Source organism: Antedon mediterranea, chromosome 9 (assembly GCF_964355755.1).
Source record: "Antedon mediterranea chromosome 9, ecAntMedi1.1, whole genome shotgun sequence".
In the NCBI taxonomy this organism is placed as follows: Eukaryota; Metazoa; Echinodermata; class Crinoidea; order Comatulida; family Antedonidae; genus Antedon; species Antedon mediterranea.
This window is the reverse complement of record NC_092678.1, coordinates 5,383,963-5,456,051: the sequence shown is the minus strand read 5'-3', so window position 1 is coordinate 5,456,051 and position 72,089 is coordinate 5,383,963. Positions and strand designations below refer to the sequence as shown.

At 33.7% G+C, this 72,089-nt stretch overlaps 6 protein-coding genes and 1 long non-coding RNA gene across 8 annotated transcripts in view; 2 read left to right on the top strand and 5 right to left on the bottom strand.

Moving 5' to 3' along the window:
- LOC140059387 (uncharacterized) overlaps nt 1-1,755 on the top strand; it is a 3,261-nt gene extending 1,506 nt beyond the window's left edge. The window contains exons 4-8 of the mRNA XM_072105274.1: nt 1-104; nt 299-596; nt 788-1,273; nt 1,417-1,484; nt 1,705-1,755. The exon at nt 1-104 is cut by the window's left edge and continues 166 nt beyond it. Coding sequence (XP_071961375.1) covers nt 1-104; nt 299-596; nt 788-1,273; nt 1,417-1,484; nt 1,705-1,755 — 1,007 coding nt within the window. The remainder of the gene's footprint in view (nt 105-298; nt 597-787; nt 1,274-1,416; nt 1,485-1,704) is intronic.
- Nucleotides 1,756-1,936: 181 nt separating this feature from the next.
- On the top strand, nt 1,937-4,947 carry LOC140059261 (uncharacterized). Its single transcript, XM_072105128.1, has 5 exons — nt 1,937-2,028; nt 3,054-3,274; nt 3,404-3,542; nt 3,734-3,865; nt 4,047-4,947. Exons 1-5 carry the CDS (start codon nt 2,018-2,020, stop codon nt 4,210-4,212), a joined length of 669 nt encoding a protein of 222 aa, XP_071961229.1. The 5' UTR covers nt 1,937-2,017; the 3' UTR covers nt 4,213-4,947.
- A 2,882-nt stretch (nt 4,948-7,829) lies between these two features.
- LOC140059385 (uncharacterized) lies at nt 7,830-9,069 on the bottom strand. The gene is made up of 3 exons (XM_072105270.1): nt 8,841-9,069; nt 8,318-8,635; nt 7,830-8,089 (listed from the first exon to the last, which is right to left on the bottom strand). Exons 1-3 carry the CDS (start codon nt 9,067-9,069, stop codon nt 7,965-7,967), a joined length of 672 nt encoding a protein of 223 aa, XP_071961371.1. The 3' UTR covers nt 7,830-7,964.
- A 31,087-nt stretch (nt 9,070-40,156) lies between these two features.
- On the bottom strand, nt 40,157-41,023 carry LOC140059384 (probable peptidyl-alpha-hydroxyglycine alpha-amidating lyase pgal-1). The gene has a single exon (XM_072105269.1). It carries the CDS (start codon nt 41,021-41,023, stop codon nt 40,157-40,159), a length of 867 nt encoding a protein of 288 aa, XP_071961370.1.
- A 7,184-nt stretch (nt 41,024-48,207) lies between these two features.
- On the bottom strand, nt 48,208-49,128 carry LOC140059222 (uncharacterized). The gene is made up of 4 exons (XR_011847149.1): nt 49,027-49,128; nt 48,845-48,879; nt 48,425-48,471; nt 48,208-48,246 (listed from the first exon to the last, which is right to left on the bottom strand). It is a non-coding gene; the product is annotated as an uncharacterized lncRNA (long non-coding RNA).
- A 6,671-nt stretch (nt 49,129-55,799) lies between these two features.
- On the bottom strand, nt 55,800-58,079 carry LOC140058987 (uncharacterized). Of its 2 annotated transcripts, XM_072104779.1 has the most exons (5): nt 58,011-58,079; nt 57,161-57,698; nt 56,967-57,015; nt 56,527-56,573; nt 55,800-56,354 (listed from the first exon to the last, which is right to left on the bottom strand). In XM_072104779.1, the coding sequence occupies exons 1-5, from the start codon at nt 58,041-58,043 to the stop codon at nt 56,092-56,094; spliced, it is 930 nt and encodes a 309-aa protein (XP_071960880.1). In that variant the 5' UTR covers nt 58,044-58,079; the 3' UTR covers nt 55,800-56,091. The 2 variants fall into 2 exon arrangements, with proteins under 2 accessions (XP_071960880.1, XP_071960881.1); XM_072104780.1 differs by lacking the exon at nt 55,800-56,354 and having other exon boundaries at nt 56,535-56,573; nt 56,981-57,015.
- Nucleotides 58,080-61,873: 3,794 nt separating this feature from the next.
- On the bottom strand, nt 61,874-66,501 carry LOC140059272 (uncharacterized). The gene is made up of 7 exons (XM_072105139.1): nt 66,264-66,501; nt 65,900-66,091; nt 65,680-65,751; nt 65,323-65,460; nt 65,085-65,210; nt 64,876-64,964; nt 61,874-64,644 (listed from the first exon to the last, which is right to left on the bottom strand). The coding sequence occupies exons 1-7, from the start codon at nt 66,499-66,501 to the stop codon at nt 63,079-63,081; spliced, it is 2,421 nt and encodes an 806-aa protein (XP_071961240.1). The 3' UTR covers nt 61,874-63,078.
- Between the last annotated feature and the right edge of the window lie 5,588 nt (nt 66,502-72,089).

The window sequence follows — 72,089 nt, the reverse complement described above, 5'->3', positions numbered from 1 at the left end:
AGGGAGTTGGGGCTGCGCTTGTATTGGACAGTAGCAGAGAAGCTGAGAGTGATGCTACTACTGATGTGTGGAAACTGAAACCTTCATCTGCTAGTGGTACTGAGGTAAATATTTGATTTTCTGTCTAGTGGCGATTTAAGCTCTGTCTCAACTATCAAACTAGTTTGACAAAAAAGGTGTGATGTGCCCAAATATTGTATTGATATGCCCAAATATGATATTACATTTTTTTTCACATAAACTTTGATAGTGTAGACAGAGGTTAAAGTCTTGATGTTGTTTTTATTTCCCTTTTAAGGGAAAGGAATCTGATGTCATCTCAGTGATAAGCATTCCTGATGGGAAATTAAAAGTAGGACATCCTTCAAGTGCAAAGAGTAACGATAGGTTACCATATGGAGAGAAGATGGAGAAAGGGAAGAAATCAAAAATGACAGAGAAACAAATAAACCAGGAGGATTCAACAGAGAGAAAAGGATTAAAACAAAAGAGGAATTTAAATGATAAAAGAAAATCAAAAGATAAGTTACTGAAAGATGGAAGATTTGAAGGAAAGCAGAAAGAAGAAGCAGACACAAAGAAATCAAAAGATACAGGTATGGAACTTGGAATTTGAAGATGCACTGTGTATCTCCTTAAATAAAGACAGTGAATTGACTAGCTTAGGTTTAGAGAACATATACAAGTTTTACAGCTAAAAGAGACAGTGGATCATTTTAACAAATATTCATCGTGCATACAGTATATATAGCTATAAATATATTATATTTTATACTTTCAATTGTAGGAAGTATGTCATTTTTAAAAGCAGCCTCAAGACTTTCCATCACTGAGAAGTACAGTCTTCATAAAGCATCAAGGAAGTCAATTAGTAAAGAAGAAAGCAGGCCTAGCTCAGCCTCTGTCACAACAAGCACTGAGTACCATACAAGCTCTGCCATCTCGAGTAGAGCAACCCCTGCAGGGTATAAGCCTAGCTGTATAGATACAGATGATCCAAACTTAGATGAAGAAGAGTATTTAATAGAAGAATCTAGGGATGAGAAAAAGAACACTTCTAGAAGACTTAAGGAGTCTAAAGGCTTAAAATCATTAATAAGATTGCAACAACAGAGTACAGATGAGCAATCGTATTTTGAAGAAGAAAGTGGGGTCAGAGGAAGGTCAAAAGAAAGTCTTATTCATCCATTGTTCTCTGACATGAACATGTGTTTGAAATCTACCGTAGATGACGGGACAATTGCGAGACCAAACACAGCGGAATATGGAAACAGTAACCCTTTAAATACTTTATTTTTTAAATGAAAGATAATATGAAACATTTTGTGTAGTTAACAAAATCATGAAACAAGTTATAAAATATTCTTATAAGTATGTTTTTAATTAATCATCATAAATTATTTTTCTTTATTAAAGGAAGACGATATTCTTTAGAGCGCCCTCATACAGTTGCGACAGGAGATCTTTATGCCTTACAGGATGATGTAAGATTTATATCTGTTAATAATAATAGTAATTAATAATAATTTACTGGATTACACTATGCTGTGGGAAAAACAAAAAGGTTAAATAAACAGTCAGAGAGAAATACTAATTTGCCTGAGAGAAACATTCAAGATTAGTAAATATATATGTATAATAAAATAAAATATGTTTTTTCTTTAAAAAAAAAAAAATATGATTTTGTCTTTTTTTGTCTTCAAGATGTCATTTGATTCGCATTACTTACAACGAAATATCAGTTTGCCAGGGTGAGTTGATGACACTAGTAAAGTAAGGTTTTTTGTACACATGTAATTCCTAAAAAAGCAGTATGCAGTTAACATAATCTATATTGGTTTTACTTTTTGTAAAGTAATGAGGATAAATACAAATAGTACCCATATGCTATGAAAAGATTTCCAGACGGATTGATATTAAAATATGAAATAAATGAGCTTTTTGTTATTTATACAGAAGTCCTGTTGATTTATTAAGAAACGATGGAACAAGGTTTGATGACAACTGGCAAGATAGGATGATAGAGAGGTAGGTACATTTACTTTTTCTAATAAAAACGTTTACGCCCGTATTCTTAAACCGGACTTTAGTCGTAGTTCGAAGTTCGACTTGAAAAAGTCGTAGTTCGAGCTATTACTTCAAATTCGATTAAAAAACGAAGTAGTCGAAGTTTGCAGTTCGACTTAATGAAGTCGAGCTTTTAGTCGAGTTGCACACGTCTGGGTAACAAAGGCTATTCATTGGCCAATGACAAGAGAGTATTTGAGGAGCAGACGAAATTTTGCGCATTGATATCACTTTCCATTTTCTTACAACACTTTTTACGCATCAGGACTATATACATGAAAAGTAATTTTAATCATTAATTATTAGAACAAGATCAGTATCAATTTAACAGTGAAGTACTTTTGATTAACAACAAACAAAATATTCAAAATATATTCAGGAACCATGGCGGTACGGTAACTTTTATATTTTCTAGGCCACCAATAAAGTATGATCGCGATGAACCACGCACTTCATCGCGTGACAAGAAAACGCTAGGCCCCTTAAACATTCCATCGCGTGGTGAATTTCCGCATCTGCCATTGTCGCTATGGCGTGACGTAGTTCAAGTCGGACTTGCGCGAAGAAAATAATGTAATTTGTATACGGTTGTAAATAAAGATTATTTTCATTATTACAACTTATACCAATGTATACTTAATTAAGCTAATATAAAAATAGATATTTCATTTTTCAATATATGGCCAATATAACAACTCAATGACTGTTACGGTTTTCATAAACATCGTTTAATAACTATTTAGTCGACCATTTAGCCTGCCCCCTCCAGGACTAAAAAAATCAATCAAAATTCGTCTCGATTTAGTCGAGGTTGGCGTGAACTAGTCGGCGATTTAGTTGAAGTTCGGTTTATGAATTAAAATGATGTCATTTTTATAGTTTTAGCTCGAACTACGACTAAAGTCCGGTTTAAGAATACGGCGTTAGTTTATTTAAATTTTACTTATGTAAGCTAAGTTTTAAAATGTTTTTCTTTTAAAATTTAGGAATCAACTACTTCGTTTAAAAAAAGCAGAACGTGCTCGTTTTGCATTTGAAAAACGTCAAATAATGGAGGAGCATCTTAGGCAACGACGAAAGTCACTTCTGGGCCATCATAATTGCGCAGGTGACATCTCTGAGCAGGAGGCTCATCTAATACAGCGTCAGAAGGCACTTAAGGGCCATCGTAGTGGCTCATCTGATATCCCTGACCAAACTAATACGTGTGAGTTTTTTTTTTACTCTAGAATTTTACAGTTTATTTGAAATTTATTTGGAATTTTATAATAGTGTATTTTGTTTCAATGTCATATTAATCTAAGCAATAATACAAGTTTTTTACACTATTCTACAGATTGCCTAACACGTTCAGATAGTTCACTTGATCTATTTAAGAAATATCAGTCACCAGCAATGAAAGCACGTCCTGGTACACCACCACAACCTAAACACTATAAAGAAACAAATGATCTGAGTCAAGAAATGGCATACAGGTATGGATGTGTTTTCTACTTTTGAGCATGCTCAGTACAAACTATTTATTACTGTGTGTAATATGATGTCATCATTCACACAATACTGTATTTCCTGTCTTATGTCATTTATCCTATATGCTTTGAAATTTCATCTCTTCATCCTCGTTTGTGTTCCAGTTTACTGAGTAAAATTGTAAATTGTTTTTCAGGTTTCGTCTAAATAAACACCCAAAAATATTGAGAAGCTCAAACAAAGAGATGTTTGAGAAGGCTGATGGGACATCAGGACCAATGCTTGTACGGCGCCCTCACACACCTCAATCCATCCCAAACAAGGCCAAGTATGACTTGTATCAATTAGTTACTATTCATATTTTTATCTTTATGAGAAGGATCATCATCACTATGGCTACCATCAACATTATCATCATCATCATCAACATATTATCATCATCACTCACAACAAAACTGAATTTATGTGGTGAAACTTCATTGCTTTTTGTTTGTTTTATGCACTTCTAGATTTGTTTTGCTCAAGCCATTTCATCCAACAGCCAGACTGACGCCTTCACCACTGGAAGAACATTTACTGATGGAAAGATTTCCAGAGATGAGAAGAAGAATCATCCATCATGATGAGCTTGAAAGGAATATTCCAACACCAAACGTTTTGGTATCCTACTTGTAAAAATGTTTATTTTTGTATAATTCTCCTGAATGACATGCACCGCAATTTTTAAGTGTGTTTGCCAAAAAACCATATCATACAAAAGAATTGTTTTTCTTGTCAAGAATTAATTAGTGTATTTGTACATATATTTATAATTTTCCATGTTCCATGTGCAGTGCAATAAAAAGACAAACTTTTTTATTTTGAATGAAAATTATAACTACTGCTTTCATAACAATCAGAATACTAAATACCATATTCTGAGGTTGTATAATCTATTTAACTTTATGTAATTGTTTTTATTTGTTTCTTTATACTGGGGGACATCTTCAGTAAAAGACTGTCCTCCCAGAGACCCCAGTGCACATGACCATGATCAGCATACCGCCAGATGATTCCTACTCTTTTCCAATAGTGTACTGTACATACTGTATTTCTTTATACCGAATTGTGTAAATGAGCAATTTACACACAACCACTTGGTATGCTATTACTTAAGTTGATTATAAAATGCATATTTTGCATTCATAACAATTAATTCATGATACACTTAATACTGTTTTTGTTTATTAATATTTGTAATAAGTATATAATTATAAAGGAAAATGGACCTAAAATTGTAGTTTTGTTGTGTGTAAAGTGACCTGATACCAGTGTTCTCTGAAGCAGTTTTTGCCATCAAGATTTACAGGAATAACTTGACTCATAACAGGAATTAAATAAACACTTTGAGTTTAAAACATTGACCAAGAGTGATTGAACAATTGGATCAATAAAGAGAACACTGCATATTGTAATTGTATATTTTAGTTAATTAGCCTAATGCTTGTTGCAGCACATTGTTGATCAAGCTCATCTTTAAAGAATAATTATATGGTGAGTAGATGTTTGCCTTTTTTTCAGAAATAGTAATGATGAATTTATTTTACGCGACCAATCAATTATTTTGTAATTCAAGTAAATTGTATAGCCTAAAAAATTAATATCATAATTGATTGATCTACTGACAGAAAATGTATTGACCATTTACTTTCAGATGTGAAGTCATTGATTGATATTCAGCCACTAAAATTGTTACCAGTAGAAACAGCACCTGGTGAACCAGTCCTGCAGCAACTGGCAAGCTACAGTCTTGTTAATGTTAAAATAGAAGTGAAATCACCGATGAAACAGTCTGTCATTGTCAACCCTACCAGCAAAAAGAAGGTAAGGACACTAACTAACTAAAGTAGAGTGAAGTAATCCAACAACTGTATGTAGCGGTGTCAGTTATTTGTTTGTCTTAACATGTATAGGAGTGTGCCTATCTGTTCACAAGGTAGTATTTATGCTGTTTCGTATGCTCATCTATTACTGTAGACCTTACTAATTGCTCACTAAAGACGCACAACTAAAAGATCACATATCAGTTCACAAAGCATATTTTGTACCTTATGGCTTTATTTTATATTACTTTTTCCAACTAATTACTGGTTTCATTATAAACTTTTCGCTACATTCCCTATGACTAAAATATAAATAACATATAAATAGTCGTGTCATTTTTAGATAAAACAGAAAAATATGAATTTAATATTTGATTATACATTATATTACATGTAGAGTAGTACAAATATTGCATATTGCATTATTAAAGTTTCTTGGTTATTATCAGTGAATGTTTAAAATATTATATATTATTCTAAGATTACAGCAATTGCAGCAGGATAAATAATGTTTCATATTTACATATGATTCAAGGTGAAGTGATTTTTTAAAATAGTTTGGTTGTTTAGTAATTAAATATTTTCACATTATTCTTTCCACCATTTGCAATGGCTACTCTCCTTGGTCTATCGGATATTACACTGATTCCACATGGACTATTAATGCCATCATCTATGCCATCTATTCGTTTTATGAAAACACCATTTTTATCAAATAATTGTACTTTATTCATACTGGTTATTATTATGTTTTCATCCATGTCCATTACTATTGCACAAGGGTACATAACTTTCCCATCTTCTTCACCTTTGCACACAAGTATTTTAACAGAAGTGCCATTTGCGTCAAACAGTTGTATTCTATGATTACCACAGTCCGTAACCATCAAATAGCCTTCCTTGGTAAAAGTGACATCACTCGGGTAACACAGTTGACCCTCTTCTGTACCCTTTGAACCTATCTTACCCAGTGGCAGGCCATCATCAACATCAAACTTAAATACACAATGAGAAAACATATCGGCAACATACAGAACTTCATTTTTCACTGCCAAACCACATGGAAATTCCATTATTTCTTTGCCAAATTGAGTGATTTCCTTAAATTTGTCATTGCACATTACAACCCTCTTTCCTTCTGTGTCGCTATACATGATATAACTGTTACACATTTCATGCATTTTACTGACGTTAACATTGTTTGCCAATTGAATATTTTCAACAAATTCACCTGAATGATTAAACTTCATAATCTCATTACAACAGCTAGACACTAATATGCAACCGTCTGAGTGTAATACTACATCTGATACTTTGTATTCCATATTAACTTTGTGTTCTTTTATGCTGTCAATCGTATGTACAAGTCCTAGTGGTTCCACTTTGATTTTCACAGGTGTTCCTTTGATTTTCCCTTTTTCAGAAGTGATCTCCATCTTCCAATCACCTTCCTTATCACATCTTCCTTTTATTCTGTACTCTCCACGTCCCATGTGTTTTACTTCAGTGGCAATCTTTTCACCAGATGGCTTTATCAGAGTAGCTGTTACTTTACGTGCATCATTTTTATCCATATTTGTTATCGTTACTGTAAATGGCTGTCCCTTTGTAACAGTCAAAGATGTATCTTTTCTATCAATGGTAAATTTATCATCAACAATTTTAAAGATCTTTCTTACTTGTTTTATTATCTTGATTTGAGTATTCTGTTGATTATATTGATATCTTTCAACCTTTTGATTATTTTCATTGGTATTTGATGTGCAATAGTCTTGTGTTTTTGTATTTACTGGTTCTGTAACTGATTCCTTTACCGGTTCTGTAGCGGATGTCTTTACCGGTTCTGTAGCTGATGCCTTTACCAGTCCTGTGGCTGATGCCTTTACCGGTTCTGTAACTGATGTTCTTACTGGTTCTGTAACTGATGTTCTTACTGGTTCTGTAACTGATGTTCTTACTCGTTCTGTAACTGATGTTCTTACTGGTTCTGTAACTGATGTTCTTACTGGTTCTGTAACTGATGTTCTTACTCGTTCTGTAACTGATGTTTTTACTGGTTCTGTAACTGATGTTCTTACTGGTCCTGTAACTGATGCCCTTACCGGTAATAATTGACCCTGTTTATCAATAACTGGTGGAAGGACTTCTTTATTCTTTACAATATTGTGGATTATATTGGTGATGAAGTTTTGTGAACCACTCTGAGGATTAAAGTGACATCCTGCATACATGGTATTTCCAATGATAGTTGGAATGTAGAGTATTTGCACTTGGTAGTGTTCATTCCTATTCTCTTGTGTTTCAATGAATTTTTCATTTTCCAACGTTCCAGATGTCTTTAAGAAAGAACAAGATATACATCATTGGATATAAAAGATATAAAAATAATAATGCAGTTTTGTTTTTTAAAGTGATTTACATAATGCTCAACTGTATGAACTGACAAATATTGTAGTTAATATATACTCTTTGTATTTTGAAGAAATTGAATTACGATACAACCCTCTTCCCCCAAAAAATCTCAACCGTAATTGGTGTGATGAGGTGTGGGGCGGTTGTTGCACTTTACAGAGGACAGGTAATAAATGTTTTGAAGAATTTGAAACTTACTGCAACAGCCATTTCACGTTCATCTAACCTTACAGTACTGGTTAATGCAATGACACCTTCAGTTTGTCTGCTTTGTGCATCTAAAAAGTTGCATTAAAGATTATTTATTAATTAATATCAATATTAAATATTAAGATTGTGCATTGTTAAAATCGCAAATTTTAATATAACTAATTGTTTTAATTTACTTTTAAAACTGACAAAAAAATTAAATAAAAGAATTTGATACTAACTAACAATAACATGGACAAACTACAACATTTTAATGATCGAAAACATAAATCTTTGTACTATAAAATCAACTATACCTTTTGCCATTAGTTTTCTGAGCACAATCTTGTATTCATTCTCATCTATGTCTGTATCGAATTCATTCATAGAATAATCTAATATCACCGTCAGATATTTCTTTAATTTTTTCTGGACATGACTTTCCCATAACCTATTCAAACTGCTGGCATCATTTACAGCAAGGTGAAGGATTATAGATCCCTTTCCAATACATCTTAAGATGACTCTGAATCTTCTTTCGAAGAACTTGCTCATATTTGGAAATTTCTTGACACTTGAATTATAAACAGGTTTTTCTTTTTCTGAATTCTGGGGTTTTACTATCACTCCAATAACTATAAATATACAAATAATAAGTTATTACATATTTTTTATTAAACACACAATGTATATGAAAAACATCATAATATCAATTGTGATAGAATCATACTCTTGTTTAAACATAACCACAAGATGAACATGTGTATATTATTAAATATGACTTTGAAGTCTACTATGGCGAATTAAAAAGAATTGTTATTAGATATGGAATAACTTTACCTTCTTCACGTAATGTGTTGAGGATCTTTCTATAGAAATCCTTTTCCCAACCTTTGCTAACAGATACTACTTCCAGGAATTCTGGTATGAATGCATCCCTGTTTATTTTTGCTATAATCAGTTTTAGTTTTTCGATACTTGAACAATTAGTCCATCGTTGAACCATTAGTCTAGCAGTATACTTTGAAAAATTTGTCATAGGGTTTGATGTAAAGCCCACTAATACCATTTTACATATTTTAGAAAGTTTTGACATGTTTTCTGCCTCACTAAGTGAAGGGTTCCAGTCTGCTTGACTGAGGCATTGAATATCCTGTTTTCTTTCTTTCAGCTCCTTTATTACTCTTTTTTCCCATTCAACATCATCACTTACAACAAAGAAATCATGTAGATCTAGAAATGTAACAATATTATACAGATATAAACAAAGCATAATAAAAGCAATGTATGATGTGGAATACTAATTGACATCAAAATGTAAAAGATTACCATCTGTGTTGAGACCTTTAGACTGTGATGTGGATGTGTCTTGTATTTCTGTATGAGAGATCTCAACTGTAAAACAGAGCAAATTATATTGTTAGCAACCTTTAGCATGACAAAAAATGCATAAAGAGCAGAGCACCATTATTATGGGATAAAAGTTGTTAATGTGTAATAATAAAGTTATAGTTGTTGGTTGCCATGCATTGTGTATGACGGGTTGCAACTGTGAAACAGAGTCATTTTGTTGTTGTTATTGTAGCTTGTCTACATATTATGAGAGATGCCAGCCACAAATGTTTTTCTTTCTTGTGTTATCCTCAGTTCATTCAAGTATAATATGCAATTGTGGCTTATTACATTCTGAAAGAAATTAAATACCTCTTTCCATTGTTTCATCAGACAGCGATGTGGATGCCTTGGGCTGTTCTTGTTCATCAACACCTGAAGATTTACCTGTGAAAAAGTAGTTTTGTTCCAATTGCTAGTCATACTTCAATAAAATGAAAACCAGGTTATCTTATTATCACAATATTATTGTTTTTATTTTTTATATATGATTACTACCAAGTATTAATATTAAAAATTATACAGTGGCTAAGAATGTATTCTGCTGTCGGCAGTATCTGATCATATCATTATCGTTATTGATTTTTAATTTTTTGTGTAATTACCAAGCAAGATATCTGCTGCATCTTTATTGAGTTGTCTTGCAAACCTTTCCTTTGATTCCTGTACATCCTCCAGAAGTTTGTTCTTTTCCAGCTTTAATACAAAGTCCCAAATATTCTTATATTCTTCATGTCCCAGTTTGTAGGCAGGAGCAATGTCTGTTACTTTCTTTGAATTTTTTCTTAAAGCATTATAAAGATTTTTGCGAAATGGTGTTATTGGTTCGCCCTTGGTGAAGTTGTCGACTTTCTTGTTGACTTGATCATTTTTAAACTTCTCTAATACATCTAAAGCCTCTTTCTGCTTTGTTACTTTAGCAATGTCCTCTAGAATGTCTACATCCAATGGTTTGTAAGAAATGTAACCTCTTTCCTCAAGCTCATTAAAGAGCTCAAGTGCCGGGATGTCATCTTTGCCTAACAATGCTCCTGAACAGTGGTTAAATAGCAACAGTTTCAGCCAAAAGATTCTGTCACCTTTATACACATTACCTAATTCTGAAAGGAAGTCTGCAAATGTTAGGTTGTCTGGTGACATTTTCTGGAAGAGGAATAACAAAAGACTTAAAAATATTTAAAATAATTCAATTATAGAATAATAATAACAACTACATGGTAAAATATAAATTCAAACATACTTTTAGAGACTAAATTCTCTTTGAAGTTTAAATGATAACACAATGTACAATCCATAAAAAAAATAAATGAAAAGACTAAAGGAACTTAAGAATGTTAATGGTACAGTAGTTGTAAATTTCTCAAGTGACAGAACTATGTTGTGCAGGTTAAATAAACACAAATAAATTAGTGCAAAATAATTCTTATAGGTTTTGAATTCACAATTTTAATATCATGTTCCATACTATTTTAAATAAGATGATCCTTGTAATGTACCTGTATGGTACATGACAGAGTATTTTTTGTTATTTATACTGAAAATATTTACTTTATTTACTTTCCCACTTCCTCCAATGCCTATACTAGTTTGTGAATGATTAGGTTAATTCCACACTAGTCTATTTTTTAAGGTTATTTTTTTTTTATTATAATACCATGTTGGTATATTTTTACTTTCCTTTACTCTGAATTTTCAAATGTCATGTAGTATTGAATGCTGTAGAGATTATATTAATTCCTACACTAGTTATTGAATTTCATGATTACTTACGGTTTGTCAGCTTCTGGAATCTTCCAAATTGAGTATTGTTATTATTTTTTATGATGAAGTAATATTGGTTGCAATACATCTACAGTACCTTTCTTGGCCTTAATAGGCCTAATTACATTTTCAAGATAATGTACGCCTTCATAGCCTTTACAAGCTGGAAATTCCCTCCTATTTATATTATGCATAATAATTGCTATTGATTATTGAATCATACCAACTAGTTGGTGTCAAGGGTCAGCTATTATTATTATTCAGTACAGTACCAAACCTTTGTGTTTATTATCGTATTACAGAACAATGATAAGATATATCTACTGTAGTATTTCTAGTCTGGAATATTTACACTTAATATGCCATTTACATAGTACCATTTTGTATGCTACATTTTTATTTAAAGCAGCTTACTTAATTTACTTAATGTAATGTACCAATAAGTACAGTTCACGACGTATTGTAAAATTTCAACAAGGTGCAGAGTACAACATTGTATTTATCAAAACAAACATCCATATAATGGGACTATAAACTTTGATAATTTATATACAGATGCCCACCATTTTGTTTGTCTTTTGTCAATACATGTCACACTTCTTAGAAGAAAAATTATTAGAATATTTCAAGATAAATATTCACTGTGTGAAATATGTTTTATTTTACTATGTGTTTTATTTTAATACATGTAAATGATATACTAGTAAAGCTAATAAATTTAACCAAGTTTTATTTTTTCTTACTATTTCCATGAGTTTTGTTATGTGTCTGGCAAGATGCAACTTGCAGCTCTCTTTTAGTACTAATCTGATATACTGTAATCATATATTAATCTCCTTGACATTTTATTATTTTTGTTTTGTTTACATAGGCTGTTATCAAGTGATACAGAAATCAAGATAAATGAAGTAAGACTTATTTTGTATATACACAAACACCATCCAAAATTATTATTATATTCATATAATATTCTACTCAAGTATTAGCTGCCCCTCCTTAGTTGCCCCTCCTTAGTTGCCCCTTCTTAGCTGCCCCTCCTTACCTTCCCCCTCCTTAGTTGCCCCTCCTTAGTTGCCCTTCTTAGTTGCTCCTCCTTAGTTGCCTCTTCTTAGTTGCCCCTCCTTAGTTGCCTCTTCTTAGTTGCCCCTCCTTAGTTGCCCCTCCTTAGTTGCCTCTTCTTAGTTGCCCCTCCTTAGTCGCCCCTCCTTAGTTGCCCCTCCTTAGTTGCCCCTCCTTAGTTGCCTCTTCTTAGTTGCCCCTCCTTAGTTGCCTCTTCTTAGTTGCCCCTCCTTAGTTGCCCCTCCTTAGTTGCCTCTTCTTAGTTGCCCCTCCTTAGTCGCCCCTTCTTAGTTGCCCCTCCTTAGTTGCCCTTCTTAGTTGCTCCTCCTTAGTTGCCTCTTCTTAGTTGCCCCTCCTTAGTTGCCCCTCCTTAGTTGCTCCTCCTTAGTTGCCTCTTCTTAGTTGCCCCTCCTTAGTTGGTCCTCCTTAGTTGCCTCTTCTTAGTTGCCCTTCTTCTTTCAATTGACTTGACACATTATATTACATTTTTCCTGTATTTCTGTTATAATGTGCTGTACACTTTCAGAAACTCAGTTTAGCCTCCAAACGTGTTATTTAGAAGAAGACACAAAAAGGGACTAGGACGCTAGCAAAGAACAAAACAAGATCCAAACAGATAGTATCTACAGTGCCAGGTGATCTACAGCATTCACAATCAACTAACCCAAATAAAGTATGTCATTTTTATATTATTTTAGATATATATATCTGTACTTGCAGAAACAGATTACTACAAATGACATTAATAATACAACGACCGCCAACTTGGTAATAATATAGACAATACTCACACAGATAATACAACTGAATAACCGATACTTGAGGTATAACAATAATGTAACTTTATTAACAAAGCAAACAGTAAACATTCGTATGTAAAACAACAACAACGAGGGCTCATATGGAGCGCCGTACGTGACATAACAGCCAAACTGGCGTGACTACCTTTTTTTTTTTTTTTCTTTTCTCAAAAAAAACAAAGTCAACAACAAAAACGGCAAATCGGGACAAACTGTGAATCATATATAAAAAATTGAAAAACGAGCTTTCATCGGGTAGACTGCCCTCCAGCTTGGGGATTATTCTGCCCCACAATACTTATCAGGAATCACTTGTCAAGTACAAAATCGTTAAGATGAGTGGGTAAGCGATGACTGCGAGTAGATCGTCTGGGTTCTATCACTGGTGGTGGAATAACGACTTTATGAAGGTCGGTGAGAGGGCGGACATCATCAGAAGCAGCAGGAGTTAAGAACTCTGAGTCGGTACCAGCAGGCAATGGATCAACCTGGTAAGCGTGATCGGCTGGGGTTGACAGCTCAATAGGTATTTCTGTACGCGGTGGCTCAGGAATTTGATAATCATCATCGCTGTTCGAGTCCTCTTGGTAATAATGTTGCGATCGAGGAGATGGTGACGAGGGAACCTTGTAGCATTCCGTACGCTTGACTTTGTACGCCGTACTACGTAACTGAGAACCGATAAATTTGCGGATATTGCACCAAGTGTTATCAACCGACGTTACGAGATAGCGATGACGGGCCTTTGACTTGTTGCGATCGGCTAAGACGTACACAAGATCACCAACATCAATATCGGAGCTTGCTGGAAAACGGCCCGTTGGAGCCTTTGATCTTTCACTATGTGCATGATTGGCTAAACGACGTTTGTGCTGTGAGATAATTAATTGACTGTCAGACAGAGGAATTTGGTCGTTAGTAAACTGGTCGCGTTGTGTCCACATCTCCCTAGAAGAGAGACCACATGAGCGTAGTCGAGAGTTTAAGCAAGCCATAGTAATTTTGAGCATAGTTGGGGTGACTAATCCACCAGTGGGTTCTTGTGTAAGAAGTTCGTTTTCTACTTCACGTACGGCCTTTTCGGCGATTGGATTCTTATTTGGGTTTTTGGTTCTTCCTAGCTCAATCATTATTCTGTGGTGCGCTAACAACTTATCGCTGACCAACGAAGCAAATCCAGGAGCAGGGTCGGTGCGAATTACAGCGTGTGGGCCGTCAAGAGGCCTGAGCTCAATACAAAGGCGGATTAAACCGTCTCGTAGACTGTCGTGACGTTCGCTGTCGATAATGCACGCGACTGTAAATGATGTTACACACTCTCGCATCACTAGAATAAGTTGTCGTTCACGCTTAATTACATCAGCAGCGAAGGTGGTACCAACTGCATCGGGTGGGTCTCCGGTGGACTGCGGGATAACGGTATGTGGAATAGAGCGAAGGGCAGCGCAGTGGTGACATCTTGCTGAGATACGCTCCACAGAGGCATCCATGTCGAGAGCGAAGAAATATCTACGAACGATCGTTTTAAGCTGATGGCACGAAGGGTGGTCAAAACGCAGATGAAGTGCTGTGAGAAGGCCCTCGAGGACATCACGAGGAACAACAATACATTCGCGTACGGGTGCGAGTGGCTCATCCCTACGAACGACCAAAAGACCATCCTTGGCTATGGTAGAAAATCGTAGAAGGCGCTTGACATCTTTAATGTTTGTGATTTTTTTGTGGGGGCGAGTACCCTGAGAAAGGTGAGCGTGAGTGCGTCGTAGGACCGGACATTCAGACTGGATGGCCAGCCAGGCAGGACGACTAGTGAAAGGTAGCTTTGTGGAGCCAGATATAACGTCTTTAATGTTCACTTGGAAAACAACAGAGTCTTCGGTTTGTTGGACAAAAGAGCAGATTTGGCAAGAAGGAGCGTCACAAGGTTGTGCGTTCCTGCTCCCGAAGTCGGACGGCATATTTGCGGAACCTGCGAGGTGGTGAACAGATGCGTGATAGCGGCTAACAGTGGATAAGAAGGTTGAAACCCGAGGACTCACAGAGAATTCACCTCTGCACAACTTTTCGTAGGCTTGGACACATGGCTTACTGTCTGTCAAAATGTGTGCCTGATGTGCGGATTGTATGATAAATGGACTAAAGTGTTTTGTGGATGCGGCAATTGAAAGAGCTTCGACTTCACATGGTAACCAGGTCATTTGTCGTCCGCGTAGTTTAGCGCTATAAAAACCAGCGAGTAATGGTTTGCTGTCACGGGAGACATACAAGGTGGAAGCTATGCCATATTTCTTGACGGCGCCATCAGTTACAATCCACAATTGGTCACTTGCTCGTGGGATGGCAATCGTGTGTGGTGAGTTGAGGATAGATTGCGCACTTGCGAAACTAGCGAGCAATTCGTCAGACCAGTCTATCTTCTCTTGGGATTGTCGTCCAGCGACAGCAGCTTCAAGAGGTGACAAAATAGGTGCACATCGCGGGAGAACGCGAGATAGCATCTTAAATGCGCCAATGAACGATCGTAATCCGGTCACGGTGACTGGTCTCGGGCAGCTAGATAATGTTGAGATGCGATGAGAGCTAGCTCGGAGTGTCCCATGGCTCCATATCCACCCAAGAATGTTAGTAGTCTTAGGACAGATAACGGTTTTGGTAGCGGATAAATGTAGTCCTGAGTTGGATAGTGCATGAAGGATTCTTCTCCATACGTTCAAGACCTCTTCAACTGTATTACCGCCGCAGTAAAGATCATCAGCGAGTTTTGTAGCTGAACCTTCTTCTAAAAAATCACCCACTACTCTGCTTAGAAGTTCTTCCAATGCGGTTTCTGACCCCGGCATGCCCATTGCGCAACGGGTATATACCCTGACACCGTGAAATGGAGTGACGATTCCGCAATATTTCATAGACGGTTTTGAAAGTGGAATTTGGTAGAAAGCGTTGGTAAGATCCGTTGTTATAATGTATTTCCACTGTCCGATTTTAAGAAGAGTGGAGTCGACGTCAGGCATGAGTGACGGTTGTGGTTTGCTGTACCTGCCGACATCGGCAAAGGATGTCACTAACCTGGAACCGCCGTTGGGTTTCTTCACGAGGAATGACGGATTGAGATATTCTACAGCAACTCCAACATCTTCTGGACGGGCAAAAACTCCAAGTGTTTCGAGTTCGTCGAACTTGTGTTGTAGTTCGAGGAGCTTGTCTCTTGCATACTGAGGAAGGCGACCTTTGCGTTGTGGGGGTTGGACTGGTCCCATATTTACGGTGGCAACAAACGGGCCTACAGCACCATTATAACCTTTAAAGGAAGGGTTGAAAATGTCATCATACTCCTTGTGGAGGCTAGTAAATTGTTCGAGTATGTTGCGAGGTAGAATGCTATCCGGATCCAGCTTAATGCTATCAGAGAAGCAAGTGTGAACTGTTGTAGTGCTAAGCTTTGGTGGTTTAATCGGGGATGATGAAGTGTCAGGTAGGTTAGGTGTAAACACAGGGCTAGCTTGGCAAAACTGTTCATTGCGTGAAAGCACTTTGGGTTCGTCTGACAGGTTAGGAATGCGAATTCGTCCGGCAACGCACGATATGATACGTGGTTCAGGCCAAACATGAGATGGCAAAGATGTTTTCGAGATTGGTGCATCAACGCGAGGTTCAATAGCAACAGTGTCTATGTCGGTGAGGTCATTTGGGAGTGAAAGTTCAATGTAACTACCTGGCCATATCACAGTGCGTGTTGAGGGAGCACGGAGAACATGAGCGCGTCTGATCGAGTGGCATTCGGACAAAGTGGTAGGCAAGGAGCCATAGATGTATGTTGTACCATCGGCCATAACTACTTGACGCTTAGCGGGGCGGATAGAAATATCATTCTGTTCCATAAACGGTGTACCAGCGAGTAGCTCAACGTCGAGGTCCTTAACGACGAGGCCATTGAAAGTCAAGTCTTTATTGTCACGTGTAAAGGTGACGTTTGTCTCGCCCATAACCTGTAACTGCGAAGATCCATCGGCTTGGTGTGCTGATTGACTACTGGGCTTAATCTGAACGCCAAGTAAACGTGCAGTTGATTCACGGATCATGTTGCCAGTAGCACCGCTGTCTATAGTAATATGTACGGTATTATAGCCGTGAAAGGCTTCGAGATATGGCGACTGACGTACCTGTATTCGAAGAGCTGAGGATGAACCAGATGGTGGGTCGTTGGGATCCTCGACACGGGTGGAATCCTGTTCATAGCAGTAACTGTCGTCATCGTCGAAGATGTTTGCGGCCCGGGCACGTGCCATGTAGCGGCGGTCGCGTTCCGGAAGGAACTTGCACTCACTGAGAAAGTGGCGGTCTGGTCGTCCACCTTGTTTACAAAATGGGCAGCATTTATTTGGTTTGTTATTGTATGTCTGAGTATTGAATGTCTTAGGTGGGTAGCGGGAACGCGGTGGTTGAGAAGGAAGAGAAGCTGGTCTTTGAAACGGTAAAATCGCTGAACGCATGACTCTTGTGTCATCGGAAGTTTTGATTTCTTCTAATAGGGAAGTCATAGCTTGTGAAATTTCAGGCTTGATGGACGCCAGTGTACGTGAGCGAAGCTCTGTGCCATACCTCTGTTTGACGAGTTGGGGAAGTGAAGGGTGAACTAAGCGTAGCCATGTCAGTGTGAGTAGGTTTTCAAGTGAAGGGGTGAGTTCTTCGTCTTCCGTAATAGGTTGATTGTGGTGAGTTATAACACTGTCTGCTTGAAGAAGATTGTCATCAATGAAAGCTAGCAAACGTTGGTATAGATCCTCTGGGCGTTCATCTGGGCCCAGACTAATGTTAGCAAACTCTAAGAAATGAGCCCCACTAGATTGGAACCCGTAATGTAATCGTATGCATTGCCAGATGCAAGGTAGTGATGTGGATGATTTTACGATAGTGTTTCTTGAGATTACAGGGCAATAGTTAGCAATTTGACCTAACATTAGTTCCAACATGGTTACTTTCTGTTGTGCAGATAAAGCATTAGCTACGTTGTCTTCAAAACCATTGTCATCAGTGAACCCTCGGAGTGGGGAAGCTCTGGTTTTCTTTCCCCACGAGAAACCTTCCACCAGGAAATTGGCGAATTTAGTGTCTAATGTTAACGTGTACATGAGGTTTTGACGCCAATTCTCAAATGTGTTTATTGTTTCGTTTTTACCTAAGCACCATTGCTTGGGGGCACGATTGGATGCAGCCATTGTTGTGGTGTTTATACAAAGTGTACTGAATGAAACGTTATTCCTCTATTGACGAACGGAGAATTACAGCGACTGCAGTATGCGCCGGTCAGTTGCTCGCCTGTGGATGTGCGATAACGGCAGTATAAGTACTATAGTTATAGGGCTAGGCCTAGGTCTGCCTCCTGTGTAGACGGTAAGTCGATATTCTTGTGGGCAGTAAAATGTGTTGCGTAGGATTTTCGTCTCCCGACGCTGCCACCACGCCAACTTGGTAATAATATAGACAATACTCACACAGATAATACAACTGAATAACCGATACTTGAGGTATAACAATAATGTAACTTTATTAACAAAGCAAACAGTAAACATTCGTATGTAAAACAACAACAACGAGGGCTCATATGGAGCGCCGTACGTGACATAACAGCCAAACTGGCGGACAGCAAAAAGGCCAACAATATCGGCATATGGGTTAAAGGCCGATAGCTCATAGTTCTGGTGGTGGTACAAGTCTTCTTGGTTAAGGACTATAAACTGTAGGTCAAGTATACAGTTCATCAATCCATACGAGTAGGGGGTTACCCTGGTGAACTGGTTCACAGAATAGCCTAGCTTGAAAGGACTATTCCAACACCAAGCCTCTTGGTGTCTAATCTATCCTATTTTTAAAAGTAAAGTTTCTTTATATTTGTATGATTTTTTGTATTTATTTTATCCCATGAACATGAACCATAAAAATGTTCTTTTTTTGTGTTAACAATGATGACTTCAAAATGTATTGCTTATTTTCACATAGAAGTTTTGTTTGTATATACATACATTCATTTCATTGCGCATTATTTTCCACCAATAAAGCTACTTCTAGATTCCATCATATTTTTAGTTGCGTGCAAACGCGACTTTTAACTCCCTATGTCGGTCGGTAGTCGGTCGGTCCGTAGTCGGTCGGTCCGTAGTCGGTCGGTCGGTAGTCGGTCGGTAATCACTAACTCAAATTTGCGCACGCGACTGCAGCCATGTATATGGCATGTTGTTCTATAATGTGCAATAACAAGTTTTTTAGTGAAATGTATAGGCCTACTTGTGTGAAATCCGTATTCTGAAGACTTCTTTAACATGAGTTGGAAGTTTGCTCTTAGAAAAATTAGTTTAAATACTATTCACCTGACAAATGAATGAAGGAACAAGACGATAGGATAATCTAATAACTTTTTTATTAACTGATATACCATATAAGCTCTTAAAATATTTTTATATTTTTGTATTACAGTATTTACTACTAGCATAATAATAATAAAAGCATTTCTAATGCGACATATATCCAATCAATGATTGCTCATAAGCGCAGTACACACATGTATACAATCATTATAAGAATTAAAACAACTTTAAAAAACAAGTTAAAATTACCATAAAGGTCTCCGACAATTAACACTAGTGATACTACAGTAATTAATTAATAATGACTGTGAAACATATATACAAAACAAAGAGAACACCAAGTTACCCTGCTACTAATGTGAATGTTTAAAACAAAATACTATGTACATTTAGTAGAAGTGTATATAAAAACAAAATAAAAAAAATTTAATATTAACAAATTTTGAATAGCCTCGTCCACCCAAAAGATAAAATCGAGAAGATGGATACATGTGGAGTAATCTACGAAGTCACCTGCCGCAACTGTCCACAAGTTTACATTGGGGAAACAGGGAGGGCATTACAAACACGAATTAATGATCACAAAAAAGATGTTACAACAAACACGGGGGGAGTAATGACTAGGGCCTCCAGAACATCCACATCTTCGATCATACACAAATCTGCCATTACAGAACATGTCATAAAACACAATCATGTACCGAACTGGGAGGCTACCATCTTAACCAAAGAGCCTAAACGCAAAGACAGACAGATTAGAGAATCATTACATATAAGGAGAAATAAAGAGAAGACCATGAACCGGGACACTGGAGCCCACGAACTCTCGCATTTGTACAATGATTTGATAGACACATCACCTGGCCGAGCCCCGCACAACCTCCAACCTACAACCAGAGGCGTACAACGTCATCAACAGATGACGTCAAGAATGACCAAGCTGCATTAACACTCCGCAGTCAGTTGAGAAGGATCTCTGATAGAGATCGAAACGTTCGAGTAAGTACTCCGTTAACTTGTGCTTTTACAAAAACGAAATTTGTCATCTAAATTTTGAATAATCATCAAAAAAAAAACAACGTCGTTGTCTAAGAGCCGAACTAGAACGTCGGCCTACTTACTATGTTCCATTAATGAATCTAGCAAAATAAGGGATGAGACTGTCTCTCTATCTGTTTTCCTTTATTTAATTTTCCGTTGAGGTAGCTTTCCTATATGGTTCATATTACACCATTTATCAGGGAAGACTGGAATGGTATGGTGCCAACGGTTATTTCACTTTAATTCTCATAGCTTACAAGAAGAGATGCTCTTAAGATGATTTTCAATGATCTTTTTTCTTTACAACAAAATATTATGTGTGTTACTAACTACTCAACTAAAAGGGGAAGATAGAATAATTTTGATTAGATATCTGTTTTCGCTATTTATCGTTATTTTCAAATAATGTCAACAATGCCCCAATTGAAATTATAGTCACGCATGCTGAAACTAAATTGACAATTTTTAAATACTTTTTACCAAGTTCGAATGACAAGCAAGTAAAAACAAAAACGGTCAGCATAAAAATAACAAGACAAACTCTATATCCTGTTGTATTGATAAAATAAAGTAAAATTCCCAACAAAAAACACAGCGCCAATACAATAGACGAAGCATACCAACATCGTTTGTAGATGTTTTTTCTTTCTGAAATAAACAAATGTAAGCATTTTAATCTCTCATATATGGTATAGTCAATAATGTCTAGATTGAGTCTTAAGTGAAAACAGATTATGACAGAATTTCATTTCAAGAACATTTATTTATGATATAACGTTTTCGCTACACCACGTGTGTAGTTCTGAAAAGAATTGTTGAGTTTCTCGACGTTTTATTGTCCTCAGAAATGAGAATCCAGAAAGTCCAAGAAACTAGGATATACTGTATAAGTGAAATTGGGTGGAACAACTGGTGTGAAAGCAACAACAATAGCAGTGGGAGAGATTGAAACTAGCTTTAGAAGAGCATTGTTGTGAGAGGCGTGAACAGCTAAAACAATAGAAATTGTCTGGAAGCTGAATGTATCGGAACAGAGCACAGAAATAAACAAACAAAAACAATTACATTCTGCAATTAAAGCACCTACAAGAAAGCGACCAACTACACACATTTTCAACATTAAAATTATTTAAAAAATAAGTATTGCGATAATAATTTGGATTGAAATATCTTAATTGCGAAGTTCACCGGGTAAGTTGTTCCAAATTCGGGTAACACGTGGGATATATGATTAAAAAGAGGATTCTTTTCTGCAGCGATCAAAAAAAGTACCAACAGAAGAATAGGTACGAGTAACACTTTCCTTTCTAATTAACTAGGTGTTGCCTGTGGAAATGCATAACTATAGATGCCTCCTCTGAATGGCCTTGATGTTCTATATTTCTTTATAGTGAATAATTGCAGTGGAGTTGTATGTGTATTTATATTACATTTTCGTATAAATTTACATTATTTGTAGGCTACATTATGATCACATCATTACCTTTTTCTTTCTCCTTTCGTTCTAGTTCATGAAACCTCTTCTCCATTATCCTGATCGAAGGAAAATAAATAAATATAATAAACACAAAATCAAACAATCAAACTTTACAATCAATAATCAAATATGTCTTGGAAATTGAAGTTTAATATTTATTATGAAAATGTATCGCTTAAAAAAAAAGTCTTTACCCTCTTTGTTGTTCTTTGAGTTCTTCAGAAGATGTGTGAATATTACAATACATATCCTCAATCGATATTACTGGATCTGTATGATATATCTTATATAAGTCTAGATCATAGTCTCTTGCTTGTCTTAGAATTTCTTTACGAGCTTTCTCTATTGGTTTGTTCTTCGTAGGCACGTAGTTTCCGACGTTGTTTCGATACTTTTCTTTAAAAGCATTAATTAGATTAAATGCCTTATTCTCTTTTGTTTCCTTAGCAATGTCTAACAAAATCTCTACATCTGTAGGGTTATGAGAAATATAGCCTCTTTTTTCAAGTTGATAAAACAAAGCCGGTGCTTCCATTATTCCTTCGTCAGGCGGCATTCCGTCACAGTGGTCTTTCAGCAGATATTTTAGCTGGAGGAATTTTTCCTCGTCCCCTCCATATGCAATACTTAGATCTAAAAGCATGTCACGAAATTTCTTTTTCTGGAATAGTAAAACAAATAGGCCTAAACAAATTTTATTCTGGGATTAGTGGACTCTACTTTTGATTATGGATTGTTCATCATTTCTCTTCTTGATGCTTTAAACTCGTCCTCATGTTCTTGCCCTACCCTAATTGTTGGAATGGTAAAGTTAATCATCATAAAATAAATCATCAATCATATAAACTTTAAAATAAGTACCCGATCGGATAACTTACTTATATATTACTTGTTTTGCCAAGATTTGGAATATTAAACTCATTAAGAGGATCACTATAGCAAACTACACAATACAATAGTTGTAGTAGAAAATACAAAAGCAATATTAAAGCAATATTAATAAAAATAGCAAATTTTCAAACTTTACCCTTGATACGGTGCTATCCGCCATTCTACGTACTTCCTCAGGCATGAGTGTATCACCATAAACATGCTCATGCATATTAGTGTACCTTCGTAAAGTACGTTTTAGTTCCATCGCAGATTGTTCTTCGTCTGTTGCTGTTGTTAGAATGCTTTTCGGTGTGTTACCTATTGGATGGCCCTTGGAAAATCTGTACGCGAGATTGTTGTTTTTATACGTATTTTTAAATTCATTTAGTAATTTAAGTGTCTCTTCCTCTTCGGTTTCCTCGGCAATGACAATCAAAATCTCTACATCTGTAGGTTCATAAGAAATGTAACGATTGGATTTGAGTCTCTTAAACAAATCCAGTGCTTTGATTTTTTCTATTTCGTGTGATGCCATGTCGCCAAAGTGGTCCATCAACAGAATTTTTAGCTCGAGTAATTCTTTCTTCCTTTTAAATTTTTTACTTACTTTCTCCAATAATTCATCAAATTGTTCTTCCTGGATAAGAAAAAATAAACAATATTTTTTAAAACAGACCAAATAATAAACCTAAAACATAAATATGTTTATTTTTATTCATTTATTACGTTTTTTTTATCTATTCATAAATCATAATGAATGCTTCCCTTATGAAGAACAATTTAGAATAAATTTATTTTTTCGCCCTAACCTAATCATAGCCCAAAGAAATTGCTCGATAACTTTACACACAAAACCCCAGTGCGTGCCACACCACATAACATCGGGCAATGTTGGTAGCAAAGCTTGTTGTAGATTAATGTAGTCAGCCTACTGACATTTATAAACATGTAAAAGTTTATGAACATGTAAACAACTGTATACTTACGGTAGAGGATATATTTTCTAAGTTTTCCAACATTTTGAAGGCAAAGCGCAGTTTATTGTCAACGATAAGTTGAAGAGTAAAAATCTTTACAAATACGAGTGTTATGGATGAATGGACAATGTTATGTATTATTAAAATATTTGATATTCCATTTGTTTGCATGAACATTGAAATTAAAAATTATACAAAATATTCATTAATATTTGTGTATTTTAAACCGTGTTAATGCATTCTAGGCATAATGTTATTAAATAAAAACCATTTCTAAAGTACTTTCGTAAACCACTTTGATGAAGAAAGGTGCGTCTTGTGTGTTTCCACCATTCAAGAAACATGAACTGTTAAGTTATTGTTATACATATTGTGCGTATAATGGAAATTATAAGCATAACTGAAGCCATTATTTAGTCTATTATAATAAAATACTTCTTGATACGTACGACGTCACAAGTTATATCTGATTTATGACGGCCATTTTTTATAAAAAAGTTTAGGCGTTTTTCTTCTATTGGACCTCACTCAAATGATTGATTGATTTATATTTAGTAATTTGATTAGATCAGCAGTTCTTGTCATTCCATTCCATATTTCGCAAGTGCAAGAACAAAAACATTTTTTTGTGATAATTTTTAATACACAACATCGCGTCATTCCAATGTTCACTCAACTTGCACGGGAACGATTATATGTTGTAGATATTTGAGAAAGAATGCGAGTTTACGCAGAGTGATAATTGAAGAATGGTAATAATTTTAGTCTGTTTAAAGGATTGGATAATTCATCATTCATGTCGTTGGTTGACGTTTTAGACACATCGCTACATGCAACTAAATTTGATTCAAAAACTGTATTTGTTTAATTTATATCTATATAAATCACTTATTTCCTTAAGTAATTCTGAGAATGTTTGGTTACTTGCATGTTCTTAAAACCATAAAGCAAATCATTCAAGGTAAAAAATGCTTATACTGTATCATTAATACGTACTTCATATTCCAGTTCTATATCTTTTGCTTGTGTTTTAATGTCTTTGACAAGCTGTGCCCACATGACAGGAGAATATTGAATTAAATATTTCCCGGCTTTAACAACCTAACCCTTAAATACAAACACATGTATGTATGTTCCCTACCCAGGCTTAACAATTGATACATAGTAATGGTAGCAAGGTTGATTTTTACACAAATATGCTATTATTATTGATAATAATATATACACAGTATGCCTTAAAAACTTCATACTTACTGTAGAAGATATACTCCCTTGTTGTGCCGACATTTTGAAGATCAAAGAACAGTCTTATCTTTTAGGAACGATAATAATGATATGCACAATTTAATAAAAATCGACAACAATTGTTATGTACGAATAGGTGTATGATTACGTTTAGTATTGGTTGACTTAACAATGGAAAATAAAATTCAGAAAAGTAGATTATTAGTGTTATATTATTAACGAATCATTAATACATTTAATAGGCATTTTCGTTATTTTTAATGTTTTTCTAAAAATATTTTCTTGAAAGAGGATTCCATAGTTTATTAGTTGCGTAGTCTGTTATTAGTGAATTTACATGAAGTACTTCATATGGTTAACCGTTTATTATTGATATGCATATCAATAGAAATTATAACAACAATTGAAACCATTATTATAGCGTTCGTTTGATTGCGATAGATGAAATTTCAGCTCGGGGCTATGTTGAATAATGCAATTATAAACACAAAATACAATGTGTATAGTGGCGGAGGTAAATGACCCGGGTTGGGGCAAAGCTTCCTTGTATAGATTTATATTTAAAATACAACTATACACTTTAGAACGTTGTATAGAAATGGTTTATGAAAAACAATATCAATCCGCACCTATGTATGAAAACTGAGGTACAAGCCTATTAAAGGGTGACATTTTCCCTATAGGCCTTTTTTTAGTAAAAGCGTCACAACAGGGCGTTTCGAGCAAGTCAGCGTTTGCACGTACATGGCGGAAAAAGCTGCTTGTCCACAGGACCTGTGGCGAGATGGCCGAAAGAAATGGTACTGTCGCACATAAAATTAAATTCATGATAAATGGCACCTCTAATTTGCAGGAAAAGATCATACTTTTTCCCTCCGATAAACACACGTGACTAATTACAGGACGATATAACATTTTGTTGCCGATTTCATTCACTCAGTATTATAATATAGTTTTGATTGCGTTCAAAAGTTCAATGCGTACATCTAGTGGAAGCCTCGAAAAAGCGAAAATGTAATGCTTATTATAGTTCAATATTGATGTAGGCCTACATCAATTTGTTGAAGAAATTAAATATTATATATATAAATAGGTATTGATACAGTTGGGTGGGTGGCCTAGAAAAAAAATCGGTTGATATAATGTATACTATAGTACACAGTTACCACAGTTAGTGTACTATATTATTATTAACATATCCTCTATGATGATGATCTGTAGGTGGTAACCACGGCGTTCCATTTTTGACGTATATACACTTATATTTAAGCTTCTGCCTGCCAGTGATCTAAACAATAGGTATGCCTACGCGTTTGTATAGCGGTGTTCTTTGTACGAATCGTTCGTGCGCCCCGAGTATGGGTACGATATCACGCGTCAATATCATGTTACATCCAGCAGGGAGTTAACAACTCCCTGCATCCAGGGACCAAAATGCGTTTCAGGTGAATTGGCAATTCATTTCGCAACTCTTAGAAATTTACAGACAGCAACGGCAGTGTTGACCTCTAATAAAAGTAAATTAGCACGTCGCTGAATCAAAAGTGAAAGTACTTTACTCTTTTTTACGCTTTTTCCACAATTTTTTTCCCTTATAGTTGGATAATTTTTTAATCTCCAGATTTATAAGGGAGGGGAGGGGGGCGTACGGAGGGTACGGAGGATCCGCCAGTGTATTATATAATCATAAAATGATACTACTTTTATAAATTTGTTGACACTGAGGAAACTGCTGACCTGACTGCTGACCGAGAAATATTCTTGCCGCCTTTTCGTTGAGGTATTTTTCAATTGTTGAGTTTAATTGTACTTGTGTAAACTAAGTTTAAAAACGTTTTTCTTTTAAAATGTAGGAATCAACTACTTCGTTTTAAAAAAGCAGGACGTGCTCGTTTTGCATTTGAAAAACGTCAAATAATGGAGTAGCGTCTTACACGACAGTCACGCCACCACAACCTAAACACTAAAAGAAACGAATGATCTCAGTCAACAAATGGCATACAGGTATGGAGGTCTTTTCACTTTTGAGCATGCTCAGTACAAACTATGTCCTATTGTGTGTAAAATGATGTCATGATTCACACACTACTATTTTTCTCATCTTTTTGTGTTCCAGTTTACTGAGTAAAATTCTTTTCAGGTTTCGTTTTTATTAAAAACCAAACATATTAAAAAAGCACAAACAAAAGAGATGTTTGAAAAAGGTGATATGACATCAGGACCAATGCTTGTACGGCATCCTCACACACCTCAATCCATCCCAAACAAGGCCAAGTAACATTTATTTTAAATTGTTGCTCAGTTTCGTCTGTATATGTTTATCTTTATGAGCAGGACCATCATCACTATGGTCACCATCATCACTATGGTCACCATCATCACTATGGTCACCATCATCACTATGGTCACCATCATCACTATGGTCACCATCATCGTCAACATTCACCACAGCTGAGTTTATGTGGTGAAACTTCATTGCTTTTTTTGTTTTATGGAATTCTAGATTTGTTTTGCTTAAGCAATTTTATCCAACAGACTGCCATTTACTGATGGAAAGGTTTCTAGAGATGAGGAAAAGAATTATTCGTCTAAAAAAAAGTAATTTTTTTTATAATTTTCCTGAAATGACATGCATCGCAATTTAAAAAAAAAATGAAAAGTGTTGGCAGCCATATAATACAAAAAATTTCCAGTCCAAGAATTTTTTTTTTGGCCAGCATTATTTATGTCAAAATGCTGACCACTGGTAAATATCCTCTGGCCGCTAAACAGCAAATTTTAGTTTTATATATTTATTGTTTTTACGAAGTTATTGTCTTCCATTATTCAATGTTTATTCTATTGTTTTATCAAGTAATAACAGAAAAACAATTTTTTATTTTTTTGATTGAAAACATAACCTTAATCCACCCTGTTCCGCAAACGCCACAATCGGACTTCTTTCACAAGAACCAAAGGGTGTAGAGAAAGTAGAGGATTCGACTCTTAACGGCTTAACATCTCATGTATTCAAAGCCGCCAGTTGGAACACACACACATAGATAGGATTTGAACCGCGGATCAAAGGAAACCTATGGTCTTTCACGGTTTTAGTGCACAACACAGTGACCACCACCACCGACTGCACTATATGCCACGGTCTATTTAAAGAGGAACGCATTAATTGAGAAATTCACTATTCAAAATATTTGGATTTATTTATTTTATTTCACTTTCATTCAACTACTTTCATTACTAAAATATCATCAAATCTAATCATACATTAGTTTATACTGTATTACATTTAGTACAAGATATTTCATTAAAGTTTCAGAAATTGCAGCAAGCTAAGTTTCTTTGTTTTTAGTCGCGTGGAAGCGACTCTATAGTTCACTATGTCGGTCGGTCGGTCTGTCTGTCGGTCCGGTATCACTATGCGTTTTATCGCTTTCTGACCTTATCTTGATATCAGTTTAATCTAGCTAAGTATTTTTCACAGTATATTCCTTATGGCCAGGAATCGATGTGGTTATGTTTTCACGATGCGCAATAAAAAATTACACGGTCTACGCACGATTTAACAAAATCACGTTTGTAATCATATCTTCACAACCATGAATCACAATTAAATAAAATTTGGTACTCATAAATTTCAGGGCATAAATCATCATATGGCAATACAATTATGTGCGTAGCGCATGTAACGCATGGGTACGCGCGCTTAAAATTTTCAAAATTTATTTTCGATGAAATAAGAGTACGTTTCAGGCAATTTTAAGCGTTTACAAAATTGGCATGAGTGCGCAGATTTTTGCGCGCGCACTGCACGTTAAATGTTATTGCGCACTCTTTTTGCCCGATTTCTGTTTTCTTGACTTACTTTTCAACTCGAAATTACGTTATACGAGTAAGTCAAAAGTGACAGGCTACGCACGTGTAAATTAAGAAAATATAACTGTTTTTAAACATTTCAACATTTTTAAACATGTTCAGTAATTTCGGTCAGTTGGTAGGTTGGTCGGTCGGTCGGTAAACACTAAGCACGCGACTGCAGCCATCTATATGGCCTTGTTAACCTACATAATACTTATTACATATTTATAAGTTTTCAGTAATGTTTTAAATACAAAACATTTTTTCTGTTTAGTAATTAAATATTTTCACATTATTCTTTCCACCATTTGCAATGGCTACTCTCCTTGGTCTATTGGATATCACACTGATTCCACATGGACTATTAATGCCATCATTTATGCCATCTATTCGTTTGATGAAAACCCCATTTTCATCAAATAATTGTACTTTGTTTTCACTAGCTACTATTATGTTGTCATCCCTGTCCATTTCTATAGCACAGGGATACCTGACTTTTCCATCTTGTTCACCTTCGCTTACAAATGTTTTGACAAATGTACCATTGGCATCAAACATTGGTATTCTATGATTATCCCAATCAGTAACCAATAAATTACCTTCCTTGGTTAAACTGACATCACGTGAATAATACAATTCTCCATCCTCAAAACCTATCTCACCCAGCTTCCTTCCATCATCGATATCAAATTTAAACACACAATGATCAATAAAGTCTGCAACATGCATAACTCTTTTTTCATTGTTTACCGTCAACCCACTTGGATGTTTCAATATTCCTTTACCAAATTGACTGATTTCTTCTAATTTGTCATTACACATTACTACCCTCTTTCCTTCTGTGTCGCTATACATAATGCAACCATTAACCATTGTATACATTTTATTGACTCTAACATTGTGTGCCAATTGAATATTGGCAACAAATTCACCTGATTGATTAAACTTGAGTAACTCATTAGAGAGACTTGATACTAAGATACAACCATCTTTATATAGATCTACATCCGTTATTGAGTATTTTTTATCTACTTTGTGGTCTGCTATTTTATCAATTGTATGTACAAGTCCTAGTGGTTCCACTTTGATATTAACTTGTGTTCCTTTGATGTGTTCCACTCCAGCAGTGATCTCCATCTTCCAATCACCTTCCTCGTCACATCTTCCTTTTATTCTATACTCTCCATTTCCAATGTCTTCTACCTCAGTGGCAGTTTGTTCACCTGATGGAGTTACCAGAGTAGCAACTACATTACATGCATCGCTTTTATCCAAACGAGTTGCCCTCACTACAAATGTTTGCCTTTTAGTAACAGTAATAGATTTATCGTCTTTATCAATGATAACGAGTGTTGATGACAGGTATATCATTGGTAAAGTATCATGTTTTTTATAGCACTGCACAAAATGTTGGCAATTCTTGCAGGCACGTTTGCTACATGTTCCACAAAACAATAGTACTTCGTTATCTGGATGGTCTTCACATCTAGTATGCATTTCTTGATTTGACACCTGTAAAATGTTGTATTTATAGTTAGTTATTAACGAGTTTCCAATTTTGGGACTAACTAACTGTGGTCATGGTGACAATTCTCGTGTGCATTCAAAGATTTTGGGTCGATTTTTCTTAGAACTTTGGTTATTTACACAAATCTGAATATTTTTTATCCTGATTGCATTGAAAAGGGTTAAATTGTGTCTATTTCAAGTCCGAAACTGGCTTTTGTTGCATGCCATGTCCATCGGCATGTTAGATAAATTGAAAACTTACTGTAGTACTGATTGATGCAATGGCTCCTTCGGTTGCTGTTTGGCTGCTTGCACCTAAACGAAATTGATGATTGATGAATGTTTTTGTTATTGCACTTTTTCATCATATATTCACAAAATAGTTGTAAACAAAATTACAAAGTTTCCTATAAGGGTCCCTACTGCAACTGTTAAATTGGCAAAGTTTAACTTTTTTTTGGATAAATTTAGTAATTCGTTTCAATAGTATATATAGTTTCTGGTCCATTAAGAAACAATTTAGATAAAAATTAATGTAAACCTATAAAAAAGCGCACAATAAATATATCTCATCTTACAATTAGAACATAATAAAAATAGATGGTGTTTTTTAAAAAATCAACTCACGTACTTTTTACCATTAGTTTTCTAAGAACAACCTTGTAATCATGTGCATCTATATCTGTTGTTAATTTACATCCAGAACAATCCAATATTGCTTCCAGTTCTTTATCCAACTCTTTCTTTACATGAATTTCCCATAGCATCTTCAACCTGCTGCCATCGTTTACAAAAAGGTGGAAGATTATAGATCCCCTTCCAATACATCTTAATATGGCGCAAAATCTTCTTAGAAAAAATTCTTTCAATCTCTTAAAAGTTGAAGGATTGAAAACACAAGTTTCGTTTTCGGGATAATTTGTTGTTGCTTTAATTGGAATACCTATGTGTATACAAATATTAGATTATTTAATTTTTAAATGGGTTCAATCCTGTCCTAGTATCCTAGTATCACAGTTATAACTCACGAGTATTTCTAATCCACCCCCTAAGCTCTAAAAATGATAAGCCTAATAGTTTATCCATCCGGTAAGTTTCTCCCTGTTGGATGCGTTTGGGAAAAAAGAAAATGATTAAGCCCAAAATGAAACAAAAACCATTATAATCTCAAGTATACTCTGTTTATAAATCTTTCAATTTATTTTCATAAATATATTGTAATTTGATTAATAATATGATTTGGTCTTGCTTGCAAGTTTTAAATTTTGCTATGGATTATGACATCAAGCTATGGAGATCAAAATATTGCTAGATGTGAAATAAACTTACGTATTTCATTTCGTGTATTCAGGATCCTTTTGTAAATATCAGTTTCCCAACTATTGAAAATATCTAATGTTTGCAAGTTTGTGGGTAATCTAACATCCTCGTCTATTCTTACTACAATCAGTTGTGCTCGTTTTCTTGTTCTCAAATACATTTTGGTCAACCATATGTGTTGCAACTTTTCGTGAAACATGACTATGTACTTTTGACGTAAAGCCCACTACTACCGTTCTACACATCTTTGTAAGATTTACCAAGTTTTCTACTCTATCAAGTGAAGTTTTCTTGTCTTGGCGACTCAGGCATTTTATATTTGGATTTCGTTTTTGCAGCTTCTCTATCACACCTTTTTCCCAAAGACCATCATCACTTACAACGTAGAAATCATAAAGAGCTAGAAATGTAATAATAAAACAAGATTAAACAATGTTTTAGTGTATTTTTCTGATTCCCAGGTAATTTAAAATACTTTTCATGAAAATTTAAAATGTTTACCATCTTCAGGATCTTCAGACTGTAATGTGAATACACCTTGCACATCTGTAGGCCTATGTGTATCTTTAAAAGAATGCCAGTGTTGCTGTTATTGCTTTATGGTACACAAGTAATTATAATGTCTTAATTAGAGTGGTTTTTTTAAAGATTAAAGTAGTAAACTTGAATAATTTTAAAAATTTGTTGATGAATAAAAAGGCAAGGGATATCTCTGGCCATAAATGTAGAGCACAGGGTGATATCAAATAGTCAATTGTGGGATACATTTTAATGCTGAAAAATAAAATTACCTCCTTCCATGAGATCAACACTCTCCGTGGACGCATCTGAATGTTCTTGTTCATCTACTGTGTACAAAAATTTGATAAACAGATTTTTACAATTTCTTTCCCAAAGCATCTCTGAAAACCGAATTTAAGCTAGGACTAGACTGTCCAAATTCTAAGTCATCCTTCAATAAAAAGCATTCTGAATAATAAATGTTTAACCGGCCTACTACTTTAAAAAAAGTAACAATTATTACCTGTTTTTGTGTTAGAGCTAATAGACTGATATATGAGTTAGACCTGTTATACCTGATATTTTATTGGTACACTAGGAAATTCATTTTGCTTGGCATAATTAAGACAAAAACCTGAACAATCTCGTTAATATAAAAACGGTGTGCTCGTACAAAAAAAATGGTGAGTTTGTTCTTCCATCTTTTTTGCTCAGCAACCCTAGATCACTGAACAATAAACTTGAGGAATTTGAACTTATATTAGACCATAATAATGTTGACATTGCTGCGATTACTGAATCTTGGTTTGCTTCTGACCATCCTGTGGAATGTTTAAGTATTGACGGATATACGCTTCATTCTAACTCCCGTGATGCATGACGTGGTGGTGGAGTCGCCTTATACGTTAAAGACAACATCAACTGTAATATCCTTAAAGACGTAATTGTGTCAAACGATACCGAATGCCTATGGGTTGTAGCTCGTCCGCGACGACTACCTAGGTCTATTGCCAGGTTGGTTATTGGTGTTGTTTACTATCTTCCGGAAAGCACAATTCCCTCATCGATCACTTGTCATCAACAATTGACCAGATCTTCACTAAGCAGCCTTTGACCGGCATTATTATCATGGGTGACTTTAATCGTCTTGAGCTAAGAGGTATTTTATCTAAATCGTTGACACAGATTGTTAATAAACCCACCAGAAAGGATGCTATTTTGGACAAGATAATCACAAACGTGAGTGTACATTATAATACTCCTGTTATATTACCACCCTTAGGTCTGAGTGACCATAATTGTGTTCTTTTGAAGCCTGTTGCAAATGTTCGCGTTTGCAATAAGTCAAGTAAACAGATCGTCCGCCCGATGCCTGATAGCAAAATATGTGAATATGGACAGTGGATCATTGATCACGACTGGAGTGATATTTTTAGTGCCTCTGGAGCACAAGAAAAATGTACAAAATTCTACGATACTCTCCAGGATTCTATTGATGCGTTCTTCCCGAAACGTGTTGTGAAACGTCATCCGACTGACAAACCTTGGGTTTCCGCTCTGACGAAATCATTAATTAAAAAGAGACAAGACGCCTTTGCAAAAAACAAGGAACACCTGTGGAGATTTTTTCGTAACAAGGTAAATACAGTTATACGTGCAGACATGAAGGACTACTACGCTAAAAATGTTAGGAACCTAAAAGGTATGTCTTCCGCTGAGTGGCATAAACACATTCGTACCCTCTCGGGGCGATGTAAACAAAGAGATATCGTGTTGGATAACGCTGAAAAAGTTATTGCTGATAGTGTTTGTGCTCATTTGACCAATGTCAATGATTCACTTGAGGCATTAGACAGAAAGATATTACCAGCCTTTCTTCCATCGAATAAACCTCAACAAGTAGAGCCTTGGGAAGTTTTCATGCAACTGAATAAGGTCAAACTACGCACCTCGTGTGGACCCGACCGATCTGATATCTGCCAAGTTTATTAAATCTTTTGCTTATGAACTTTCCGGTCCTCTTTGCCATGTCATTAATTGTTCATATCAAGAATCGGTAGTTCCACACCAATGGAAGCGGGCCTATGTGGTTCCAATTCCCAAAGCTGTCAATGTTCCTTTTTCCTTGAGCAATATGAGACCTATTGCCATTACGGATCATTTCGCGAAGATTGCGGAACATTTCGTTGCTATTGACACCATCTCAGCAATGAAGGCTAAGTTGGATAAAATGCAATTCGGTAATTTGAAAGGAGTCTCTACCAACCATTGCCTTATCAGTGTTTTGAATAAGCTACATCGTCACGCTGATACTCCTCGTGCTGTCTCATCTATCCTTTTTACGGATATCTCCAAAGCATTCGATCTTTTGTTGATCATTCTATAGCTGTGCAGCGTCTGTGGGACATGAATGTTCCCTCTGCTAATATCGCTTGGATTGCTGAATTTCTGAGTTGCCGTGTTCATCAACTTAAATATAAGGGCACCTTATCCGATAAAGCTGTTGTTAACGCTGGAGTGCCTCAGGGCACTAAATTAGGACCAATTGTCTTTTCGGCAATGATTAATGACGCTTCCGGTAACAACAATGATCAACTGATCCAACACTATAAATATGTTGATGATCTTACATTTGTAGAATCCCGTAAGATTAGTCAATCTTCGTTACTTCCTGGTTGTGCATCTAGTCTTCTTGCTTGGGCCGAAAAAAGCAACATGAGACTTAACCCTAAAAAATGTCACATTATGGACGTTTGTTTTTCTAACAGACCCCCTCCTCCTCCTAATATCATCCTTAATGATCAGGTTATTTTCACACGTGATTGTGTTAAACTGCTTGGCATTTTTATTCAGTCCAACTTAAAGTGGGACAGACATGTTGATTACATAGTTAGAAGAGGTAATAGCAAACTTTTCTCTTTGAGAACGCTTAAACGTCGTGGTGTTCCTTCTGATGATCTTGTGTCAGTGTATTTAGGTGCGGTACGACCAGTTTTAGAATATGCGGTACCCGTTTGGAATGGTGGCCTTACAATTGATCACATTAATGCAATCGAACGGGTCCAGAAACGTGCCTGGAGAATTGTTTTGGGTAGGAATTATACTGGTTATGACGATGCTTTGGTCACGTTGCGCCTGGATGGTCTGAGTCACAGGCGTCGGGACCTATGTATTGCCTTTGCTAAATCCATCTTGAATCCTCAGTCTAAATTGTTCTCACTTCTTCCTTCCAGGGGTAATGTTGTGCACAAATACAACACCCGTAATGCCGACAGGATTCGCAATGTCAATTGTAATACAGTGCGTCATAGTAACAGTCCTCTGCCTTATTTGATTAACTTAATCAACGAATTTAATTTGTGAGTTAAGCCCCTCGATCCTTTTTTTTTTTTTTTAAATTGTTATCACTTGTTTTAATGTTATCATGAAATGCAATTCAGCATGGGACGCATGCGTCCCTAAATGCTGCTATATTTTATGAATTTTTTTGTAAATTTGTTGTTTTCATTTTTGAATAAAGATATACCAGTCAATAATAAAACAATACATAAAATGCTGTTAATAGGCCAATGTTAAAATACTGCTAAAAACGCAAATTGCAAAATTGCCATAGGCCAATGTAACACACTGTTGAAACAATTAAAAATGATTAAAATTAAAAACAAAAGTACAGTATAGAGTTATTGTTGAACGTTTAAATTATTTTTCTTTGATTTACTTTCGAATTGTTCTTTTAAAGACCCCAATGGAAACTAATTCTTTTATGTAATGATTGATCCTGAATCTTGTGAGTATGTGTATATTTTATATTATTATTACCTACCGAGCAAAATGTCTCCTGCATCTTTGTCGAGTTGTTTTGCAAACCTTTCCTTTGACTCCTTTTCATCCTGCAGACGTTTGTCCTTTTCCAGCTCAAATACAAGATCCCAAATATTCTTATATTCTTTATGTCCAAGGCGGTAGGCAGCAGCAATTTTTGGTACTTTCTTTGAATTTTGTCTTAAAGCATTGTAAAGGTTTTTGCGAAATGGTGTTATTGGTTTACCATTGGTAAAGTCGTCTTCTTTCTTATTGACTTGCTCATTTTTAAGCTTCTCTATTAGGTCTAAAGCCTTCTTCTGCTCTGTTACTTTAGCAATGTCCACTAGAACTTCTACATCTAATGGTTCAAAAGTAATGTAACCTTTTTCCTCAAGCTCATTAAACAGCTCATGTGCTTGGATGTCGTCTCTGCCTAACAATGCTCCTGAACAGTGGTTGAATAGCAACAATTTCAGCCAAAATTTTTTTTCACCTTCATACTCATTACTTAATTCTGAAAGGAAGTCTGCAAATGTTAGGTCGTCTGTTGACATTTTCTGGAAGAGGAATGAATAATAATAATATTGATATTGACTACATAATAAATAAGTAATTCAATTTAGCTCAATTGTTTTGCAGCTGGTAATGCGATTAGGCTATTGTGGTTGTCCCAAAGTGTTTTTGTCTAGTCTAGATACATTTTGACAAATGTTTGCTGCTGTTTGCGAATGTTGAAGAAGTTATGCTTACAATACAGTAATTACTTACTTCAAATTCACTTTTTCCAAATTGATCGCTGTTTTTCTACTTTAGTCCAATACACGTCCGTCTGTTCGTGCCCAAAAAATCTGTATGCTTTACAGAAAGTAAACGCAAGCAGTAGCTAATTTACAGGTTCATAATTTCCTCTTCAATTGTTTGATAATGCACATTGATAAGACTATGTTTGAATAGTTACCATAGTAACAAATATGACATGTCTCTGGGGAAATTACTTAACTTGTTAAAGTTTTATTTTATGCAGCCGACCTTATTATTTTATTTAAGGCATTGTAGTATTTTAGGTACAATTGACATTTGACAATGTATACAGTACTGCATTGTAAAAGCGTAAAACAAATTTACAATGCAATATAATATGTTATAAATGTTGGTAAAGTACAGCATCTTTGATAATAAAACTACCCAAACATCAATATAATGTTTGGAATAATAAGTCTAAATATTTACCCAGGCCTATTTTGTTTAAGATAATACAATAGAATCCCATTAAAGGGAAACATTCGGGACCTATCAAATCTTCCCCTTAATAATATGGGTTTCCCCGGAAAAAAAACCACAACGTTTTAATAAAGAACCAAACATATTAAAAGCACAAACAAAAGAGATGTTTGAAAAGGCGTCAGGACCAATGCTTGTACGGCGTCCTCACACACCTCAATCCATCCCAAACAAGGCCAAGTAACATTTATTTGAAATTGTTGCTCAGTTTCGTCTGTATATGTTTACCTTTATGAGCAGGACCATCATCACTATGGTCATTATCATCGTCAACATTATCATCATCAGTCTCACCACAGCTGAAGCTCAGTTCCCACCATCGGGTTTGTTCTTCCGTCTTCCAAAGGGACTTGTATTGATTGATAGGACATCAGGAGAAGAGTGTTGCAATCCCACAGTCATTTCTTCACTTGGTCACTAATGACCTACTTTTTGAATAGAATGTCATAAGCTTGCAATTTAGGGACAATCTTTGTATATTGTAGGTATTCAAGGATTGACCTTGTCAACCATTGTGTAAATACTTTCTCTGCTCTCTGCTTTGCTATTCTATTATCATTTAGAATTCAATTGTGATATTGTATATTCTTAATACAAATCGAAATGGATTTAGTGTTACTTTCGAAAGTTTTGATATGGTAAGAGAACTAAATAAACGCAAGCAGAAGAAAAAAACGATTGCAAAAGAAACGCAGTGTGTGGGTGAAACCATGGATACAGCGGCGAAAATCCCATGGAGCATACCATGATTTAATAAAGGAACTGGAAGTAGAAGACATAGAAAAATATAATAATTTTATCTATAATTATATATAAATATATAATATATTATGACTTTTAATAACACTTTATAATCTTTGTATTCCATTCAACTCCTAACTAAAGTTATTTCAAGTATCTATAATCAAAAGATATATAGTGAACTATATTATATCTCTCTGCTACAATATTCAGATGTTGATCCCTACCAAGCCAAATTCCTGCCCATCTGATTGGCTATTGGTGTAAAAAACTGGTGTCAGTTTCGTTAATAATAGGACATGCACTTAAACTCATAAGTCACTATTTTCTCTCTTTTATACACAAGGGAGCAGTTAAAATAATAGATTTGACCCTAAAGGTGACTGGAAACAGGCACTTTCCATCAATCAATACAGTGTCCCTTTGGAAGACAGAAGAAAAAAACCGATCGTGGGAACTGAGCTTTAGTTTATGTGGTGAAACTTTATTACTTTTTTTGTTTTATGCAATTCTAGATTTGTTTTGCTTAAGCAATTTTATCCAACAGACTGCCATTTACTGATGGAAAGGTTTCTAGAGATGAGGAAATAAATTATTCGTCTAAAAAAAAGTAATTTTTTTTATAATTTTCCTGAAATGACATGCATCGCAATTTAAAAAAAAAATGAAAAGTGTTGGCAGCCATATAATACAAAAAATTTCCAGCCCAAGAATTTTTTTTTTGGCCAGCATTATTTATGTCAAAATGCTGACCACTGGTAAATATCCTCTGGCCGCTAAACAGCAAATTTTAGTTTTATATATTTATTGTGTTTACGAAGTTATTGTCTTCCATTATTCAATGTTTATTCTATTGTTTTATCAAGTGCAATAACAGAACAACAATTTTTTTATTTTGATTGAAAAAATAACCTTAATTCACCCTGTTTCGCAAACGCTACAATTGGACTTCTTTCACAAGAACGAAAAGGTGAAAGTAGAGGATTCGACTCTTAACAGCTTAACATCTCATCTGAAAGACGGACGTGCGCTAACTACATGTATTCCAACCCGCCAGTTGGAACACACACACATAGATAGGATTTGAACCGCGGATCAAAGGAAACCTATGGTCTTTCACGGTTTTAGTGCACAACACAGTGACTACCACCACCGACTGCACTATATGCCACGGTCTATTTAAAGATGAACGCATTAATTGAGAAATTCACTATTCAAAATATTTGGATTTATTTATTTTATTTCACTTTTTAACTACTTTCATTACTAAAATATCATCAAATCTAATCATACATTAGTTTATACTGTATTACATTTAGTACAAGATATTTCATTAAAGTTTCAGAAATTGCAGCAAGCTAAGTTTCTTTGTTTTTAGTCGCGTGGAAGCGACTCTATAGTTCACACTATGTCGGTCGGTCGGTCTGTCTGTCTGTCGGTCCGGTATCACTATGCGTTTTATTGCTTTCTGACCTTATCTTGATATCAGTTTAATCTAGCTAAGTCAATTTTTCACAGTATATTCCTTATGCCAGGAATCGATGTGGTTATGTTTTCACGATGCGCAATAAAAAATTACACGGTCTACGCACGATTTAACAAAATCACGTTTGTAATCATATCTTCACAACCATGAATCATAATTAAATAAAGTTTGGTACTCATAAATTTCAGGGCATAAATCATCATATGGCAATACAATTATGTGCCTAGCGCATGTAACGCATGGGTACGCGCGCTTAAAATTTTCAAAATTTATTTTCGATGAAATAAGAGTACGTTTCAGGCAATTTTAAGCGTTTACAAAATTGGCATGAGTGCGCAGATTTTTGCGCGCGCACTGCACGTTAAATGTTATTGCGCACTCTTTTTGCCCGATTTCTGTTTTCTTGACTTACTTTTCAACTCGAAATTACGATATACGAGTACATCAAAAGTGACAGGCTACGCACGTGTAAATTAAGAAAATATAACTGTTTTTAAACATTTCAACATTTTTAAACATGTTCAGTAATTTCGGTCAGTTGGTAGGTTGGTCGGTCGGTCGGTAAACACTAAGCACGCGACTGCAGCCATCTATATGGCCTTGTTAACCTACATAATACTTATTACATATTTATAAGTTTTCAGTAATGTTTTAAATACAAAACATTTTTTCTGTTTAGTAATTAAATATTTTCACATTATTCTTTCCACCATTTGCAATGGCTACTCTCCTTGGTCTATTGGATATCACACTGATTCCACATGGACTATTAATGCCATCATTTATGCCATCTATTCGTTTGATGAAAACCCCATTTTCATCAAATAATTGTACTTTGTTTTCACTAGCTACTATTATGTTGTCATCCCTGTCCATTTCTATAGCACAGGGATACCTGACTTTTCCATCTTGTTCACCTTCACTTACAAATGTTTTGGCAAATGTACCATTGGCATCAAACATTGGTATTCTATGATTATCCCAATCAGTAACCAATAAATTACCTTCCTTGGTTAAACTGACATCACGTGAATAATACAATTCTCCATCCTCAAAACCTATCTCACCCAGCTTCCTTCCATCATCGATATCAAATTTAAACACACAATGATCAATAAAGTCTGCAACATGCATAACTCTTTTTTCATTGTTTACCGTCAACCCACTTGGATGTTTCAATATTCCTTTACCAAATTGACTGATTTCTTCTAATTTGTCATTACACATTACTACCCTCTTTCCTTCTGTGTCGCTATACATAATGCAACCATTAACCATTGTATACATTTTATTGACTCTAACATTGTGTGCCAATTGAATATTGGCAACAAATTCACCTGATTGATTAAACTTGAGTAACTCATTAGAGAGACTTGATACTAAGATACAACCATCTTTATATAGATCTACATCCGTTATTGAGTATTTTTTATCTACTTTGTGGTCTGCTATTTTATCAATTGTATGTACAAGTCCTAGTGGTTCCACTTTGATATTAACTTGTGTTCCTTTGATGTGTTCCACTCCAGCCATGACCTTCATCTTCCAGTCACCTTCCTCGTCACATCTTCCTTTTATTCTATACTCTCCATTTCCCATGTCTTCTACCTCAGTGGCAGTTTGTTCACCTGATGGAGTTATCAGAGTAGCAACTACATTACATGTATCACTTTTATCTAAACAAGTTGCCCTCACCACAAATGTTTGCCTTTTAGTAACAGTAATGGATTTATCGTCTTTGTCAAAAATTTTTTTGGATAAATTTAGTCATTCGTTTTTAATATTATATAAGGTTTCTGGTCCATTAAGAAACAATTTAGATAAAAATTAATGTAAACCTATAAAAAAGCGCACAATAAATATATCTCATCTTACAATTAGGACATAATAAAAATAGATGGTGTTTAAAAAAAAATCAACTCACGTACTTTTTACCATTAGTTTTCTGAGAACAACCTTGTAATCATGTGCATCTATATCTGTTTCTAATTCACATCCAGAACAATCCAATATTGCTTCAAGTTCTTTATCCAACTCTTTCTTTACATGACTTTCCCATAATGCCTTTAATCTGTTGCCATCGTTTACAAAAAGATGAAAGATTATAGATCCCCTTCCAATACATCTTAATATGGCGCAAAATCTTCTCTGAAAAAATTCTTTCAATCTCTTAAAAGTTGAATGATTGAAAGCACAATTTTCGTTTTTGGGATCCTTTGTTGATGCTTTCATGGGAATACCTATGTTTATACAAATATTAGATTATTTAATTTTTAAATAGGTTCAATCCGGTCCTAGTATCCTAGTATCACAGTTATAACTCACGAGTCTTTCTAATCCACCCCCTAAGCTCTAAGATTATAAGCATAATAGTTTATCCATCCGGTAAGTTTCTCCCTGTTGGATGCGTTTGGGAAAAAAGAAAATTAATAAGCCCAAAATGAAACAAAAACCATTATAATCTCCAGCATACTCTGTTTAAAAATCTTTCAATTTATTTTCATAAATATATTGTAATTTGATTAATAATATGATTTGGTCTTGCTTGCAAGTTTAAATTTTGCTATGGATTATGACATCAAGCTATGAAGATCAAAATATTGCTAGATATGAAATAAACTTACGTATTTCATTTAGTGTATTCAGGATCATTTTGTAAAAATCATCTTCCCAACTGTTGCAAATATATAATGTTTGCCAGCTTAGGGGTAATCTAACATGCTTGTCTATTCTTGCTACAATCAGTTGTGCTGTTGTCTTTTCTTTTTGGTTAAGCATATGTTTTACAACTTCTCTTGAAATATGAGTATGTGGTCCAGTTGATGTAAAGCCCACTACAACCGTTTTACATTTCTTTGTAAAATTTCGCAAGTTTTCATATGAAGGAATCTTTTCTTGGCGCCTTAGGCATTTTATATTTGGTTGTCGATTTCGAAGCTCCTTTATAACACTTTGTTCCCAAGCACCATCATCACTTACAACATAGAAATCATATGGAGCTAAAAATGTAATAATAAAACAAGGTTAAACAACATTTTAGTGCAAGATGAACATGTGTATATATTGTTAAATATGGCTTGGAAGTCTACTATGGCGAATTAAAAAGAATTGTTATAGGTATGGAGTAACTCTACCTTCTTCATCTAATGTGTTGAGGATCTTTGTATAGAAATCCTTTTCCCAACTGTTGCTAACAGATACTCCGCCAAAGTAAGGTGGTATGACAACACCTTTTTCTGTTCTTGCTATAATAAGTTGTAGTTTTTTATTCTTTGACCGAGTCGATTGTTGAACCAGTAGGTTAGCAATATAAGTTGAAAAACCTGTAATAGGGTTTGATGTAAATCCCACTAATACCATTTTACATGTTTCTGAAAGGTTTGACATGTTTTCTGCGTCAATAAGTGAAGGGTTCCAGTCTGTTTGACTTAGGCAAGTGACATCAGATCTTAATTTTTTCAGCTCTCTTATTACTCTTTTTTCCCATTCACCATCATCACTTACAACAAAGAAATCATATAAATCTAGAAATATATCAAGATATTAAACAAAGCATAACAGATCTTATGATGTGAAATACTAATTGTAATAAATTACCATTCCCTAACATATAGAGTAACATAGTATTTACATGAACATTCTAGAATAAGATGTTTTGATTTAATAAACCATGTATAATTAATAAGAACAATCAAGAACATTCCAGAAGTGCTATTAATAGAAACTGTAATCATGTAATAATGAGAAGTATAAAGAATGATCTAGAAGGATAGGAGCATCTTGTATATAAAGGGATGTAAACTATTGTAAGGTTGTTGGATTAGAGGTTGGATTAGAGGTTGGATGTTATATTGTAAAGTCATTGTGAAGCTGTTATTTAAAGTGCTTACTGGATTGTTGAAAGTTGAAGTTGATTGAAATTAAAGCTTTGTTTTTGAGTTATTTTACAACTTTGTGGATTTTGTGTGTATACTTTTATGTCACAAGGGAGTTCCTAAAGTATTTTCAACCGCTCGGAAACATACGTGAGAGGAGTTCGTGACATAATTTGGTGGCAGCGGTGTTCAGCCTAATTTGGTGGCAGCGGTTATTTCGATCTACTGTTCGACTTAACTGTGTATTTATCTACAGTACTGTTGTGATATTTTGTGGTAGCAGTTTGATCTACTGTATTTTGCCATAGATTGGTGGCTGTTTTAGGATCAACTGTACTTTATTGATATTTTGTGAAAGCGGTACTTACAATACTGTGATATTTTACGGAAGCCGCGGTGCTACGTTTTGTTTAATCGTAAGAACACAAACATTGTTTTAAGAACAGTACATTATTTATTTGGAACAGTAGACTTGTGAACGTCTCGGTAACTACGATTAACTAGTAACAAGACCCTCATCCAGATTTAAAATATGGCTGATAAACAATCAACAACAATATCCGGTAAAGTGTACAGCAGTATAGACTTTTTAGTGTTGTTAATGAAGCAACAAATACAACAACAGAGTCTTCTGATGCAGCAGATGATGGATAACCAAGAACGTTTACATCGGGAAGATATTGAAAGGAAAGAAGGTTTATGTCGGGAAGATATGACGGTCTGTAAGGACGGAATTTTATTTAGGCATGTTTTTACTAAACACCAGACAGAACCCATAGAGAAATTACTGGTTTTATATCATTGCAGTAATAGTGTTTTGAAATTTTCACATGATATTTCGTTGACAGAGTATTGTAAAGCCTCAAAGTATAAAACTAAATTTAAGGATTTTATGATTCCTATGTCAGTAATAATTAGTGAACCATTCCGACAAATTTACATGAATATTGTTTGTTCATTATTAGTAATTATTAATAATTATGTTGTATGTTATTATGGCGTATTTAAGTTTCATAGACTAGGAGTGGGTTAAATTTTGCCACGTCCGTGTATACTTGCCCCTCAAAACTCCAAGAAAGAGTTTTGAGCTCAGAAAGAGGAGGGAGTGTAATAAATTACCATTCCCTAACATATAGAGTAACATAGTATTTACATGAACATTCTAGAATAAGATGTTTTGATTTAATAAACCATGTATAATTAATAAGAACAATCAAGAACATTCCAGAAGTGCTATTAATAGAAACTGTAATCATGTAATAATGAGAAGTATAAAGAATGATCTAGAAGGATAGGAGCATCTTGTATATAAAGGGATGTAAACTATTGTAAGGTTGTTGGATTAGAGGTTGGATTAGAGGTTGGATGTTATATTGTAAAGTCATTGTGAAGCTGTTATTTAAAGTGCTTACTGGATTGTTGAAAGTTGAAGTTGATTGAAATTAAAGCTTTGTTTTTGAGTTATTTTACAACTTTGTGGATTTTGTGTGTATACTTTTATGTCACAAGGGAGTTCCTAAAGTATTTTCAACCGCTCGGAAACATACGTGAGAGGAGTTCGTGACACTAATTGATATTAAAATAAAAGAAACTACCACATTTGTTGAGACCTTTATACTGTGATGTTGATGCCCCTTGTACTTCTGTGTGAGAGGTCTCAACTGTGAAACAGAGCAAATTATGTTAGCAACAACAAGTTTAGCATTACATGGCAAGAGGTATCACAAGCAATGCAGAGCACTATTAGTGTGTGAAAAAAGTATTCCTTACATTAATGTGTCATTTAAACGCTAAAATGTTATTACCTTCTTTCATGGAGTCAACAGTCTGTGATGTGGGTGCCTTTGAATGTTCTTCCCCATCAGAAGATTTACCTGTGAAATAGTCATGTTAAAAGTAGTTGACTGAAATCTTTATAATGTAATGAGGATTAATAATGATTTCCTGATTGATCGGAATCAAAACGGGACTGGGTTTGGTCTACAAGCATTCCTGCTCCCAAAAATCATCCATTCATAGTCATGACTTATAGAGTGTGGTCCTGGGATGCATTATTTTTTCTCCTATCCAATTAAAGCAGGAAGTTATGAATAATTCATTAGAATAACTATGATATAATATGGGACCTTATAGAGGGCGCTATATAAGCATGGATTAAATTAAATACCTTGTGTAAACAGAGTTTGCCAACTGAAATGTTTTGTCTAGTGGTAAAAGCTGTAATACTTGCACAAGAACATGACTTTTTAAAAAATATTTAAAAGAGATTATTTACAGGGTTTGGTTTAGTATATTTAGGAAGTAGATCAGCTATCTTGCAATTCTTTATAATAGAAAATAATTAAGGTAATGAATTATTCATGAAAAAAATAAAATAATGCTCCGGGACATGACTAAACTTCGGCTTTAGTTGATTGAAGATCTAAATGTTTCGTTAGAGATAGAGTATACAATGTTTGATTAAATTATTAGTGTATATAGTTTGGTAAATAGTGTAATGATCTTGTACATAGATTAAATATAAAAAGAGACAATGATATGTGTTAGTATAAAATAATAATTTAACATTATAAAAGGTGTATATAGATATAAGGAAGAAAATGAAAGAGATTATGGAGTGGCTATTACAGAATATACAATACTAAGTATTGTAAGTTTAAATTTATAAATTTTAGGCGATAATGTCAAAGAAAAATTAAACAAAATTGTTACCACCATACCAGGGATTTTAGACTGTAATTTGATTTCCACCAAATCTTGTTCCTCTGTATGACAGGACTGAACTGTGCAACATCCAAATTTATTTGCATTATTAATGTGATTGATTGAATATATTGTTGCAGACTACTTTATTTTCTCACAGGTTTTTTTTTCCTGTTTCCCTGTTTGTATCTCCCAACATTAGTCTGAAGCTCATTTTACATCATGCATTAAATTCAGGGTTTCTTTATTTTATTTTTTTTTATTTACCCATTTGTAAACATCACTGTTAACATAAGATAATAGGAAGGAATATAACAATAAACAAATGAGACTCAAGATGTGGAGTGCCTAACGTAAGACTAGAAAATTGCTATGATTTGGATATGTTATATTTGTGACCCATAATTTGGGTTGGGCATGCATTTTAATTCTAGAAAAATATTACCTTCTGTCATTGAGTCAACAAACTGTGATGTGAATGCCTCAGCATATTCTTGTTAATCAACAGCAGAATATATAAGAAATAGTTTTGTATAACTCCCAACACCTGACAATCTGAATTTAAGCTAAAGCTAAACTTTTCCCAATTCTAACTATTTTTCAATAAAATGATTATTGTTATTATTGATTGTGTTTACATACCAAGTAAAATATCAGCCGCATCTTTGTCGAGTTGTTTTGCAAACCTTTCTGTTGACTTCTTTGTATCCACCAGACTTTTGCTCTTTTCTAGCTTGAATACAAAGTCCCAAATATTCTTATATTCTTCATGTTCAAGATTGTAGGCAGGAGCAATGACTTTTACTTTCTTTGAATTTTTTCTTAAGGCATTATAAAGATTTTTGCGAAATGGTGTTATTGGTTCGCCATTGGTGCAGTTGTCAACTTTCGTGTTTGCTTGCTCATTTTTAAACTTCTCTATCACATCTAAAGCCTCCTTCTGCTTTGTTACTTCAGCAATGTCCTCTAGAATTTCTACATCTAATGGTTTGTAAGAAATGTAACCCTGTTCATCAAGCTCATTAAAGAGCTCAAGTGCTGGGATGTCATCTCTGCCTAACAATGCTCCTGAACAGTGGTCAAATAGCAACAGTTTCAGCCAAAAGACTTTTTCACCTTTATACTCATTACTTAATTTTGAAAGGAAATCTGCAAATGTTAGGTCGTCTGTTGACATTTTCTGGAAGAGGAATGAATAATAATAATATTGATATTGACTACATAATAAATTAGTAATTCAATTTAGCTCAATTGTTTTGCAGCTGGTAATGCGATTAGGCTATTGTGGTTGTCCCAAAGTGTTTTTGTCTAGTCTAGATACATTTTGCTGTTGGTAGCGAATGTTGAAGAAGTTAAGCTTACAATACAGTAATTACTTACTTCAAATTCACTTTTTCCAAATTGATCGCTGTTTTTCTACTTTAGTCCAATACACGTCCGTCTGTTCGTGCCCAAAAAATCTGTATGCTTTACAGAAAGTAAACGCAAGCAGTAGCTAATTTACAGGTTCATAATTTCCTCTTTAATTGTTTGATAATGCACATTGATAAGACTATGTTTGAATAGTTACCATAGTAACAAATATGACATGTCTCTGGGGAAATTACTTAAATTTATAAAGTTTTATTTTATGCAGCCGACCTTATTATTTTATTTAAGGCATTGTAGTATTTTAGGTACAATTGACATTTGACAATGTATACAGTACTGCATTGTAAAAGCGTAAAACAAATTTAAAATGCAATATAATATGTTATAAATGTTGGTACAGTACAGCATTTATGATAATAAAACTATCCAAACATCAATATAATGTTTGGAATAATAAGTCTAAATATTTACCCAGGCCTATTTTGTTTAAGATAATACAAAAGGGAAACATTCGGGACCTATCAAATCTTCCCCTTAATAATATGGGTTTCCCCGGAAAAAAAATTTTTAATAAAGAACCAAACATATTAAAAGCACAAACAAAAGAGATGTTTGAAAAGGCGTCAGGACCAATGCTTGTACGGCGTCCTCACACACCTCAATCCATCCCATGCTTGAAAGGGTCCCCTTAATAGAGATGTCTCCTGAATAGAAGTGTCACAATGGAGGGGTCTTCCGTATCCTAAAAATTATAGGATAACTCCAGGATAAAAGACAGTAGAACTCCACAAACATACCAACATTTCTTTCTTCTTGCTGAAATAAAGGGAAAACACAGTATTTTAAATCTAAAGGTATAAGTGCTTGTTATTTTTGTTAATTCTTTATTTAGTACTTACAAATACCATATATTTATAGATTGTCAGAACAGAATAGTGATGATGATGTGTAGCCTACATTTGTATTTTTTTTTATGTATTGTCTTTATAATTACCTTTTAAGAATTTCTGAATCCTCTCCATTCGGCTTAGCTCATTGGTCCTAATCGAACAAAAATCAACAGAATTTGTGAATACAAAACATATAATAAAACAATACCTTTAGGTTAATGTTTAACTTTAATACCTTTGGGATTCCTTCGTGTTATTTTTAGAACTAGTGGACTACATCAGGTATAGGACATTTTGCGTTGATTACGCGTGCTAATGTGATACAGTTAGTATAGTCTTTGAGAAGCATATAAAACGCGTTTCATTGTTGGGAGAGTTCTGGATGGAAGGAAATGAATATACGGGAACATTCTTCTTCATAATCTGCATCAGTTCGTCCTACTTGATAACTTACGATTTACTACCGTCATTATTAGGCCTACTATACTATTAGCTAATTTAAAATTATACCCAAGGGGCATTACCATGGGTGTTCCAGCATCCGGGTTGTCATCTTCACCTGAAATAATAAATGAAAGTTGGATAACGTCGACTCGATACAAATAACATGATTAGATCTGGATATAATAGGGGACTTACTGGTCCTATCTCACCTAAAATAAAACCAGTGTAGGCTTATACTATGCTGATTAAGGAATGTACATACCTAGAAGAATAGCACTTGCGACCGGATCGAGGCAGTTTGCAAACCTTTTCATTTTTGTTTTATCCACCGTCAACAATAGTTCCCTCTCCAACTTGAACACAAAATCCCAGGTATTATCAAACACCACAGGTGCCACAGGATTTATATTTGCAATTAAAGCTTTGAAAAGTTTTTTGCGAAATTCTGATATTGGCTTACATCAGGACCAATGCTTGTATGCCCTCACATGCCTCAATCCATCCCAAACAAGGCCAAGTATGATTTGTATCAATTTGTTGCTTTTCATCTTTATATTTTTATCTTTTATTAGAAGGATCATCATCACTATGGCTACCATCATCATCAATGTTATCATCAGTCTAAAAAAAGCTGAGTTTATATGGTTAGAATTCAATGTTTTATCAGTGCTTTTTTTTAATATTTATTTTTATGCAATTCTAGATTTGTTTTGCTCAAGCCATTTCATCCAATAGCCAGACTGACGTCTTCACCATTGGAAGAGCATTTACTGATGGAAAGGTTTCCAGAGATGAGGAGAAGAATCATCCGTCACGATGAACTTGAAAGTTCTATTCCAACACCTAACGTCTTGGTGTCTAATGTATCCTATTTGTAAAGTTTCTTTATATTTGTATTGTTCTGAATAACATTGCATTCCAAGTATTTATTTTATTACATGAATCATACATTTTACAGTGATGACTTTCCAATAGCAGTTTTGTTTGTTTTGTAGATGCACATATGTCAATTTTTTTTCTATTTTCATTATGCAGTTACTTCTAGATTCCATCATATTTTTGTTTTATAAAGTGCAATAAAAATTTTTTTTGCTGAAAATTATAACCTCAATCGACCCCAATCTATTCTAAAGACATCTTTACTGCAAGGTGGAAGTTAGTTAGAATACTCATCATCTGACAACTAAATGAAGGAACATGAGAATAGGTAAATCAAAGAACTTTTTTTATTAACTGATATACCATATAAGTTTTAAAAATATTTTTATATTTTTGTATTACAGTAATTATTACTAGCATAATAATAATAAAAACATTTACATATATCTAATCAGTCATTGCTCATAGGTGCAGTAAATACCATAAAGGTCTACGACAATTAAAACTAGTGATACTACAGTAATTAAAACCACTTTAATAATATGAAACATATACAAAACCATGGAGTCAAGACAGAACAAAGCAAACACGAAGTTACCCTGCTACTAATGAGAATGTTAAAAACGAAATACATTTTGTAGAAGTATAAAAACCAAATAAAAAAATTGAAATATTAAGAAATCTCACTACAACAAATTCTAAATAATCATCTTAAAAATGCTGTTGCAATATAGTATAATTACACCAGGATTATGCTGCAAAAATGGGTTAGTTTGTTTATGTAAAAGTACTGTACTTAAATTTATATTCATTACATCAGATAAAATAAGATTGTTATTGTTCAAGGTATCTAAATATAAATTATGCTTAATTCTGACATAGGCGAGCACAATGGGAAAACTTCGGGACAAATCTCCGCCTTGGATACCTACCTCATCTATCTCACATGTACCGCGAAACGTAGATTTGATAACATTAGTTCTCACTATTACTATATATTGTTCCATATTTCTGATTTCATTGGTAGATTTTCAACCATGATCACCTTGCAACTTCCTGGTTTCAACTAAGTTAGTGGGGATAGCCATTTCAGTTTTTTGTTTATTTTCGTACCGCTCGTGTGAAGGTACAATAACTATGCCTACTCAATTAAAAAGGGAAGGCAGAATTATTTTTATTAGGTATTTGCTGTTTATCGCTATTTATCGTTATTTACAAATAAGTCCAACAATGTTAAGATTGAAATTATAGTCATGAAATCTGAAACGAAATTGACAATTTGTAAATACTTTTCACCAAGTATGAATGACAACACAGTAAAAACAATAACGAGGAATATCAAAATAAAAAGAACAACTATATATCCTGTTGTATTGAAAAAATAAAGGAAAAATTCCAACACAATACACAGCGCCAATACAATTAACAAAGCATACCAACATCGTATGGACCATTTTGTTCTTTCTGAAATAAACAAATGTAAACATTTTAATCTCTGATTGTTATAGTCAATAATGTCTAATGATTGTGACAGAATTTAAATTTAAGAACATTTATTTATTGTTGATATAAAGTTTGAGGTACATCACGTATGCAGTTCTGAAAAGAACTGTTGAGTTTCTTGACGTTTCGATCAATGTACTTTGATCATCCTCAGGAGTGAGAATGCAGGAAGTCCAGGAAACTGGAAATATAAGTGAAATTGGATGGGACTGATGTGAAAGCTAAAAGAATAGCAAGGTTCACAATGGGAGGGATTGAAACTAGCTATAGAAGAGCATTTTTTTTAGAGGCGTGGGCAGCCAAAAACAATAGCATTGTCTGGAAGCTGAGTGTATAACGACCATGTGTCTGGAAATGGTTGTGAACCGCACAATGTAAACTTGCCAAGAACTATGGCATGGTTTACTGTTGTAGGTTCTTGTTGAATAAAGATAGCCAAATATCACTAATAACAAATCCAATATCTTGAATCGATGAACAGTGTTGTGTTTGTAGATTTCTCTGGCGCATCTCGAGAAGGAACAGTAGCAATCAGTTCAGCTTCTTTCTAATTAACTAGGTGTTGTTTATGTTTGTGAGAATGCATAACTATAGATACCTCTTCTGAATGGCCTTGATGTTCTTTATTTTTTTATTGTGAACAATTGCAGTGGAGTTGCTGTGTATTTATATTACATTTTCATACAAATTTACATTGTAAATTGTTACCTGTCTTTTTCTCCTTTTCTTCTAGTTCGTGAAACATCTTCTGCATTGCCCTAATCGAAGGAAAATAAACCAGTATAAACACAAAATCAAGCAATCAAACTTTACAGGTTAAAGTAAGCAGTATAATCAATAATCAAATATGCCAGCGTCTTGGAAATTAAGTTTTAATATTTATTATGAACATTTATTTATCGTTTCTTTAAAAACAGTCTTTACCCTCTTTGTTTTTGTTTTAGGTCTTCAGAAGATAAGTGAATATAACAATACATATCCTCCATCGATATCACTGGATCTGTATGATATATCTTATTTAAGTCTAGATGATAATTTCTTGCTTGTTTTAGAATTTTTTTACGAGCTTCCTCTATTGGTTTGTTCTTCGTATACTTGTAGTTGGGATCGTTGTTTGGATACTTTTCTTTAAAAGCATGAATTAGATTAAATGCCTCCATATCTTCTGTTTCTTTAGTAATGTCTAACAAAATCTTTACATCTGTAGGGTTATGAGAAATATAGCCTCTCTTTTCAAGCTGATGAAACAAAGCTGGTGCTCCCAGTATTTCTTCGTCGGGCGGCATTCCGTCACAGTGGTCTTTCAGCAGGTATTTTAGCTGGAGCAATTTGTCCTCGCCCCCATATGTAATACTTAGATCTAAAAGCATATTATGAAATTTGTTTTTCTGGAAAAGTAAAGCAAAAAGGCATAAACAAATTATATTCTGAGATTAGTGGGCCCTACGTATGATTTAGGATTGTTCATCATTTCTCTTCCTGATGCTTCGAACTCGTCCTCATGTTCTAGCTCCATCCTAATTGTTGTAATGGATTAAAGAATAACTAGAATATAATTCGTCACTTTGACGAATTATAGGTGATCATTTTTATAAAATAATATTTTTAAACATGCACGTATGTTAATGCGATCGGAAAATGTTGATGTATGCCATCCTATTATACGCTTATAGTGCTGAGTTGTGCCTATTATATTCCATACAATATGTTCAGTGTATACTGTATATCTATATACACGTGTAGCATTGGTGAAATTACGGACACACATCATGTTCTAATTTTTTGGTATGATGACATTATCAAAATAAACTTGTGGATAACAATATCGAAAAATAATGAGTTGAACAAATATATATAAGAAAATGTGGCACGTAGAAGGGCGGTGCGCGCTCTTTGAAATTTGTATAACTTTGACTAAAGAAATAAAAAAACTACTTTTTAACTTCAACTGGCCATATCATAACGTCACAACATCTGATATGCTTAATTTTTATATAAATTCATATCTAAATTTCTTCAGCTTTCATAACACATAATCACCAAGGTCAACTTTAATTCTGAAGAGCTGTGAGATAATCAAATATACGCTGCAGGTGGAATTACACGACTTACGTTATTCAAGTTTTTAGTCGTGATGACGTCATCAAAATGAAAAAAGGTGGCAACTCATGATAAATATAATTAATTTAGCAAGCACATACTGAAGTTTGAGCCAAAATCGGCCTCAAATAACTGAGATGCGCTCTATTAAATGTGATAACCTACAAAAAAAGATTAAAAATCCTAATTTTTAAATTCAAGTGGCCATTTGATGACGTCACGTCATTTTGTACGTCAAATTTGTACATGAATTCATATCTACAACTCAATGGCTTCCAGAATTAGTTAAAAAAAATTGGGAATCACCGTGCATTTTGAAGAATTATTTTCATTTTAAAAATGCCTTATTTTTTACCATTTTCAGCACTTTTGTGCAATTAATGTGCGCATTTTGTCATATTTAACCTGCTCGTATAGCGTTATTTTATGAATGGACTCAAATTTGGTGAATGTACTAAGAATGATGAGTAGAAGGCGATTTGTACAAAAAATACGTATTTTTATTTTTATATTGTATGTATCGCGCGCACAAAAACGTGTTTTTGCGCTGTAATTTTTTGAAACACGCAAATGACCTAATTCATTCTCTAAATTGATCAAAACTTAAATTTGAGCTTTTTACATTTTTAACGCGCATGACCCTACGTGCGTGTGCGTTTTTTTTTGCTAATATTTTTACCCTTGACCTTGACCGCTGAAAAGCTTATTAGGACTAAGTTAAAGTATTTGAAAGACATTGTGAAATTTTTGTGATCATTGCCATTCAACTTTTTGAGATAATTGTTACACAAAAAGTGTACAGAAAGAAGAATATTAGAGATTTCATAAAATAACAATAGGTGATCATTTTATTCTAAATGATCACCCAAAAATAGCAAATTTGCAAACTTTACCGTTGATACCGTGCTATCCGCCATTTGACGTTCTTCCTCAGACATGAGTGTATCACCATAAACTTGCTCATGCATATTAGTGCATTCTCGAAGTTTACGTTCTAGACCCATCACAGATGTTCCTTGTTCTCTTGTTTGTTTTAGAAGGATTTTCGGAGTTTCTCCTATTGGTGTGTCATTGGAAAATCTGTACGTGGGATTGTTGTTTTTATACGTATCTTTAAATTCATTTAGTAATTGAAGTGCCTCATCCTCTTTTGTTTCCTCGGCAATGACAATCAGAATTTCTACATCTGTAGGTTCATAAGAAATGTAACCTTTGGATTTGAGTCGATCAAACAAATCAAGTGCTTTGATGTTTTCTATTTCGTGTAACGACATATCGTCAAAGTGGTCCATCAACAGAATTTTTAGCTCGACCAATTCTTTCTTTCTTTTATATTTTTTACTTACTTTCTTCAGTAATTTATCGAATTGTTCTTCCTGGAAAAGAAAAAATATACATTTTTTAAAACAGATCAAATAATAAACCTAATACATAAACATGTTTATTTTTATTCATTGGTTACGTTTTTTTTATCTATTCATAAAATCATAATGAATGTCCCTTATGAGGAACAATTTATAATAAATTTATTTTTTCGCCCCAAACCTAATCATAGCCCAAAGAAATTGTTCGACCACTTTACACACAACGCTTCAGTGCGTGCTACACCCAGATAACAATGGGCAATGTTGGTAGCAAACCTTGTTGTAGATTAATGTATTCAGCCTACTGACGTTTATAAACATGACGTAAAAGTTTATGAACATGTAAACAACTGTATACTTACGGTAGAGGATATATTTATTTCCGACATTTTGAATGCAAAGCGCAGTTTATTGTTGAGGAGTAAAAATCTTTACAAACACGATTGTTATGGATGAATGGGCAATTTTTTCTATTATTAAGACATTCGATATTCCGTTTGTGTGCATGAACATTGGAATTAAAAATTGCACAAAATATCCAATAATATTTTTGTATTTTAAACTGTGTTAATATATATTATCTAGGCATAATGTAATTATATAAAAACATTTATAAAGTTTTTCGTAAGCCAGTTTGTTGAAAAAGGTCCGTTTTGTTCGCACCATTCAGGAAACATGAGCTGTTAAGTTATTGTTATGGAAATTGTGCGTATAATGGAAATTATCAGCTGAAGCATGGAGTAATAATGGAGTAATTATTACTACATGACTAAAGACATTATTTGGTCTGTTATAATAAAAATAATTATTGATACGACGTCACAATCTGATTTATGACGGCCATTTTTTATTTTATTTTCTTGGACCTCAAATGATTTATTTGTTTTTAGTAATTTGATTAGGGCAGCATTTCGTGTCATTCCATTCCATATTTCGAAAGTGAAAGAACAAAAAGATTTTTCTGAAAAAAATCATAATCCATACGTAATTCCAACTTTCATGTTGTAGATGTTTTGAGAAATAAAGCGAGTTTGCGCACAGTGATAATTTAAGAATGGTCGACAAATAGACAACCATAAGAAACAAGTTTAATCTGTTAGGGTTGGATAATTCCTTACTGTTATGATAATATAGTAGTAATAGTTGATTCCATAATACATGCAATTCAATTGATTCAAGACAAAGAAACTGTTTTTGTTATTGTTTATTACAATTATATGAATAAAAGTGACCTTAAAAGTACCAGCGCAACATTTACATTACTGGGCTTAATTACTAACGAAATATGAAGATAAATGAGATACATCTGTGTAGGCCTACTTTATCTACTTTAAGCATTTTGTAATATGACACAAAGCGAAAACAATTCTAATATATATATGTTTAAAAAAAAAAAACGTAATGTATCATTTTGTTGTCATTATTATGTGTAGTACTACAATTTAAATTAAAAACAGTACTATCTTATTCTGACATCATTATTAAGTATTTAATTCAGTCGCCAAAAAATATACCGTAAAATATGTTGGAATAATAGTCACGATTGTTGCAATAATGTTAATAACCTTTGCATATTTTCCATCAAGATCGAATGATAAGCCAATAAAAACTATGAACACTAGTATACTAATTATGAAAATAGCCATAGATCCCGCTAGGACAGAATCATAGATAAATACAAACTCAAGGATAAAGGACAGAAGCAGTAGAACTCCACAAACATACCAACATTTCTTTCTTCTTGCTGAAATAAAGGGAAAACACAATATTTGAAATCTAAAGTGCTTGTTATTTTTAGTAATTCTTTATTTAGTACTTACAAATAACATCTATTTATAGATTGTCAGAACAGAATAGTGATGATGATGTGTAGCCTACATTTGTATTTTATTTTTATGTATTGTCTTTATAATTACCTTTTAAGAATTTCTGAATCCTCTCCATTCGGCTTAGCTCATTGGTCCTAATTGAACAAAAATCAACAGAATTTGTGAATACAAAACATATAATAAAACAATACCTTTAGGTTAATGTTTAACTTTAATACCTTTGGGATTCCTTCGTGTTATTTTTAGAACTATAGACTACATCAGGTATAGGACATTTTGCGTTGAATACGTGTGATAATGTGATACAGTTAGTATAGTCTTAGAGAAGCATATAAAACGCGTTTCATGGTTGGGAAAGTTCTAGATGGAAGGAAATGAAAATGTTTGTCAACTTCAGTTGTTTCAACTTTCTGTTGATGTTTGTAAGATATCCTCATTAAAAATGCGGGAACATTCTTCTTCATAATCTGCATCATATGATTTACTACAGTCATTGTACTATACTATTAGCTAATTTGAAATTATACCTAAGGGGCATTACCATGGGTGTTCCAGCATCCGGGTTGTCATCTTCACCTGAAATAATAAATGAAAGTTGGATAACGTCGACTCGATACAAATAACAGGATTAGATCTGGATATAATAGGGGACTTACTGGTCCTATCTCACCTAAAATAAAACCAGTGTAGGCTTATACTATCGATTAAGGAATGTACATACCTAGAAGAATAGCACTTGCGACCGGATCGAGGCAGTTTGCAAACCTTTTCATTTTCGTTTTATCCTCCGTCAACAATAGTTCCCTCTCCAACTTGAACACAAAATCCCAGGTATTATCAAACACCTCTTCGTTTAATTTTTTGTAGTTTAGAACCATAGGTGCCACAGGATTTATGTTTGCAATTAAAGCTTTGAAAAGTTTTTTGCGAAATTCTGATATTGGCTTACGTTTGTATTTGGAATCGTGGATTTCCTCGTTATATTGATTGTTGAACTCTGTTGTCAAACGTAACGCCTCGTCATGATCTGTTATTGTAGCAATGTCTATTAGAAAATCGACATCTGTAGGGTTGTTTGAAATATAACCTCGCGTTTGGAGTTGATTAAACAGAAAGTGCCCCGTAATGTCGTTTTCACTTAACAAATCTCCAGAACAGTGGTCATTTAGCAGAAGTCTCAGCCAACGATACTTCCTACTTTTATATAAATCACTTATTTTTTTAAGTAATTCTGAGAATGTTTGGTCACTTGCATGTTCCTAAAACATTAAAGCAAATCATTTAGTTATAAAAGTGCTACTATATCATTATTATACGGTAAGGGCCTATCCTCATCTTCCCGTCCTATCATCTGTACCTTTTGTTTGTGTTTGTATGACCGTGACAAGCTGTGCCCGTATGACTAGAAACAAATTAGATATAATATTCCTCGGCCTTCACGACCTAACCCTTAAATACAAGAACATGTATGTATGTTCCCCACCCAGGCTTAACAATTGATACTTAGTAGTGGTAGCAAGGTTGATTTTTACACCAATATGCAATAACTATTATTATTGATAAATACTTACTGTAGAGGATTTACTCCCTTGTTGTGCCGACATTTTGAAGAGCAGTTTTATCTTTTAGGATAATAATGATATGCACAGTTTAATAAAAATCGATAACGATTGTTATGTAGGAATGTATGATTACATTTAGTATTTTATTGGTTAACTTAGCAATGGAAATTAAAATTCAGAAAAAGAGATTATTATTGTTATATTATTAACGAATTATTATTACATTTATTAGGCATTTTCGTTATTTTTAATGTTTTTCTAAAAATATTTTCTTGAAAGAGGATTCCATAGTTTATTAGTTAAATGTTGCGTAGCCTGTTATTAGTGAATTTACATTAAGGAAGTACTTCATATGGTTAACCGTTTATTATTGATATGCATATCAATAGAAATTATAACCACAATTGAAACCATTATTATAGCGTTCGTTTGATTGCGATAGATGAAATTTCAGCTCGGGGCTATGTTGAATAATGCAATTATAAACACAAAATACAATGTGTATAGTGGCGGAGGTAAATGACCCGGGTTGGGGCAAAACTTCCTTGTATAGATTTATATTTAAAATACAACTATACACTTAAGAACGTTGTATAGAAATGGTCCATGAAAAACCAATATCAATCCGCACCTATGTATGAAAACTGAGGTACTAGCCTATTAAAGGGTGACATTTTTCCTATAGGCTTTTTTTTTAGTAAAAGCGTCACAACAGGGCGTTTCGAGCAAGTAAGCGTTTGCACGTACATAGCGGAAAAAAGGTGCTTGTCCAGAGGGCCGTCGACAGGACCTGTGGCGAAGCGAACTTTTTTAAATGACGCCCGAGATGGCCGGAAGAAATGGTGCTGTCGCACATAAAATTCATGATAAATGGCACCTCTAATTTGCAGACACTCTCATATGTAGCAAAACGATCATACTTTTTCCCTCCAATAAACACACGTGACTAATTAAAGGACGATATCACATTTTGTTTCCGATTTCATTCACTCAGTATAGTTTTGATTGCGTTGCGTTCAAGTTCAATGCGAACGTACATCTAGGGGAAGCCCCGAAAAAGCGCAAATTTCAAATGCTTATTATAGCTCAATATTTATTTGCATCAATTTGTTGAAGAAATTAAATATATAAATATAAATTGATATTGATACAGTTGGGTGGGTGGTCTAGAAAAAAAATCGGTTGCTATAATGTATACTACAGTACACAGTTACAACACAGTTACTGTACTATATTATTATTAACATATCCTCTATGACAATGATCTGTAGGTAACCACGGCGTTCCATTTTTGACGTATATACACTTTTATTTATGCTTGCTGACTGCTAGCGATCTAAACAATAGGTAGGCCTACGCGGTTGTATAGCGTGTCCTTTGTACGAATCGTTCGTGCCCCGAGTATGGGTACGATACACCGTCAATATCATGTTGCGTTACAGGTAAAAATAGGTATAGGCAATTCATTTCGCAACTCTTAGAAATTTACAGACAGCAACGGCAATGGTGACCTCTAATAAAAGTAAATTAGCACGGCGCTGAAACAATGTGTTTTACTCATTTTTACGCTTTTTTCCCCAATTTTGTTTCCCTTAGGCCTATGGTAGGTTTTTTTTTCTCCAGTTTTATAAGGGGCGTGCGGATCCACCACTGTATCCGCCACTATATTACCTGTATTATATAATCATAAAATGATACTACTTTTATAAATTTGTTGACACTGAGGAAACTGCTGACCTAACTGCTGTTGTTATAACAATGTTTATAACAATGCCGAGAAATATTCTTGCCGCCTTTTCGTCGAGGTATTTTGCTATTGTTGAGTTGTACTTGTGTAAACTAAGTTTAAAAATGTTTTTCTTTTTAACTGTAGGAATCAACTACTTTGTTTAAAAAAAGGAGAATGTGCTCGTTTTGCATTTGAAAAACGTCAAATAATGGAGGAACGTTTTAGGCAACGACGAAAGTCACTTCTGGGCCATTATAATTGCTCGGAGCAAAAGGCACATCGCAATGAAAACACGTCCTGGTACGCCACCACAACCTAAGCACTATAAAGAAACAAATGAATTCAGTCAAGAAATGGCATACAGGTATTGATGTCTTTTCCACTTTTGAGCTTGCTCAGTACAAACTATTTATTACTGTGTGTAATATGATGTCATCATTCACACAATACTGTATTTCCTGTCTTATGTCATTTATTGTTCTTATATGCTTGGAAGTGTCATCTCCTTATCTCCTTTTTGTGTTCCAGTTTACTGGGTAAAATTCTCAATTTGTTTTCAGGTTTCGTCTTAATAAAGACCCAAAAATATTGAGAAGCTCAAACAAAGAGATGTTTGAAAAGGCTGATGGGACGTCAGGACCAATGCTTGTACGGTGCCTTCACACACCTCAATCCATCCCAGACAAGGCCAAGTAAAATTTATTTTAAATAGTCAACGCGACTCTACAGCTCACTATGTCGGTCGGTCGGTCGGTTGGTCGTTCGGTCAGTAAACACTAACTTGAGCACGCGACTGCAGCCATCTCTGTGTCTTTGTTATCTTTTATGAGAAAGACCAGCATCACTATGACCACCATCATCATCAACATCATCATCATCAGTCTCAACAAAGCTGAATTTATGTGGTGAAACTTCATTGCCTTTTTTGTTCAAGCACTTCTTGATTTGGTTTGCTCAAGCCATTTCATCCAACAGCCAGACTGACGCCATCACCATTGGAAGAACATTTACTGATGGAAAGGTTTTCAGAGATGAGGAGAAGAATCATTCGTCATGATGAACTGGAAAGAAATATTCCAACACAAAACATCTTTGTATCCTACTTGTAAAAAAAATATTTTTAATTACTTTTTCTGAATGACATCGATTTGGTTTATCGGAAAACCATATCATACAAATATTACAATAAATTCATCATACACTTGTTATGTTTTTGTTTATTACATAAACGCACAGAATGAAATTGATGTCTTCGGATTAAATTGCTGTTTAAAAATTATGTGAATGTCCTTCACCAGGATCTGCGTCAATGTTAATTGTAGTTTCAATTCAATACAATTCAGTAAAGACATTTTGTGTTTGCGGAAGTTACCAAACAATACTCGGTTACTATTACTGTATTATTTAATTAATTATCGCATTAACCTGGATGTGGTACATAATGTTGCAACACTCTGATTATCCAGGACCATCTATAGAGAATGAAATTCATCAATTATGGTGAGTAGATGTTTGCATATTGCGTATCAATTTGAATGGATTGTCGGCCTCAAATAGAAATGAGACGACTACACTATTGAACAACCCAGGTATAATTAATGTACAATTAATTCAATAAATGGTTAAGATTGACAAATCACCCCTTTCAGATTATGAAGTAATCCAAAATTGCCATCACCTGCTCAAATGATACCTGTTTAGAGATGCAGTTTCTCTGATGTCTAAATTTATGTCAAATTATTGATGATAGTCAGCAAATAGAAGGTAACATTTTTAATTTTTTTTTTACGAAGTCATTGTTTAACGAAATTCTAATTTAATTCTTTTTTATTAATTTTATTATGTTTTCCTTTGTAATGTCTAATATGATGAAATAAACAAAAAAAATTTATAAATCTGAAAAACGCAAGAAATGTCGTCAATGCTCGCACCTTTAACGGTCCACGTAAAAAAAATCCCAATTTTTAAATACGTTTTCAAAACTGTAATTGATTCCTAACTCGATCTTCAAATACCGGTACTGGTTTAAAAAAACAGTTTTAGCTTCAACGACGCGATCTTAATAGCATTCTGAAATAAATTAAAACAAGTTTGCACATTGTGAATCCATTAAACATTTTAAGTGAAAATTTATTTAACTTCTTTCAAATTATACATATTATTTAAACTATATAAAAAATATAAATTTTATAATGATGATAAACAAAATAACTCATTGAAAATGCAATATAATTTATCAAGTAATATAATAATTGGAGTACTGTATTTATATTAAATTAATATTCACAAGTTGTTGTGATAAGATGAATAACAACCATAGTATAAATCCAAAGGCATATTTCTTAATACATGAATGACCATGTCAAATACCGGTTTTCAAAAAACGGTTTCAGTAAAACAATTTTTATCAATCTATGAATGAATAAGCAAAATTAAAAATATAAAGTAAAATAACCAAAAAGAAAGTACCAAGCTTTCGGATATCCCTACTTAATTATATTATATTTTTAACTTATAATATAAATTCAAAGGCAAATTACTGAAAAAATGACAATGCTGTGGGTATCAGTGGCTGGATCTCAATGGAGAAAAGCAAAATCAAAACGATAAAGTAAAACAGGCAAAAAAGTTAGCATAGCTTTGGGCAACACTAGCCCTTCATCACTATGGAAAAATGTAAAAGTCAGTTGAAAAATAATTGGCTTACAGGTTTTGATATTTTGAAACACTACATACAAAGTTTAAACATTTCTACTAATTAGACAGCTACAATATTTATTAATATTATCATTATTATTATTAAAGGATAAACAGATATTAATATAAAAATAATTCATTTAGAAAACCACACCAACAATAACACCACACAACAGTAAAACAAGGAATGCAGGAATTTATAAACTATTTTCACTGTACGCCTACACAAATTTATGAAACATTAAATTAGTACCTCTATATTACCAATCGTAAAAACAAAATATAAAAAATGTGTCTATTTTATTGCATATACGTATTGCGTATTATTTCTGAATACATGTTTATATATATTTATAAATCTACATGCTGCAGGCCCGTAAGGCATTAGAACCAACCCACCACAAGCGATTTTCTAAACTTTAGTGATTTCATCTCCGTAAGACGTGCAGCTTCCAAAATCCTACGCCTTTGTGACATAGAACCACGTTTTCACCAATCATGGCGTAATTAAACCACACAATGTACCAATAAAGATCCTGTGGTAATAAAGGACATGGTTTTAAAAATATTTGCAACTGATTTACCTAATTTGTGTTGCTTTGTTTTCTATTGTTTGTACTGGTAGTTATTTTGCCTAGAGTATTTCAACATTTAGTAATTGTATACTTTCACATTTTTCCCTCCTGAATTTACAACTGCTAATCTTCTTGGTCTTTTTGAGATTACAGTGATTGAACTTGGAAGATCAATAGCATCCTTAGTTTCATCAATTCGTCTTAAGAAACCACCATCTTTGTCAAATAGTTGTAGTTTATTTCTACTGGATACTATTATATTGTCATCGTCGTCTATTACAATTCCACAGGGATCTTCAACTTGTCCATCGCCCTCGCCTTTATCAGCAATTGTTTTCACGTACTTCCCGTGTAGGCCTACTACATCAAACATTTGAACTCTATGATTACCGAAGTCGGTAACCACGATACGATCTCTCCCTAATAAAGCAACATCCATTGGATTGTACATTTGACCTTCTTTGCTACCATGTTCACCTATCGTACCAATCAGGCTCCCGTCATCGATATTGAATTTGAAGACACAGTGAGCTGAACTGTCTGCAACATACATGACTCTTGTTTCATTGCTTATTGTCAAGCCAACTGGGGATAACAACTTTTCATCATCAAATGTAGTGATTGGTTTCAATTTATCATCACACTTTACAATACTTTCTTTGTCAGTGTAAACAATGTAACCATTACTCATTTGATGCAACCTTTTTATTTTTTTCTTACATTTTGTATTAATAACACACTCTCCTGAATTATCGAATTTGAAAAATTCACAATTGGTTGATACTAACATGCTACCTTCTGTATCTAATAATAGGACGTCTGTGAAATACTGACTACTGGGTAATTTGTTGAATACAGTAGTAGTCGTGTCATTCACAATTCCCATTGGTGCTACTTTGATATTTACTGGAGATCCTTTGATGTAGTGTTTATTAGTAGCCATAACCTCCATCATCCAATCGCCTTCCTTATCACACATAGCTCTTATTGTAAACTCTCCATGTTTCTTGTCTTCTACAACAGCAAGACTTTGTCCATTCCCGGATGGACATATCAGAGTAGCAAGTAAGCATGTATCGTGATCACTTTTGTACTTTCTTTGTACATTCACTGAAAATGGTTGTCCTTTTGTAACTGAAAACGATCTATCCTTATCATAAATGATAAGTTTACAATTCACAATCTTTAATCCATCACCGGTGATTGTTGGTTTAAGATGTTCTACATATAAAAAGCTCTCTTCAGATCTTTTTATTTCTTCCTCAATTGTTTGCAACTCAAGATTTCCTGTCTCTGGGTTGTTTCTAATTTTTCTGATCGCATCATTCAAATCAGTCTTATTCTTCTCAAGGTTTCTTTCTTGCTTCTCAAAGATTTTATTCTTTTCTTCGCATAGTTGGTCAAGAACGTGCATATCAGCAGTACAAGTTTCATTAATGTTGTCAATTTTAGATTTCTTGTGTTCGTTTATTTCTGTTCGCCATCTTCTTACATCTTCTCGAAATGTTTGTTTACCCCTTTTAACATAATTAATGCCATCATCTATTTGTTGTTTGAGAAACCCAGCTTTCTCGAAAGCTGTATTACTTGCTTTTTTATACTTAACAGCTGTTCTTTTTGTACTTAGTTCCTTTTTTCTTTCCTTTTAAAATAAATCAATATTATTATATTTTCAATTGCTTGTTTAACTTTCTATTTAATAACTACATTTTTTTCAAAAGGTAAAATAATGTATTTCTGACATAAATACCGGTTCTCTACATTGACAATATTCACAATACTATCAGAGGTGACACTAAAAGGGTTTATATATTTTTTTCTAAGTACACTATAGAGACCAAAGATATCTTATGTTTGATAATTGAAAACTTACCGCAGGAATGATCATATGCTTAAGTAAAAGTGCTGCATTAGGCCAACTCATGGTAATTGTGATGACAGTTGCTCTTTGGTAGCCTGCATCTAAATAAATTTACAACAGGTTGTGTTACTTAATTAGCATGCACCATTCTATAGTTTGTGTTTTTTTACAGTCCCATTTAACTTTTCACTTTTGTGAACAGTATTTAAAATTCAACCTACCATTTTTCATTGCTCTTCTGATAACATTGTCATCAAATATTGATGCCAGATCTATGAAACCCATGGACCATAAGTTGTACAATATTTCCGGCTTTTTTGTTTGTACTCTTTCTTTTAATACAATACCTATAGAGTATAGTTAAAATAATTAACATATTAGGCCTATATCTTTTTTGCAAATATTACCGGGTGCATTATTATTATGTGTCTGTCGTTTATATATTTATAAATAACTAACATGTTGATGATGTTCCTACAGTAAACACTGCCCTTATTTCCCATCTTTTTGATATTGTGTGGTTAACTGTGTTTTTCCGTCGCAGCTCCCGCTTCACCTGTTTTTCCCATTCCACATCACCACTTACCACATATAATTCTAAAATTAGAAACAATACAAATTAACATTAACACTAGTTTATTTCTTAAAATATTATATTTTATGATTATGTAATAAAATGATATTGAATCACTTTGCTTATGTATAACTCTATGCACAGGCACAGTACCATAATTGGATTATATAACACTACAGCCTGAGATGTGGGTGCCCCGTCCCCCAGACTGGAATATTTTTTAGAAAAAATGTTAATATTACCTCCGATGGTAAAAACAGACCGGTGTGTGAATGCCATAGAACCTTCTTGTTCATTGCTACCAGAATAATAACCTGTGAACATTAAAATACACTATTGTATGTTTGTGTTTAATACTTAATTAAATATCAATATTTAATACATTAGATTAGCATATTTTTATTTGCTGCTTTTATTATTACATCTCGTTTATTTTCTTATTTTAGTAATATATATACAAACCAATATATAGATATTTTGAAAGTTCGTCAAGCTTTGCAAATCTTTCTGTTGGCTCCTGTGTACCCATCAAACGTCTGCTCCCTTCCAGCTTAATATATTCAACAGCCCAAGTAGTCGCATGTATATAAAAGTATTGCATCAGTTGGATATTGTTGAATTGCTCATATAACTTCTTCATTAAATGTCTTAATGCTTTGTAAAAAAATATTTAAAACTATTAGTACTGCATTTTCTCCCCTTTCTGCAATAATTAGGACTGTCTGAGATGTGGATGCACCCATCCCAGACCCAGATTCTATAACAATTTAGGTTACTTGTTATTATACAGTAGGTTAGCATTTATTGTCTCTTTTCATCTCTTTACCTTCAAAAATAACAGTTTGCATTTTATTCTTCTGCAACTCAAGTTGTTTGTCTTCGTCTTCTATAGAAATAATATCTTCTTTAGCTATTTTAATATCATTTTTGATTATCTTTACATGATATTCAAAATCTGTTTTGTCCTCTATTATAGAATGCACTGCAGTTTCTAATTCTTGCTTGATATCATGAAGTGACTTCATCCCTTCAGTTTGTTCAATGCATCTATTAGCATCAATCATTTTCTGCTTTATAACTCTTCTCTATAACATTTCTTTCAAAATCGTTCTACTGTGTGGATGCACTTACAGTGCCTTGCAATTCTTGACTTGACTGTAAAATAATAATAACCGGTAATAATTCAGTACCTAATTTTTGTAATGGTCTGACCTAGAATAATGAACATTATAGTGTGCATGCATGGTTAATAAACATTGGTTTCCTTGTGTATAGGTTCCTGACCATTTTTAAATAGTTTGCTGATTGACTGATTCTGTGCATTTGTATAAAGCTTCTGCATATGCGTTTTGTTGAAAATTTAATTGTGTTTACAGTAATTACAGACTGTTATATATCTCATTTGTATCTTTTAAGGATCTAGAAATATTCTGAATATAAAAAAGTATTATTGTATGTTTTAAACTTACTCTCTGTAGGTTTATGTCTTATATCACTGGCTAATTGCTTCAATTACTTTCGGTACAGGTAGGTTCATCCAAAGTAAAAAAAAATACAAAGATATAAGCCGATATTGTAGAATTAGCATAAACAATTACACCGATATGTCTACCATTAATGGAGAATTACCAATGGAAACACTCTAGATGGAATTTTATCTAGTTGCTGAGATCCGAATAGAAACTACTCAGTCTTATTATCATTAAGTTTAAGAAAGTTTTTGCCATCCAGACATGAAGCTCAGAGATACATGTTTTCAAGCAATTCAATTGCTAATTCACTCTGTGTCAATGTGGGTTTAAATGATAGATAAATCTGAGTATAAACATGATAGCTAAGATTATATTTCCTAATAACAGGGTATATTATTATAATAATTTTAATCCTTTAATAGTACTTTTACAATAATAACAATTTTACCATATCTTTCTTATGGTAATATCGCATGGGCTGTCTGCATCAATACATTCGAAACATTATGTCCTTGGCTAAGCACTGAACGCCAAAATACGTCCACCTAAGACTCCAGAAACGCGCATTGCGTATCTGCGTAGGCGTTCCTTTTCAATCCCATACCACAAGTATATTTCATAATTTTCGTATTCTTAATATTTATTGTTTGAATAAACTCGAAATAGCCTCCTGTATGTACAGATGTAATAAATTACTATTCCTAACAGATACAGTAACTTAGTATCTACATGAACATTCTAAAATAAGATGTTTTGATTTAAGAAACCATGTATAATTATTATAAGAACAATCAGGAACATTCCAGTATGCTATTAATAGAAACTGTAATCAAATAGAATAAGAAGTATAAGGAATGATCTAGAAGGTTATGAACATATTGTATATAAGGGGAAGTATGACAATCGTAAGAAGGGAGAAGGCTTTTTGATTGACGCATTTATTTTTTAAGAAGGTTTGATATTAGAGGTTGGATATTCGATTGTAAAGTTATTGTGAAGCTGTTGTTTAAAGTGCTTACTGGATTGTTAAAAGTTGAAGTTGATTGAAATTAAAGCTTTGTTTTTGGGTTATTTTACAACTTTGTGGATTTTGTGTGTATACTTTTATGTCACAAGGGAGTTCCTAAAGTATTTTCAACCGCTCGGAAACATACGTAAAGGGAGTTTGTGACAACAGATTACACAAGCATACACTGCCTTCTCATTTAAATAATGTATGCATTTCTACTTCTTCTGTTCACAATTACTAACAACTTATATTCAATAATATCACCCTGCAATTCCCAGTTTAGACTAGGCTAGATAGATTTTTTATGCTGGCCCCAAATTATTTCCAATTTAAATTTAGATAAAACATCACTGAATAGTTTTAAGCTTGCGTTTAAACTGTCTCTGATGGTGCACAGATCTTAAAATATGCATCCTCTATGTAGGGAATTTTAAAAAAAATGTGAAACTAGTACATTTCTTTATTTCTATAAGAGTAAATACAAACATAGGTGTTTTGGAGTATATTTACACCAATTCTTCTTCTTCGATTTGTATGTAATTATATGCAACTGTGACCAGATCAGGAGGTCAAAAAGGGTGGTTGATAAAGACTTTTGGTGATTTTCTTTAATTATTACAAGGAATAAAAAGTTAGGCTTAATGATTTGACGTTTCTGCTTAACTTTTCCATTAGAGTGACTATAAATATAGGTCTTGTGGCAATATTGATTAATTTATTTATGAATCAAATTGTAGAAAACAATGAACAAAAGAGGAGCATTAACGAACATTTATTAGTATTTAGGCTATTTTATATATATGACGAATGAATAAGAAGAATAAGTGAAAAAAGGGATGTCCACTTAATATGGGCTCTACTGTAAATGGTACTGTAAGTAGAACTAGAATTGTATACAATTCATTTTATTTAATCTTTCATTTCGGAAAAAATAATACAGAGTACAACATTTTTCATAGCTCACGAACAAATTAGTGTCAACATTATTATAAATAAGGAGTGTCATTGAAAAGAGGGTTGGCTGTAGTTTTATATAATATTGCTTATCGTTTGTTTCACAAGATAGTTTACCCTTAATAGGGGTGTTTACTGTCTAAAAATTAAGTAACCTAAATATTTAAATAATTAATACAAAAATGGAAAAACTAAAAAATTATTAATTCTTACCTATCTTTCACCCTCATCGCAGCCATTTTGATGATTGATGCTACAGGTATTGTCAAAGTAAAATTATAATTGTTGATTTGTGTGACTGGATTTCATAACCAGAAAATGTGTATTACTCCATGGTTTGATTGATTCTTTCTTCTTGTATTTAATATGGATCGTCGAACTTTTTATCTACAATATTATTCGTAGTGAATGTTATAGAAATAGTTCTTACGGTTGATTTCAGTTCAATGCTGATGAAATCGTAAAAATGTGTTTGTTTAGCCAGTAGTTTATGGGTATGCATATTATTATGTACGTTTATGTCACTCTACAGTACCTTTCATAAAATAGTAATCGATAATAAAGTCGCATAACAAAAGCATTCTGATAATAATACTCAGTACAAGTATTGTTGTAATGCCACGTCAGTATAATAACAATGTGCTCTCCCACCGGAATAATTACAGTTTATTTACGCACCTAACCTTAGTTACTAACATTTGTGCTTTTATAGTTACAGTTTTGAATCGATATTGTATTTGACTATATATATATATATATATATATATATATATATATATATATATATATATATATATATATATATATATATATATATATATATATATATATATATATATATATATATATATATATATATATATATATATATATATATATATATATATATATATATATATATATATATATATATATATATATATATATATATATATATATATATATATATATATATATATATATATATATATATATATATATATATATATATATATATATATATATATATATATATATATATATATATATATATATATATATATATATATATATATATATATATATATATATATATATATATATATATATATATATATATATATATATATATATATATATATATATATATATATATATATATATATATATATATATATATATATATATATATATATATATATATATATATATATATATATATATATATATATATATATATATATATATATATATATATATATATATATATATATATTTATTTATTTATTACCGAAACTCAAACTTAGGCCCTAAAGGCAGTCGTCATAGTTAGAGCTTGGTAGAAAATATTTCAGAAATCTGTTGGGAAAAACCTTACAAATAGCTTTCTTTGCCAAATTGTTAAGGAACATTTGTTCCCTTTGTCGATCCAAAAATTACCACGGACGCTATATTTACATAGTTTAAATTCGCGCTAGACATGGTCAGTGTGCTAGAATTATGTATTATGATTCTCATCAGTACTATTCAACCTATAAAGAAGAATGAGAGATAGAGAAATTATTGTCGCCAAGTACGAATTGCTATAGACATTTGTTTACCCTAAGATACGATGTTATAAACGACATTTTTCAGAGATAATCTGTTTGATACTTTACTTGAACTGCGACCGTGTAATTTTCTTGCGAAGGATGAAATAAAGTTTATCTGAATTTGTATCTGTGAACTCATTTGTAGTCAAATCAAATCAAATCAAATCAAATCAATCAAGTCGCAGCGGCATCAGTCTCAGTGTTTTCGTGACGTCTTCTAGTTCATTCGTACTCATCCGTAACTATTATTAATTGTCACATGTAGATATATTTATAACAGAGAATTGTAATAAAAGTGGGACGAACTCACACAAGACAGAACAAAATATTCGTGGTGCTCATAACACGAAAGAGCTACGGTGCTGATATGATGCCGTTAATATTTAAGTACAAAGTAATTAAGAGGCCACTGTTTTCGATAAAAGTTTAAAAAAGAAACAATTTAGAACATCACTCCATTCTATCGAAATAGCAGACCCTGTAGCTGATATCCCTACCGGTTCTCTGTTATAAATTTGGGTGACTCCAAGACCAAGAGAGTTACAGAGCACGACAATTATCGGCCCCCAACTTTACACAGAAAAAGACCCACTGGGTATTATAGGATGAAGGCCCTAAAAGAGGAGATTTATCGTAACAATATCGTATCCCCATCGTGCGATCGTAGTAACAGGAAAGTGACAATGTAGTTTTCAAATTCGTGAATGTGGGAAAGGGCATAACACGAGATGCATATCGTGCCTGATAGTGGGTGATCCTCTTATTAATGGGTAATAAATGTTGAGATAAGATAAATTTAAATAGACTAGATGGCACGCTCGCTTCGCTCGCGTACCATCTAGGTCGTGCCCACAGATGGTTCTCGAATACACGGTATTTCCAGCGAGAAAAAAATGGAGATTTCAAATGTACGTACCGCAGGACTATAATACATTGTCGTTTACAGAAACGAATAAATATACACAATGATTTATGTAGTCAACCAAAATTAGCACCCTGGGAATTACTTCCGAGAGAGAAACAAATTTTTTTTATTTGGACTCATTTAAACAAACCCAATTTGTGTTTTGTATGTAACATTAAGGGTTGAGGGATGGGGAAGAAGATAGGTACAAAGAGGAAACATTTTAAAATATATTCTTATCCACTCAGTAACGAAATATTGTTTTTAATGTTTTATAGGCCTATAAATAATATACCACTAAATACAGTAAAACATTTACGATTTAATACGGTACTTTGTTAAAACTCTCACTGTCATAGTCGATTGAAATAGTAAAGTACATGTAACGATACACCACTACGACGTTTATATATTTTTAAATTATTAATTAATACAAACGTTGAGAAGCAACTGTCAGTAATAACGTTTATTTATTTGTATATTATATGTTTATAATCTAACAGTAGGGCCTACCCACACTCACAGTAATAAAGTTTATTTGTATATATTTTTATATTACATCTAACAGTACCAACACTCACAGTAAGAAATTTGCGATTCAAATTGCGATCAAAAGTGGTTAATACCTTAACAGTATTGTACAGCATTGCAATACTATTTATGTTTATTCTCCAAGGGGGCCCATAAATCTAAATCTATACCTCTATGGTTAAACCAAATAATTTGGAATGTTTATTTGTAT

What these genes read in the sequence shown, in the direction of transcription:
- LOC140059261 (XM_072105128.1), top strand. An exon ending in CCCTGACCAAACTAATACGT is followed by an intron (nt 3,275 to 3,403) that starts GTGAGTTTTTTT and finishes ACTATTCTACAG; the next exon opens with ATTGCCTAACACGTTCAGAT. An exon ending in TCCATCCCAAACAAGGCCAA is followed by an intron (nt 3,866 to 4,046) that starts GTATGACTTGTA and finishes ATGCACTTCTAG; the next exon opens with ATTTGTTTTGCTCAAGCCAT.
- LOC140059385 (XM_072105270.1), bottom strand. Translation starts at nt 9,069, where the DNA reads ATGGTATTAGTGGGCTTTACATCAAACCCTATGACAAATTTTTCAAAG. An exon ending in CAACACATTACGTGAAGAAG is followed by an intron (nt 8,636 to 8,840) that starts GTAAAGTTATTC and finishes GTATATTTATAG; the next exon opens with TTATTGGAGTGATAGTAAAA. An exon ending in CAGAAAACTAATGGCAAAAG is followed by an intron (nt 8,090 to 8,317) that starts GTATAGTTGATT and finishes GCAACTTTTTAG; the next exon opens with ATGCACAAAGCAGACAAACT.
- LOC140059384 (XM_072105269.1), bottom strand. Translation starts at nt 41,023, where the DNA reads ATGAAGGTCATGGCTGGAGTGGAACACATCAAAGGAACACAAGTTAAT.
- LOC140058987 (XM_072104779.1), bottom strand. Translation starts at nt 58,043, where the DNA reads ATGTCGGCACAACAAGGGAGTAAATCCTCTACA. An exon ending in AAGGGAGTAAATCCTCTACA is followed by an intron (nt 57,699 to 58,010) that starts GTAAGTATTTAT and finishes TTAATGTTTTAG; the next exon opens with GAACATGCAAGTGACCAAAC. An exon ending in CGCAAGTGCTATTCTTCTAG is followed by an intron (nt 57,016 to 57,160) that starts GTATGTACATTC and finishes TTATTATTTCAG; the next exon opens with GTGAAGATGACAACCCGGAT.
- LOC140059272 (XM_072105139.1), bottom strand. Translation starts at nt 66,501, where the DNA reads ATGATTGATGCTAATAGATGCATTGAACAAACTGAAGGGATGAAGTCA. An exon ending in GCAAACTGTTATTTTTGAAG is followed by an intron (nt 66,092 to 66,263) that starts GTAAAGAGATGA and finishes TTTTTTACAAAG; the next exon opens with CATTAAGACATTTAATGAAG. An exon ending in TGTAGGAACATCATCAACAT is followed by an intron (nt 65,211 to 65,322) that starts GTTAGTTATTTA and finishes TATACTCTATAG; the next exon opens with GTATTGTATTAAAAGAAAGA.